The sequence below is a fragment of the Pinus tabuliformis genome, chromosome 1_1 (genome assembly GCF_031772625.1).
Source record: "Pinus tabuliformis cultivar Carrire ecotype Pingquan chromosome 1_1, CPIR1, whole genome shotgun sequence".
Taxonomy (NCBI): Eukaryota; Viridiplantae; Streptophyta; class Pinopsida; order Pinales; family Pinaceae; genus Pinus; species Pinus tabuliformis.
In genome coordinates this window covers 690315556-690387644 of record NC_142297.1, presented here as the reverse complement: position 1 = coordinate 690387644, position 72089 = coordinate 690315556, and the positions used below count along the sequence as shown (strand labels likewise).

Below are 72089 nucleotides of genomic sequence, written 5' to 3'. Positions count from 1 at the left end.
TAATTACCTCATACACTGCTCACTAACCTCTGAAATAATTGCGCAATCCTGAAGGACATAATTCCTTCTGCATGGATGAGTTTCCTATATAGGAAAATTCCTCCAACTGATAGTACATTGTCCCTTCCTCTGATCTCAACTGGGTCTCTGACTGAACTGACATGCATGAGTTATTTATGAGATAATATTCAGTTATCTGAAGTACACTAGTTACATGCATGCATGCATTAACTATCTGAACTCACAGTCAGTTCCACAAACTGTTGGAACTAATCTAACTGGACTTGACTCAGTTAAATGAGATAACTAATTACAACTCAAAGTATAACTCATCCTGATTTCCTTAATTAAGGGATAACTTCCTCAATCAAAGGGATAATTGTTGCATGTCTTCACATAGACTTCATGTTTGATTTTCTCCAACTAATTAACTCATGATGAATTAATTAGTTATTTTACAAACAGCTGCTAAGATCAAATTTGAATTTTAATTCTCAGTTTTAGTTTAGGGACTAACTAAAATTGGAATGTATCCCTAAATGTTATTTTTAGCATTTCTATTTTTTGTTATTTCCAACAGAGTTGGAGTATATCCTGAAATGCTATTTATAACAATGTTATTTTTATCATTTCTATTTTTAGCATTTCTTATTTCCATTTCAACGCTCCCTCTCAACAAGAAAGTCATTCAACTCGAACCCGATCCTGAACCTTTGGAATGTTCTGCATGCAACACTTCTCTCAAGTGTTGGTGCTCCAGCAACTCTAGGAACACAAAAAATATCCAACTTGAATCAGAATGATGCTTCTGTCATCAAAGTCTATGACTTTATTGCCTCTGTCAACTGAAACGCTGCACCTCTGTGCTCTTCAGTATCTGACTACTCTAGCCTTTGTCACTTTGATCTCTGACTCCATCAATCACACTGATTCCTCCTGCTGCATCCGTGATGTTGCTGGTCCTATCTCCCAGCACTGCATCCGTACCTCCTCTCATCATGTTGCATCGTGTCGCCCACTGCTGCACTGCAACTCAATTATTGAGAAGTAAGTAATTGATCTCCCAACTGACCTCCCTGTTGGGCTAGAAACATCCTCTAATGTTGAAGCTTCCTCTGTCGCTCCATTCGCATCTGTCTCTACCCACTTTGCCAGTCTTGCTACTCCTCATCGGGGCTCCCGTAGCAAGGTCTAATCAAAGAGGCTGGGTACCTCAAGGATCCTGCCCCTATTTCAGCCTTCTTAGGATTGTCACTCCACATCGCCCCACCTCCTACCTGGAGGTATGGATGCATGTGATCCCTCTGCCCACTTAGCTCGAAATTTCCCCCTACTGGAGGTCTCTGCATGAGTGGATGCTCCACTCGGTCTCATCTCAGCTTCTCTAGTTGTGGCTATTCCACAACCTCCTGAAGCTGCTTCACCAATTGTGGCTCCTCCATAATTTTTTGAGACTTCTTCTGGTACTGCATGTTGAGAGGTAATGTACTCTCCCTCTCAACCACCAAGTCTCCAACAGTTGCCTTGCTCCTCAAGGTTTTGCATGCATCTTGAACCTCAAGAGCATACAGGTTCTTAACTCGTGAACCGATCTGCTTCACCTGTCTTGTGGTGATGTGTCCAAGGAAAACCTTTCCCTTACTGAAGACTACATCATAGCCTTTGTCTTCCAGCATTGCGATCGATACCAAGCTCTTCTTCAGTCCTGGAACATACTTCATATCTGTCAAGGTAATGTGAACTCCATGCTCCCTCTGAAAAGAAATTGTGCCCACACCTGAAACACTATACTTTTCATCATTACCCATTGAGTATCTTGAGGTCTTTCTCCTCCAAGGTACTGAATAGACTCTTATCGTTGATCATGTGGAATGAGGCTCCACTGTCAAGAAACCAACCACAACCCATCATCAATAAAACCATGAATGTGATGAGGGTAAAATCCAATTCGAACTGAGAAGCCAATGCCTCACCTGCAAATCCTTCCTTGGATCCCTTCTTGGATTTCTTCAATGGACAATTAGTTGAATAATGGCCCACCTCATGACAATTAAAGCATCGCACTTTAGATTTGTCAATCTTCTTCCCACCATGAGAAGAAATTGATTTGGGATGAGAATCCTTATCCTTCCCTTTCTTTGCCTTACTCACTAAGGCACACTTTTCTTCATCCTCCTTGGATGAAGAACCATCTCTGGTGCTTCTCCTGATCTCCTCCTGCATCAGATTCAACCACAGTAGATCAAAATCTGGTAGTTTCTCTCTTCCATTTACTGAGTCTTGGTAGCTATGCCAGCCCTTAGGAAGACCGAGGAGAGAAAGACTCACCATGTCATCATCGGCTGTCGTGATTCCTACACTTCCAAGCTCATCCTTGCAGGTGGTGAGCTTGTTCAAAGATGTAGAGATCATGTTGCCCTTTTCACACTTGATTTTCTGAAGCTTGTCTTTCAACGCTAGCTTCCTCTGATCGTTTTTGTTCTGATATAGATGCTTCAATGTTTTCCACATTGAAAACGGTGTCTCCTTCCCATAGAGACTCAAGACAATGTGGTCTCGAACTCCCTGCAGAAGAATCCTCCTCACTCTAGCCACACATTTCTTCCATTCCGCCAATTCTTGGGCATTAGCAGTTGTTGGCTTGGGGACTTCTTGATCAATGAAATCCTTCGAACCATTGTCCTCTAATACCACTTCCATGTGATCCTTCCAAGCTATATAATTCGAGCTGTCATCCAGGGCAAACTTGAGTCTCAAACCGTAGAATGCATGTTTGGTAAATTTAGTGTGTCCTAAATTGCTACATTAATTATCAATCCAGGAGTTGTAAACTGATGAAGTGTGGCGCACTATATGTGCAAGAGAGCCTCTTTCTTATATTTTTGTCGTTTTTCAATTTTTATTTTGTTTTGGGGGTTTTATGTGAATGGAAATCCTATTCTTGAGTCTTTAGAAGGCAAGCATGGATATGGATTTTAGGCAATTATGTCCTCTATAATGGTTTCCAGCACTTAACACTTCAGAAGATCTTAGAATATACTAGTGATGACAGTAATACTTGAACAAGAATGAAAAATGTGCTGCTATTTAAAACAAGTAAATAATGAACTACAGATCATGAAACTATTATCTCTGCTGATGTCTTAAATACAGAAAAATGATTTAAGCTAATGCACTCAAAGAAATCAAAAATTGCAAAGAAAGTAAAACTAAAATCAAATTACATCATTCATAATCTGATTTCTCGCCAGTTAGTCTAGCTATGGCTTTCGAAGATAATCATCAATGACATGAGCAATCTGATATCTAATTGCAGAAAAGTAAAACTAAAATCAAATCACAACATTCATAATCTGATTCCTCGCCAATTAGTCTAGCTATGGCTTCCGGAGATAATCGTCAATGACATGAGCAATCTGATGTCTAATTGCAGAAAAGTAAAACTAAAATCAAATCGCAACATTCATAATTCGATTCCTCGCCAGTTAGTCTAGCTATGGCTTTCAGAGATAATCGTCAATGACATGAGCAATCTAACGTCTAATTGCAGAAAAGTAAAACTAAAATCAAATCACAACATTCATAATCTGATTCCTCGCCAGTTAGTCTAGCTATGGCTTTCAGAGGTAATCATCAATGATATGAGTAAGTTGATTTCTAAACTAACTAACAAAGCAAATGAACAAGAATGAAATCAACAAAACAAAACTGGAATTAGAAAAAAAACTAAGAAAAGCAAAGTCAGCAGAGAATTAATCCCATGTCATTAGTCATTGTGAAAATTATATGCAGATGCCCGGGCTACCTACTCTATCCTGAAACATACATACACTGATCAGCGTCATACAAAGCTTGTAAAATCATGAACAGAAGTGAAATGTTAATACCATAACAATTGAAATATACACAGGTGGATAACTATGGAATATATGCAATGGAAATAAGGAAATAATGCATAAAACTTTACAGCAACAGGGAAAATGAAACCTCAGCGTACAGGGGCCCTCTGCACAGCCTCATTCAACAGGCTATCAATCCAAAATTATGTTCACGCAATCATGTAGAAACAGATTCTTCTCATATATTTCAAAACACAGTTACAGCAATAAGACTAGTGTCACGACACAGTGAACTTTGAACAGCAAAATTACATTCAAAAAGACTAACTCTATGCGTTATAGAAACGCGTTATTTATAACAAAGGTTACATAACTGTTTTCCTGTGAAACTACGTCAACAGGAGACACGTAAAAGACAGCGTCCATGGATTTAACATAATGGTTTTCGAGACTATTAAATCTATCAACTGTGGTTGTTGGATTCGCATCGTGGGGCAGTCTATAGGTGGCAACATGACCCCAGAGATTTAGGAACGGCCACGCATCCTTCAGAATCCTTCACGTGTTTGAAAACAGAGTCTGGCTACCGTAGGACTCTTACGTTGGACCACCATTGACCACAGCTTCCCTTGATGAATCCGGCTAAACCAATAGGACCTAATCCATGTCTAGGTCATTTCTAACTTTCCCATGTGGCTTGTTTTGACTGATGTTAGGGTCCCACCCTAACCCCCTTATTTATGTCTTGGGATCACGTCATAGTCAAGAGTCAATAAAGCCCATATTAATATTTGTAAGTGGTTAACCCGCAATTAATGACGGGACCACAGTTAGTTGCAAATGGGCGGAAGTATTAGATAGATGGTAAATGGGCGGTAGTATTAGATAGATGGTATTAATAAAACCCACGATATTGGCCCGTGGTATTGCATGTATGAGTCATATATAAAGGATAGAGACTCCCTGCGAGGAGCATCGTGCCTTGTTTTGCAATCGAGCTCTGCTCTATTGTAGGTTGCCCCCTCGAAGAGGCCTGTGAACATTTCTCTCTGAATAATAAAACCATTGCTATTCTGTGCTCTGGGTATATTTTCTTCGCATATTTGGTGTTCTCGGTATCTTTTCTTCGCAAATTCTATGTTTGGGTATTACTTTGCAGATTAAGAGCATAACAAGTGGTATCAGAGCACTTTCCAGGGCTCGGTGGGATCTCCAAATTTTAGCAAATTTTTTTTTGGCTAGAGACGTGTTCCGGCGTCTTTAAACCACGGGATCTGTCGTTAAGCGCATAAACCTGCGGATTTGGGGAGGCATGCACGCAGGAAATACAAGAGGTGGTCACGTCTGTTGGACTCCCTTGTAACCCCTGTGGGTACCCCTTCGAGTAGTAGCGCATTAGACAGAACCGCACACGGACTGTCTTCCACGTACCCTCTGGGTATATAGGAAGCCCTCTAGCTCCCTTGAAACCTCGCCATAGATAAACCTTCGGCCGTCTTTTGGCTACAGTACACTGAGAACAACACTTAGAGAGATTACTCGCCCGTACGATAGGGTAGTCGGGTTGTACGGATAAGGGTACGGTCGATCCTCCTTAGTTAGAGCCCTGAAACATTGGGCCGAGTACTACTATCAGACCCTTATGTGTATTGCGATCTGTAGCACCTGACACTCCTCAGGACCATAGTTCCCTTTCTATCGGGGGATCACACATCACCTATTCCAGATCAGCAAGGGCAGCAGCAGCAGACATCAGTCCATCAGAATCTGAAAGCCCGGGGTGCTTATTGGTGACCTAGCCCATCAGAATTAGGACGACGAGCTGAGCAAGGTGGTACCATTCACTTTCTTAGTAAAAAAAATTTCGGGAGTCCCAATTTTTGTCCTCAGGTTGGTGTATGGTAGAAACTCGCGCCCAAGCGATGGCCAATGAAATGATCGACAAAATTGAAGAGCATATGCACTCCCTCCAATCGGCGGTGAAGCTTATCGAACTTGAGCTTAAAGGAATAAGTAATCAGATAGCTGATGCACTCCCAAAGGGCAAGGAGCCAGCCCACGAGGAGGCGTATAATGGCCACGAATACCATGAGGGTGAGTCTAGCCACTCTCATCACGTCTAGCACACCCATCCACCACCTAGCCAGTGACCTCCCAAGTTGGATATGCATAAATTTGACTGTTCTCACACGTCCGCATGGCTAGCACAAATGGAGCAGTATTTCCAATTGAATCATATCATAGATGAGGGGACTAAGCTTATGGTGGGCACCATGTACTTGGACAATGAACGATGGCAATGGAAGGAATGACATCACCGTTGCAATGGACAGTTTCGGGATTGGGCCCAATTTGCCAAAACTCTTCGCAGTCGCTTTGAACAGGAAGACTCTTTCTTGGGGCGTCTCACTAAGCTCCGACAGATGGGTACAGTGGAGGAATATATTACTGCTTTTGAAGCCTTAGCCTTCCGCACTAAGGGTTTCATAGATGAGTTCTACATGGAATGCTTTATCAGCGGTCTTAAAGAAGCCATCAAAGCTCAGGTTCTACTCCACCACCCTCCCACATGGACAGAGGCTTGCCAAGTAGCCCGTAAGGTGGAACGTGCATTAACAGCCCAATCCAGCTGCCCCAACTTCCCCGCTAAAGGTCGTCCCTCACAGGCTCCCAATACGACTCAGACACTTAAGATTCAAAAGGTGTCACCTGCGGAAATGGCCGAAAGAAGGAAGCAAGGACTATGTTACTACTGTGATGAAAAATATTCCCCGGGTCATAAATGCAAAGAGCACAAGTTTTTTCAAATAGATGCCACTGACTACAGCTCCACCGAGGAAGATCCACCACTTGAGGAACCGGAGGAGATCGAAGAAGATAACCAAAAGGAAATTGTATCTGATGAACTAATTATTTCGCTAAATGCATTGGCAGGAATTTCTTCCCCTCAAACTCTCAAAATCAGGGGTTTTCTTAAACATCGCCCAGTAGTAGTCTTGATTGATAGTGGAAGTACCCATAATTTCATCCATCAAAAGATTGTTGAAGCAGCACATTGTTTCATCCGGGCAGTTTCTAACTTCCAAGTCCAGATTGCAGATGGGGGCACAATGAAATGTGAAGGTCGTTGTGAAAATGTCAAAATTCAAATGGGGGATTATCAATTGAAAACCCACATGTTTGCAATACACATGGGGGGTTGCGACATTGTCCTAGGCGCGGAATGGCTCCGCACTCTTGGGCCAATCACAATGGATTTCCAGGAGTTATATATGAGTTTTAAGCAAAACAACTCCACACATACCCTCCGTGGACTACAGGCGGGAGCCCCCTCTATCATCAGCTTGCATAGAATGAAAAATTTGTTAAAAAAGGGCCATCATGGAGTTGTAGCTCAATTTAATACCATCCAGGTAGTAGACACCATGTCTCCGCCAATTCATCCTGAGATGCAACAGATTTTAAACAAACATCGGATGATCTTTGACAAGCCTCATGAGCTTCCACCCTAGCGAGGGGAACATGATCATAGCATCACATTGGTTCCAGGGGCCCAACCCCCAAATGTGCGGCCATACAGATATCCGTTCACCCAAAAGAATGAAATAGAAAAAATCATCAAGGAATTGTTGGAAGCAGGTGTCATTCATCCCAGCATTAGTCCTTATTCATCCCCAGTGGTCATGGTCCTCAAGAAATATGGTGAGTGGCGGATGTGTCCCGACTTCAGGGCCCTCAATAAGTTAACAGTCAAAGATAAATTTCCCATCCCAGTGGTTGGCGATTTGCTGGACGAACTCAATGGGGCTCAATTCTTCACTAAGTTGGATCTTCGCTCAGGCTATCACCAAATTCGCATGACGGAAGTCGACATTCCCAAGACAGCTTTCAGAACTCATGAAGGCCATTATGAGTTCCTCGTCATGCCATTTGGTCTCTGTAATGCCCGCTCTACTTTTCAGAGCCTTATGAATCACCTCCTCAAACCATATCTCAGAAAATTTGTCCTTGTCTTCTTCGATGACATCCTCATCTATAGTGGCACTTGGGCGGCACATCTTCAGCATGTAGATCTACTCTTGCAACTGCTCCGAACGCATAAATTATTTGTCAAGATGTCTAAGTGTTTGTTTGGCATGGACGAAGTTGAGTATTTGGGCCACATTGTGGGGCGTGAAGGTGTCAAGGTGGACCCCAAAAAGATCCAGGCAATGCAAGAATGGCCTCAACCTAAGACCATGAAAAGCTTGAGAGGATTTTTGGGTCTCACAGGCTATTATCGTAAATTTGTCCGCAACTATGGCCGCATAGCGAAGCCCCTAACACAACTCCTAAAGAAAAATTCCTTCTTCTGGAATGAGGAAGCACAACAGGCATTTACCGCTTTCAAAACCGCCATGTGTTCCACTCCTGTCTTAGCACTACCGGACTTCACCAAATCATTTGTCATTGAATGTGATGCTTCGGGAACAGGTATTAGAGCAGTCTTAATGCAGGAAGGGCGACCATTGGCCTTCACCAACCAACAACTAAGTGGGAAGAATCTGGGCCAATCTACCTACGAGAAGGAAATGATGGACATCTTACATGCAGTCGAGACCTGGCGACCTTACTTGTTGGGGTGACGTTTCCAAATCCGCACAGATCATCATAGTCTTAAATATTTTTTGGAGCAACGCCTATCTTCCCCACAACAAAATAAATGGTTAGCCAAAATGCTAGGATATGATTATGAGATCATTTACAAGAAAGGGAAAGACAACAGGGTAGCAGATGCATTGTCGCGCCAATTTGAGGAGGAAAGTACTCTGCTAGCAATTTCCCTCCCCATTCCCGACTAGATTGAAGAGGCTCGCAAGGAATGGTTTTCACATCCCGGGCTCTCCCAACTCATTTCTCAATTACAGGTAGATCCTAATTCCATCAAGGGCTACTCGTGGCAGAATGATATTCTTCGCTACAAGGACAGAGTCGTAATATCGCCAACATCCACCCTCAAAAGTCGCATTTTGGCAGAATTGCACTCATCTCCCATTGCAGGACATTCGGGCTTTCAGAAGACGTATGCTCGCACCAGAAGATCATTTTTTTGGGCCGGCATGAAACAGGACATCCTTACTTTCGTAGCAGAATGTGACGTCTGTCAACGCCACAAAGGTGAAACCGTCAACACACCAGGTACATTACAACCATTGCCCATTCTGGCGTCAATTTGGACAGAGGTCTCCATGGATTTCATTACAGGTCTTCCAAAGTCTGGGAACAAGTCAGTCATCATGGTGGTAGTGGACCGACTGTCGAAATATGCTCATTTTTGCACCCTAACCCACCCATTTACACCAACCTTGGTTGCTCAAACCTTCATGGATCAGATCTTCAAATTGCATGGCATGCCCACTTCTATTGTGTCCGACCGTGACCCAATCTTCACCAGTAATTTTTGGCAGGAGCTCTTCAGAATAAAAGGCACTCAACTCAAACTCAATACTTCATATCATCCGCAAACAGATGGTCAAACCGAAGCCGTCAACAAATGTCTAGAAACCTACCTTAGGTGTTTCACTTCAGAAAAGCAACACCTTTGGGTACAGTGGTTACCTCTGGCAGAGTGGTGGTATAACACCAAATATCATGCCACCACCAAAATGACTCCCTATGAAGCAGTCTATGGACAACTTCCGCCTTCCCCTACTTCTTATCTCACAGGGTGCTCCAAAGTACAAGCCGTGGATCAACTCCTACAACACCGCGCAACCATGCTTGCCCATCTGCGCGAGAATCTTCATCAAGCTCAGAACCGTATGAAGCAACAAGCTTACCAACATCGCTCAGAGCGCCAATTTCAAGAAGGGGATCAGGTCTTTTTGAGGCTGCAACCATATAAGAAAACATCACTCAAAGACAAGGGTTGTCAAAAGCTCTCCCCAAAATTCTACGGACCATACCAAGTACTTCAGCGCATTGGAGAAGTGGCTTACAAGTTGGCTTTGCCACCTACAGCAAAAATCCACCCAGTTTTCCATGTATCGTGCCTCAAGAAAGTGATTGGGAACAATTGCCGAGTTCAAACCAGTCTACCTGAATTGGACGAAGAAGGGTCAATCTGGCTTCAACCTGAACAAGTTCTAAACACACGAGACAAGCACCTGCGCGGCCGCATGATTAAGGAGGTCCTCGTCAAATGGAAAGACACCTCTCCGGAAGATGCAACTTGGGAACCAGCCACTATTCTTCAGCAGTTTCCGCAGCTTCAGCCTTGAGGACAAGGCTAGTCTTAAGGGGGAGGGCATGTTAGGGTCCCACCCTAACCCCCTTATTTATGTCTTGGGATCACGTCATAGTCAAGAGTCAATAAAGCCCATATTAATATTTGTAAGTGGTTAACCCGCAATTAATGACGGGACCACAGTTAGTTGCAAATGGGCGGAAGTATTAGATAGATGGTAAATGGGCGGTAGTATTAGATAGATGGTATTAATAAAACCCACGATATTGGCCTGTGGTATTGCATGTATGAGTCATATATAAAGGATAGAGACTCCCTGCGAGGAGCATCGTGTCTTGTTTTGTAATCGAGCTCCGCTCTATTGGAGGTTGCCCCCTAGAAGAGGCCTGTGAACATTTCTCTCTGAATAATAAAACCATTGCTATTCTGTGCTCTGGGTATATTTCCTTCGAATATTTTGTGTTCTCGGTATCTTTTCTTCGCAAATTCTATGTTTGGGTATTACTTTGCAGGTTAAGAGCATAAAAACTGATGACACCTGCAACCTAGAGTTTAACAAAAACAGCGGCGGAAAGTTGAATCAGCTGCGGAAAGTGATTGCATTCCGCATCTAATGAGCAAAATCTATTTCAAATAGAAAACACAAAAACATAGTCAGAAAACCACTTAAATGCTCTTTTAGAATCAATATGCAATGATCTCTGATAGCTTATGGAGTGCTGGTGAGGGGAAAAAGTATGGGAAAATGTATAGGAGAGGTGTAATTTCAAAGCTCTACAACGCCATTGGTGAAATTTGAGATGTGATAAGAATTCGATTTCTATAATCAAGAACTTAAAACTTCAAACTTCTCCCTTCTTTGTATAGTATTCTCCACTTTGATCACCTTTGCTCTGATACCATGTAGAAATTCCCACTGTAAATTAAATTGATTATGCAATGTACTAAAGCAAAATACTTAATCTACTTCTACACTCAAACTTGCGGAAGCTTCATCGATTTTGAGCAAGATCAACCAGAACACATATAATAGAGAAGTAGAATCAATCACACATGAAACACAAAAGAATACTCTGGGGGAAGCCTCAGCTAAAAACCCCGCTATTTGTATTATCATACAAGTGGAAATATCTCAGGATTACACAAAGCTTTAGCTCTCAAGCTATCCAGCTTTCAGTACAATCCTTCACTGCTGCTCATAGACAGAATAGACAGCACATATGCCTTCCTTCAGTCCTCCAAGCCTCCTATTTCCTTGCGCAGTTTCTCCTGGGTCCACAAGCTGCCACCTGTGTGTAATTACCTCACGCACTTCTCACTAACCTCTGAAATAATTGTGCAATCCTGAAGGAGATAATTCCTTCTGCATGAATGAGTTTCCTATATAGGAAAATTCCTCCATATGATAGTACACTATCCCTTCCTCTGATCTCAACTGGGTCTCTCATTGAACTGACATGCATGAGTTATTTATGAGAGAATATTTAGTTATCTGAAGTACACTAGTTACATGCATGCATGCATTAACTAACTGAACTCACAATCAGTGCCACAAACTGTTAGAACTAATCTAACTGGACTTAACTCAGTTAAATGAGCTAACTAATTACAACTCAAACCACAACTCATCCTGATCTCCTTAATTAAGGGATAACTTCCTCAATCAAAGGGATAATTGTTGCATGTCTTCACATAGACTTCATGTTTGATTTTCTCCAACTAATTAACTCAAGATGAATTAATTAATTATTTTACAAACAACTGCTAAGATCAAATTCAAATTTTAATTCTCAATTTTTAGTTCAGGAACTAACTAAAATTGGAATGTATCCCGAAATGCTATTTAGAGCAATGCTATTTTTAACATTTCTATTTTTTGTTATTTCCAACAGAGTTGGAGTATACCCTGAAATACTATTTATAGCAATGCTATTTTTAGCATTTCTTGTTGCCATTTCAACATTGAGAAGAGAGAATAGGTATTATTTTGCAGGTTGAGCTTGGAGTTGGAGTTAGCAATTGTAATAGTTTCTTTATTCAACTTATTAATTCAAAGAGGCTTGAGGGGTTTTTCCTGGTTGGGTTTGCCCTAGAAATCACTGGGTATTAGTGGTTTTACTTATTGCATGTCTATGCATGTTGTTCTAAATTGTGAATTTCATTCGGCAAATCAATATAGTAGAATTGTGTCTCTTATTTTTTAGTTTGAAATCTTAAACACTTGCAATTTCTATCAAATTGTTACTCAATTTTTTACATTAAAAAAAATACATTTTACAAAATTCAATCTCTCAACATTTAATAAATTACAATAATATATAACATATACATTTTTATATTTATCTTTGAAATAATAATTAAAAAAAATACACATTTTTATATTCACTTAGAAAATAAAAAAAATATATCAAATTAATATTTTAAAAATAAAAAACACTCTTTTCAAATCTTAAATAGCATAACAATACAATCTTCATCTCGTGTTTATTTTTTCTTTTACCATAAAATAACATCTATTATTATCAGCTTATGTACCATGCACATTCAATAACGAGGTTTGAATTGTATCAACAACTAATAATGAAGATCCAAATTGAATTTCTTAGTATGGTATGATTGTGTACTTGGAGGCAGGGGTTAAATTTGACGGGTGACCCGACCCGTCAAGGAATTTTTTTATGACGTTTTTATTTTTAAACTGCCCATCATATGACTTTTAAAATTTATTTGTACAAGTTTCATCTGTGCTTTGTAAACTGGTTTGTTAAGAATAAAATCAAGAATAACATATTTTTTTAATAGATTATTTATTTATTTTTAAACCGCTTCAAAGAACCTTTCACAATTAATTTATAAATTGAACCAGGCTAAAGTTGACTGGGCTGCCCCGTGGAATAGTAAAGAGCTTGAACTATGTAAATGTTCAAAAAGTAGATACAATATCACCATGTACAAAAATTAAATTTTGGACAGTTTCACCAAAAGAGGTAATTGTCAAAACACCACTATTACAAACATAAAAATAAAAGTAAAAACTTTAAATATTTAAGGTTCTCCTTTCTTTAGCATCTTTCCAGATGTCAAATACCCTATCCCATGCCATCATCGATGAATCAAGCCCTGTTAGAGACACCCGCATCAAGGCATCCAATGCAACTAATGATAGCTTTGTTCTTCGGACATCCTTTATTATGTTTTGTCTTGAGAATCCTCTCTCACAAGCAATTGTACTTGCAGGAATAGTAAGTATCGCCTGCCATAATTTTGACATGTGAGGAAAATTTTCATGCAACCCTGTAACATAAAAAATCCTCCATGCATCTTTCATGGATGATCCCTCGCAATTAACACGAAGAGTGTCAACAAATGGATGCAACTCTTTCAAACAAGCATCAAAATCAAATGTAGTTTTGTTTTCTTCACTTTGATAATAAGGATGTTGCAAGTGTTGAAAAATCTTTTCGAGCCAACGCTTTGAATTTCGTTCTCCGCCATGAACATCCTCTAAATAATGGCAAGGGCTAAACAATCTTGCTGAGTTGAAAAATGCAAGATCAGGGAATCTTGCGTTCAAATTCTCTACGAGAGCTTGAACATAATCTTTTGCAAGTTGTTTGCAACTTTCTATTGAACCTTCAATACACGGTTTCCATGATTGTTTTTGTATATCAACACAATCAACATATGCATGTGGAATTGCTACAAATCGTAATTCATGCTTGTGAACAAGCCCTTCCTTATCACAAATTTCTAGAAAGCCAAATTTAGAAGCATCTATAAATTTAGATAAATAACATGTGCCATCTGCAAATGTGTCGCTTCTTAAAAACCACCTTTTCAAAGTGTTTACCGTGACATCTATGGCTGCCCCTAAAGAGCTGACATCAATGTACTCTTCTTGGAATTGCTTGTTCAACTTGTTTAATTCACACATTATATATGCAAGCCTATGTAAACAAAATTGTACTGAAAAGATTCTTGCCTTATCATACCATGAATCTTTTCTTTCATTTTTCCACAATGTTAATATGGGAGGCATAAGTGCAACAAGTCTTTCAATGACCTGTCCCCTTGAAAGCCATCTAACTCCATGGATTTGAAGAGCTTGAAGAGTTTCGAGTTGCATAAGTTCCTGTAGAGCAATAAGTTGACTATTTCTTTTCGTAGAATTTTGCAGCCAAGAATATACCTTATTTGCTAATTTCTCAACAAATAATAATTCAGGTATTTTTTTTGAAGCATCTGATGCAGCTAAGGCTTCACGATGAGCAATGCAATGAACACCTACAAGATTAGGTACATCTTTCTTCAAGAAAGTGATAAAACCATTTTCATTACCAACCATTGAAGAAGCGCCATCTGTGGAAACTCCTATCAATCTTTCTGTTGAAAGGACCCTTGATGCCATTAAATGTTTGATTGCATCATAAGTTGTTTTCCCTCTTCCATCGCAAACATTGATGAGCTTTAAAAACTGTGAAATTGGAGGACCCAATCCTTTTGAGTTTAAAAACGTGGCATAAACCACAAGATGTTTTTCTAAACTACGGTCTGTACTTTCATCTAACATCAATGAAAAAAAAGGGCTATCTAGCATTTTGGAAGTTTGTAGCTCTTCAAGGTACTGAGATATAGCAAAAAGGAATTCTTTTGCAGCCATGTGATTTGTATATGACGTGTACTCTTTGTTCTTTGGCATATTTGGCATGTGTAAAGACATTGTAAGCAAACAAAGAGATTCATATTTTGAAAGTGGTAGATCCTCTTGAACCATCCAATATACTAATTTCCTAGTAGTGATGACTCTTTCTTTGTTCATATCATCAATGCATGCAATGTGTTCTGTAATAGACTTCCCCTTCTTCTCATTTCCACATATCCACTTTGCCTGTGAGAGTTTATGAATGCTTGAATTAGCATGAACAATTATAGAATCATGCTGCAATGTAGAGAAACCAATCCCAATTCCCCATGGCCCCATTGCCTTATGCATTTCACAATATATGCATTTCATAACTGTTTTTCCTTCATGCTTTGCCTCTCTCAACCACTTATACTTAGATTTCCACTGATCACGAACTCTCTTTTTACTTTTATTTTTCTTTTCTTTTGGGTGTTAGGTTCTCCGTGGTGAAATTCTTCATCACTTTTTTCATTATGCTCCAAGATATCATATTCTTCATTATGCCCCAAGACATCTAAATCTTCATTTAGATCAAAATCATGATCTTTTTAATCACACAATGAAGCTTGAGATGTATTAGACCATCCAAAAAAAAAATTGATAGAAAGTTGATTCCCTTTTTTTGAAGACATTTTTGATATATAATACCTATATAATAAAAATAAAGTATTTAGTATATATGAATTTCATTTCATCAACTAAAACCATATTAAAAAAATAATCTTGCACTGGTATGCTGCTAAAAATCCAAAATGCTAAAAATAAATCTAAATAAATCATTTAATAAAATTATAAAAATACATCTTTAACAAATTCAATTAACTAATCCAACAAATGAAATTTTACAACAAAAATCCAAAACTAAACAATATAACAGAGCTGTTATCAAAAATGATATAACAAACTTTTACATGAAAATATTCATCTTAGTTGTTTCTTCCTATCCATCTCTCCTCTATCCCAGTTTTTATATGTAAATATTCATCGTGAGAAGACATGCATACCCCACAATTTCTCAATTTATTTCCATTTTGAGACGAAAATATTGCTAACCCACAATTCACACCCATATAACATCACTGTACAAACTAAGAATATATTTATAATAATATTACAATTAAAAATTGATTTATAAATCATAAAACTGCATCAACGAAATTATACTTATAAACTTTAATTTTACATTTTTAATAATTAATTATTTTTTTATACCGAGAGGTTTTTATTTTTTAAATTTAAATCTACATATGAAAACGAACGATTAAATGATTTAATTTAACTTTATTTGTGTACCTATATTTACAAACGAAATGAAAACTAATGATTAAATAATTTTATTTTATTTTATTTGTGTACCTAAATTTACATACGAAGTGAAAACTACTGAACTTCCATATCCCTGCAACAAAACATATCAGGATTTGTCTGAGTTCAGGTAAATAGAAACGGTATTTTGCATTTGGCAGGCACATTCATGAAGGCTCTTCAAATCCATGGGAATACCCGCCACTTGACCCCAAATCTGTAAATACTGCATTCAAAATCTACTGGATACCATTATTCAATATTCTTGTAGGCCCAAAACGAACAAAATCATAGGAAACTGGGCAAATTGCTGGAATAAGTAACTGTAAAATCCCATAGGCATACCCCCATTTCATTTTCAAATGAAGATATCCATATTCGAAAGGATATACATAGCAGAACCACATATCCATCAATTAAGATAGTTTTTGAATCTAACTATTTTCATTTCACGCAAGACCGTGTAATGTTACTAAGTAGTCAACCAAAATCAACCATTCTTATAGGTTTTTTTGTGTCTTCCGAAAGTAGCTCCAAAGCTATTTCAGGAAACATACCTCTACAAATTAACTCAAAACCCAAACGCTTTTCGCAAACATATTTTTGGCAACTTTCATTAAATAGTTTTGTTCCTATGGCGTTGCGATTTGATTCACGTTTACCAGAAATTCAAATGCTCGGAGATATTTCGTTAATAGATAATTGAGAACTGAAATTACTGCTAGTATAAATAATGAAGGAGAGAAGAAAACCTTGAAATTCTGTAAAAGTCTGAGTCTCGTGGAACAGTTCAATCATGTTCTCCTATTCCACGACCGAGCCCAAGTACTCAGCGCGGTGGCATCCCTTAGGGTGGTTCTAAGGGCGAGAGTGATCTCTCTGTAGAGCCTCTGCTTGTTCAGCCATTTTACCAAACCTACAGGCTACGACCGCATTGGGGATTTGGTGGTAAATTGATAGATTATTTCCCTCGGACAGTCGGACAGGGACTCATTAATGGAATCTGAAACGTATTAAAGTTTACAGGTGGTAGCCCAATGCGAATTGAAAGTAAAATCTGCAGCGCAGATCCGATCCTGTCACAGGTACACTATATTAAAAATGCCAACCATCCGATCATGTCACAGGTACACCATATTAAAAATGTGATAGGTTATAAACTTTTATATATATATAATATATAAAAAAAAAAATTAAACTTTTAATTTTTAAACATGCTCGTCAATATGACGGTTTTGAAAATGAATGACAAGTTGCGTATGACATGGAGGTTTTAAATTAAAACGTATTTTACGGGGAAAAAGGCTAAATACGGGCATACGGGCGTCAAATTTAACCCCTGCTTGGAGGACGCAACTTTCCCCAACTAAGTTCAGAAACATTTCTGCAACTATACACGTGCAATGTTTTTCTGTGCATTTATTATATAATATAAGAAAATGTCTCATATGTAAATAGGTGGTGGATATTCAAGATTTAAATTTGGAGAAATATTTTACAATAATTCAAAATAATTGTTTGTTGATTTCTATCTCAAATTAATATAACACTTAAATCATATATAACATTAAAAGTATAAATACAATTTCGGTAATGGTATACTACCTTTCATTAATTAAAGTAGGAATTATGATTTATACTCGGTGCTCTATTCATTGGCTCAAGGATGATTGTATATTTAATACTATTATTAACTTTGATACCATGATTGGCCATCTCTACAATTTCATTCCTATGGAATGATTATGTTGTTGCATATCAACAAACATAGATTAAGAAGAAGGTTAGTGCCCTTGGCAAAGAATGCCTTTGATCACACGACTTGGTATCAAAATTCTTATATGTTCATAATTGCCAATAACAAGAAACTTCAATGTTTGACTCTCTCTTTCTCTTTAATTGCCTTATGAGTTATCCCATGACATTTCCATCTTCATATTTATCTTTTGGTTGTAAGCTAATGCTCTCTTCAATGTCTCTAATTTTTTATCTATGATCCAATTCTTCCATCCTTGTCCTTAAGTCCCATGATTCTCCATCTTTTTTTGTGATCCAATTATTCCATCCTTGTCCTTAAATCTCGTGATTCTTCATTTATTGTTGTTCTTCATGTCTCTTCGTCATTTCTTCACATAAGACCTCTTGTCACCATCTCTCATCTATGTCAAATAGTCAAGTTCAAATTCAAGTTCAACAATGATTAAGTTTGGTTCGAGTTCAAATTTCTTGATAAGGTCAGTTGAGGATCACAATTAAATACATACATATAAACCATATAACCTTAAAAAATAATTCAATATAATTGGGCATGGAGCCAGAAATTATTCCCCATATATAAAATTTTAAATTAAATAATTGGATGATACCACATTAGAAAATATTGGGTGCTTAAAATCGATACCACATTAGAAAGTATTCAGTGATTAAAATTGAAACGACCATATATAAATGGGAAGTGTAGCACCCGAGACTACATGTTGCAACTTGTGCACTCGAGCCTTATATTGAGATGAGATCCATAAGATTGGTTCATCCATTATGCAATGTCTAGAAGGAAAAATTGTTGAAGTAGCTCAACCATGAAGAAGAATAAAGGGCTAACTAGATTCAAGTTGAAGAATGAGTTAGTTGTTGGTTATGTGGCAGAATGAACTTGATTTAGCAGTGTTTATTTTTGTTTGCAACCAAGTATACTTCAAGTAAATTGAATAATGGGTTAACTATTGACGTTGCAATGTTTTTATTTTTTATTTTGTAAACTAAAACACATTGTATTATCAAAATATCTCAAAGATACATAGTTGTTATAACCAATCAACTAAGGATATCTTTGTTAACTCCTCGGGATACAAGAGGATTCACGATCCATACTTATTTAGTAATCCCAAAGTAAAAAAATCCAACCAACTAATCACAAATTACAAAAATTCGTAATCTCACTTTATCATATTCTTATACATCCAAATATTTTAGAATCTTATTGAATACTATATATGCTATTGGGAAAAATAAATAATTGCAATATGAAAACTTGATAGCTAAATTTTATTGCACAAATGTGCACCTTCATTCTGTTAGAGGGTAGGTAGAATTTGGGTAAGGGTGTGCATTTGTGTATTGGGGTTGGGGGGCGAAGGTGTGTAACTATTTAACAAATGCACATCTTCACTTCTCGACAAATGTGTGGTGAGGATGACGAGAGTGTGGAGGCATGTGTTTCTTTCACACCTTCAACCCTAAGAGGGTGGATGGTGAGGGGCACCTTCACCTCCCTAGGGATGAAGATGTGCAGTGAAATACACACTAGTAAGTGGTGAATGTGGTGTTGGGAGGATTAAAGTGCATAATTAATGCACACGTATATACTCTTATGAGGATTAAGGTGTGCAATAAATACACCCCTACACACTCTCAACACCGACTTCGTTGCACATCCTTAACACATATCCCCCAACAAATTTGTGGTGACTATGGTGAGAGTGTGTAAGTGTGTGTTTGTTTCACACCTTCACTATCAAAAATGTGGGTGGTGGGGGAGTTGAAGGTGTGCATTTTTTACCCCCACCATCTACCCTTCCTCCTTGTGGGTGAAAGTGTGCAACTAACACACAGTTGCAAGTATTCATCTCCCACATTTGTTAACAAGTGCACACCTTTAATTCCCTCACCTAGTCACCCACCCTCCTAGGAGGGCACATGAATGTACACACCCTCACCTCATCACCACCCAACCTAACAAGGGTGATGTGAGTGTAACAAATGCATACCTTCAACTCCACCACCCACCCTTTAAGGGTGTGACACATAAATGCACACTCTCTCCTCACCAATCCTTTTGAGGGCTGACACACAAATGCAAATCCTCATACCCACTACCCACCCTCTAAGTGTTGATGCAAAAATTTAGACTCTCTCACCACCCAACCTCTTTTAGGGTGACAGACAAATGCATACCCTCATTCCCACCATCCATCTTTGTATAAGGTTAACGTGTGTATTTAGGTGCATCAAGAGTGAGAGAATCATAATATAACAAATGTTCATAACACTAACACAACACATATCAATCAATTACAAAATAGATATTAATAAAATTAAAATTAAATTATTTGTATAAAAAAATCATTATATATACATCTTAACCCAAAATCTAAGACCATTAAAAATGTAGCAAGAAAGGCTCAATTTGACTTTAGCCTTAGTCAAATTGAGTAAAATTGAATTTCCACATCAGCAGGACAACTTGGAGGCAGTTAACTATTGTGACATGGCTCTTGTCACTCAGTTAGCTCAATAAATTCAAGTTAGAGAGCTTGGAGTTCAATTAAGCATGTGTGGTTACTAAATTTTATTAATCCAGTTCAACAGTTTTCAGTTGTATTCAGCTAACTGATCTCTAACTATTGATAGAGTCAGTTTAAGGTCAGTTGTGCAGTGGGACAACAGTCTAACTCAAAGATATGTTAGTTAATTGATTAATCAACCCAAAATAGCTAGTGCATGCCAGGAATTCGAGTTCCCTAGCTAAAGTGGAGATCACAAGGTTGTAGAATTTCCCATTGTAGATCACCTGATAATGAAATATACTAAAGCAAAATACTTGATCTACTTCTACAAACAAACTTGTGGAAGATTAATTGATTTTGAGCAAGATCAAATAGAACACATATAACAGAGAATGAGAAAGCAATCACACATGAACACAAAAGAATACTCTGGGGAAAGCCTCAACTAAAAACCCCGATCTCTGTATTATCATACAAGTGGAAATATGTCTGGATTACACAAAGCTTTATCTCACAAGCTATCCATCTCTCAGTACAATCCCTCAATACAGCTCACAGGCTAAATAGACACAACATATGCCTTCCTCCAATCCTCCAAGCCTCCTATTTCCTCGTGCAATTTTTCCTGGGGTCCAATGCTGCCACCTGTGTGAATTGGCCTCATCACACACTCATCAAACTCAGAAGTAACTGTTCAATCTCCAAGGAATGAATTCCTTTTGCATGCAAGAGATATCCTCAATGGAATATTCCTGAAACTGATAGTACATTGTCCCATCATCCGATCTCAACTGGGTCCCTGACTAAGCTAACATGCATGAGTTATTTATGAGAGAATATTCAGTTATCTGAAGTGCAGTAGTTACCTGCATGCATGCATTAACTAACCAAACTCACAATCAGTTCAACAAACTATTTGAACTAATCTAACTGGACTTAACTCAGTTAACTGAGCTAACTAATTACAACCCAAAGTACAACTCATCTTGATCTCCTTTAATCAAGGGATAACTTCCTCAATCAAAGGGGAAATTGTTGTATGTCTTCACATAGACTTCATGTTTGATTTTCTACAACTAATTAACTCAAGGTGAATTAATTAATTATTTTACAAACAATTGCTAAGATCAAATTCGAATTTTAATTCTCAATTTTAGTTTAGGGACTAACTAAAATTGGAATGTATCCTGAAATGCTATTTTTAGCACTTCTATTTCTAGCATTTCTTGTTTCTATTTTCAACAAAGGCAGTGTAACATCAGTCGTAGACTAGTTTTGAGTGTACACGTGTTGCATGTAATCAATGATCAATCCTTGGGAATTGCGCAATCAATTTAGAGGAAATTCCTAAATAATAGAGGTTAATTTCCTCAAAATTTGTGCAAGGAAATAGGAGGCTTGGTGACCAAATAATTGGCTAAGTGTTGGCTAGAATTTGTTATTGAGAAGAGAGAACGGATATTCTTTTGCAGATTGAGATCAAAGCTGGAGCTAACAATTATAATATTTTCTCTATTCACCTGATTAATGCAAAGAGGCTTGAGGAGTTCTTTTCCAGTTGGGGTCCCCTAGAAATCACTGTGTATTTGTGGTTTTGCTTATTACACGTTTATGCATGCTCTAAATTGTAAATTTTATTTTGTAAATAAGTAGAGTAAAATTGTGTTTCTTATTTTTCAGTTTGAAATCTTGAGCAATTACAATTTCTATCAAATTCTACATGGTATCAAAGCCCTAAAATCACATTAGAACCAATATTTTGAACTTGTCTCAAAGGAATTTTTAATTTGCAGTAGTTTTTCTTCAGGATTGGGAGAATATTTATCAATGGATTGAGATTGGAGTATGCCTTGGAGGGTAGCTCAAATTTCATAGCCTAGAACAATCAAGTGGAAGTGGTGCTTGATGATAATGGTGTGTTAGAATATGTCAAAACTGATATTACAAAAACCCAACAGTCGGATGCACAAAAATTAGCCCAATGGAAGAAAGATGTTGCAAAGGCTAGGAGAATTCTTCTAGAAGGTGTCAGATACCATGTGGTCTCAAATATCCATGGAAATGAGACACCATTTTCAATGTGGAAGACACTGACTGAGTTGTTCGAAAATAACAAAGACCATAGAAAAGTGGCCCTTAAATACAAACTTCGAAGCATTAGAATGCAGAAGAATGATACTATTACGTCGTATCTCTCCATATTTACACAAGTTTATGATAATCTTGGAGGGGTTGGGGTGAATGTTGCAGAATATGACCTGGTGAGCCTAACTCTTTTAGGCCTTCCAAATCATGGAATAGCTACCAAGACTCTGTGAATGGAAGGGGAAAATTACCGAATTGGGAAAGGTTGTGGTCTGATTTGGTTCAAGAATATTTCAGGAGAAATAACAGCGATGGAACATCATCCAAATATGAATATGAAGAGAATTTTTCCTTGGTTGGAAAGGGGAAGAAGGATAAAGGAAAAAAGACCCAGAGAAAACCTGAATCCAGCTAAAATAATGGAAAGAAGAAAGACTTGAGCAATATAAAATGCTTCCACTACCATGAATTTGGGAACTATGCAATAAAATGTCCACACAATAAGTCTACCAAGAAGCCTTCAAGAGGAGCAAGTGGTGAAGCGTTGACTTCACAATTTGAATTAGACTTCACCCTAATAGCATGCATGACCAACACTATTATGGGGAGTGTGTGGTACCTTGATTTTGGTGCCTCGTTCCATATGATAGGGTGCAAGGAGTTTTTCAGTAGCCTGGAGGAGAAGGATCTTCATATGCATATCGAAATGGGGGATGATGGGAGGTACAGTGCTACATGAATTGGTATTGTCACCTTTGAGAGGGAGAAATACACTCCTCTTCTCCTCAAAGATGTTATATTTGTAACTAGGCTGAAGAAGAACTTGCTCTTTGTATCATTATTGGAGTATCATGGTTATGATGTTATTTTTAGTAAAGGGAAAGCCTTTCTGAGACACACAACTACCGGGAAAGTGAGGTAGATCGTGGTTTAAGTGAAGAACCTATACAAACTTGAGGTGGGTGATTGCACTGCATTGAGCAGTAAGGCAGAGAAAGTGTAGAGTCGAGATGTTGGAGAATTATGGCACAGGAGATTGGGTCATCTACACCATGGTTCCTTAAAGATCATGCGACAAATTACTACCAGTCTCCCTAAAGGATCCCTTGACTAGCAGGATGTCTACAAGGGTTTCACATTGGTGAAATATGTCAAATCCAATTTCCATGACTGAGAGAGCAGAGCATATGCAATCTTAGAGTGATTTCACTCTAATATTTGCAAACCCTTTTCTATAGCCTCTATAGGAAAAAATACGTACTATGTTATTTTTATTAATGATTTCTGAAGAAAATGTTGGATCTTCTTCATGTGGAAGAAGGATGAATTTTTCTCAAAATTTGTTGAATTCAAGGCATTAGTTGAGAAGGAGACTGGGAAGAAGGTGAAGGTTGTCAAGAGCAACAATGGAGGTGAATTTGTTTCACATGCTTTCAAGGATTTCTATGCCAAAGAAGGTATTTAAAGAGAACTAATAACACCCCATAACCCACGACATAATGGGATAGCTGAGAGGAAGAATAGGAGCATAGTGGGATAAGCAAGGGCCATGTTGCATTATCAGGGGTTTCCTTTACATCTATGGGTGAAAGCATACAACACCGCAGTCTACTTGCAGAACCAGATTCCTCATAGAATACTAGGTATGATCACACTAAAGGAAGCTTTCTCTGGGATAAATTCTGATGTGTCTCGTTTCAGAATTTTTGAAGCTTCAATTTATTGTCATGTCTCCAAGGATTCGAGGAAGAAACTTGAGCCTACAACAGAGTTAGGAGTTTTTGTAGGACACACCGAAACTCCACTCAATTATCGGGTATATCTTCCTTCACTGAGGAAGACAGTTGTGAGGAGAGATGTGAAGTTCGATGTGGAGAAGGCTATGAGATGATTTGGAACGAGAGATGAGTATCCAACCAGAGAAAGAGCTTCTATATCCAAAGGAGGATCCTCAAGATGATATTCAGGAGGTTATGTATCAGCCACATGCATAGGAGAAGACAGGTTGCAGAGTGGAGGCAACCACTCAACTATAATCTTCTAGAGAGGGGAGAAAGAGAATTAGAGAAGCTGATTGATTGTTGCAGGATGCAAGGAAGAATGTGGGAGCCCCCACATCACAACCAGGTAGAGGAGGTCACCTAATAGGTACACTGGTTACATGGCTCTGATAGCAGACCTCATTGAGACAAAGCCTTCTTCATTTGAGGAAGCACTTTCTGAACCTATTTGGGTTGATGCCATAGTGGAAGAATACAAAACCATCATGAAGAACAGTGTGTGGGAGGTGGTATTGAGGCCAGAAGGGAAATCAGTATGTTGGACACCTAATCCTAAGTGGGTTAGTGTGGAAGTCGAATGGACAAAGAAGTCCAAGAGACCTTGGGATCTGAAACCCAAGAGTCACATAATGTACTATAAATGTAAATCTCTTGTTAATAAAAAAATGTACTGCATGATTTATCTTTCATATCTCTTGTGCTATCCATGTGTGTTTAACATGGTATCAAAGCAGGCGAATTCTGACCCTGCTCATATTTGAGCCACTTGTTTTGTGGTCTCTATGTATATGTCATTTGTGTAGACCTTCCAGTTCTGCCCATTACCTATAAAGCTCCATTAATTCATTGTTTGCCAGAAATCTGCTGACTCTGGCTATTTTAAGCCAATCTGTCTGACCCTTGAAATCATACCTGTGCTCTCTCTCTTCTGCGTTACTTGCGCCCTCTGTCCTTTGAATTATGCATGCGCTCTTTACTGTTTATAAACGTTCTGTAAAAAAAGTGTTGTCCTGACAATTTAAATTTCTGTTATGCTGTCATCCTGACATTGAAACGCCTGAGCGCTGTCATAACCTGAGCGCTGCTTCCCCTCTGTCCATAATTAACGCCTCTGTCCAGAGCGCTACTCTGCCTCTGCCTCTGTCGCTCTCTGAGCAGTCAGACCATGCCATAATTTCTTCCTCGCCCTCTCTGGTTAAGGTGGCACTACCTAACGCTGAGGTCGTTATACCTGTGTGTTGATTTCTTTGCCCACATGAACGGATTCTTGTAGCTCGCCTGCAATACTGAATGTGCTTGAATAAGCCATTAAACTTGACTCCCTCTGTCCTGAGCGCCTCTGTCCTGAGACTGCGCACTGCCTGTTTTGAACGCCTGCGCTATTTGATATTTTTCTTGAATCCCATCTCTTTCAAAAGGTGGCGTTCTGTTCGGTTCAAGTCCATCTTCATCTCTGCATATTTTTTGGAATGAGGTTCTAAAGGTTCAAGAGGCAAATTCTTTCGCCTGCATTCCATTCGATGAAACACATTCAAAACCTGCGGAATCCTCTGAGGGCTTTCTTCAAGCTTCGCCGCAAGCCAAACACAACTTGCCGCAACACGCTTGACGTTAAAACGTGCAAATGATTTTTTGAAATAGAATCGATGAAAAAGAACCTGGCCTGTTGCCATAACTGCTTGTGGCGATCTAAGCAGAATTCCGCTTTCTTGAATCAATTCGCAACCGAATAAACGAAGAGTCATCTCCGTCTGTTCGTCGATTCCATCTTTCCGCGAGGGGGAATTGGCAATCTGCTCGTCCGTCACATAGAACATGTCGATTGCTGTGTAAATCATGGTGACTATGTGTATAGGCCCTTTCTGTTGCAGCAAGATGTTCCTGAGGCTCGTGAGGGTTGTTTACTGAGGAGGTCGGGCTAAACTCATCAAAGTGGAGGCAGTGGACCATCTCTGAGGCCTTAACTGAGGCAACAGTCTATCTCTAAGACATTAAACTACCTCGGAGGAATTAACAATGGCAGTAGCCAATATTTAAGCCAGTTCGTTCTAAAGCCTTCTCTGAGCCAGTGAATTGACCTTAGCACATTAATTGTGGCAGTGAGTCCATTCTGAGGCGTTATTTGAGGGTTTGGACGATATTGCTTTGCTTATCCGAGGTGAATATTCTACTGAGCACTTGTTCGGATTTGAACTCGGATTGTTACCTGGATTGTTTGCCTTGAAGGGGTTTTAGGAATCGCCCTCTGGAGTAGTGGAAGGTTACAGAGCTGAAAGACGAACTAAAGAGGCGAAGCATAACATCTAACGGCATCTCCAACTTCATATCCTTATGCAGTGGGGTATTTTCTGAAGCAGCATTATGTTCAAATGCTCCATAATTGGACGCTGATGTATCAATAACCATGTCTCCAGGATGAATAGTTCGATTCTGACCAAAGTGCTTTTCCATTGCATAAAATATTTCCTTTGTGAAATTTGTTGGTAATTTCTTATCTATGCGCATTGTGTTCAGATTTGCTGGTACTTTCCAAACTAATCAAATTTGCGCCCCTGAAAGAGCAAGGCATTGAAGTGTTTGTAAGGGTGACAAATGAGTTACTGAATATCTCATGTGGAAAATGTCCATGCTAAGAACGCTTTTCTAGCTACAGGAGGAACATGACCAGAGATATGTGCTCCACAATCTGAGTGTTTCCCTTGAGGGGTTGGTTTCGCTTCAAGTAAAAGAGAATTGAACTTACCAGCATTTCATTCGAATGAAGGCACTAGATATCGAATTTGAACTGTTTTGAAGTGATATATATACGGTGATATATATTGGTAGCATGATATATATTGAATGCGTTGTTTTAATTTTGAATGTGCTTTTTATATATGTAAAGTCGTTGGCTGGGCTATCGATTTGATGTAACAAGAGTGCTATCTGAAATATGTCCATCAAAACGTTTTGGTTTTGAGCTTGAACCTGTTCTTTTTATATATGTAAAGTCGTTGGTTCAGGACTTGCCTCTCGGGACGACTTGCCTCTGCGTTAAACATTTTTGCTGACAGTATGATGCCTCTGTGTTAAATATTTTTTGAAGACTCTGTTTATAATTGTGGTAGCGTTTTACAATAGGAGCAGAGGTATATTATTTGACATCAGATCTTAATAGGGCGAGAACCATTCATTCTTGATAGGGAAAGAGCCATTCATTCTTGCAGGCCGAAAGCATTTCCTTATTTGAATCCAAGGGCATATATTATGTAGGAGTTCTGGATGCCTGGAAGACCGAATTCTTCATCATTTTAGGAGGCTGAGATTCATTGGGGATCATTTGTACCACTGCTAAAAGATCAAGGGCACATTGAGTAAGGACAAGTCCAAGCCTTTCATTGATTAAAATAATGGGCACATTGTTTCATTGAATTTTGGTCATATATGAATGATGTTTATTGGGTTGATGAGCATTTGAATGATTTGAGTCAGTGGGTTTGAGAAGTTATGAATTTGTCTGCTGATGAGTAGATATTGGAATTGAGATAATTCCATATATGATGACTTTTAATGAAAGTATGAAATCAATGGTGAATGATTTTGAACCACATGAAAGATAAGCTTCCGCATGCAAATGGTACACTTGTGAAATTTCCAGCTCTTGAGGTTTTTGATTTGGGTAAAAAAAAAAAGTTGAGATGCATATTACGAGTCCGTTTTAAAGAACCTGGATTCTGGGAACTTTTTGCTGATGCTGATTTGAAAGTGAAGGAGTACTTGAAGGATCCAAGCAAGTTTGCAGTTGATGCTGCCCCAATTGTGGCATTGTACTTAAAACTCACTATAGTGCATTGTTTCCTTGATTCAACTGCTTCATAAAGAGTTTGATGAGCTGATTGTAATATTTTATGTTGCACTCTGATCCTTTGCTGACATTTATAAAGGATATTGCAGTGACATTGAATTGTGAATGATTGTTGCTTCTTCACTGGTTGATAGTTGTGATATGTTTCTTTAACTTATAAGATAATGAAGAAAATGACCAGACTTGATAATGCATTAGAGTTGTTAAATACTCTGATACATTCCACTGTTGATGAGATGGTTAAGATCAAAAAAACCTCTCTATTCAATATTAAAATATGTCTACAAAATGCACAGGAGAATATTGAGTTTTTGCAGCTTGAATCACAACTGCAGCAGGAAGAATTACAGCAGTGGAGTCATCATTCTGAACTTGTTTATGTTCAAAACAATGAAACAGACTCCCATAAACAGCAAAACAATATTGCTAAAGTTCATTCAGATCCAGTGCCCAATGAAGCAGCAATTGTACATGCAGATCCAGAAATTCAGTCTGCACTTCCCAAGCCCATCATCAGACCTTGGGAACAACTTGTCCACAACAAGCACAAAACTCGTCTTGGATATGACAAGGACTTGTCCTTTCATATTCCAGACTATGCCAAACCCATTCAGTTTCGGAGTGTTGGATTCATTCATGATAGTTCACCTGCTCTTCATGACAGTTCACCTCCAGTTGTTCCAGATTCTGCCCCTCTTCCACAGCAACAACAACAACAACAAAAACAACAGATCGTGAAATGCCAACACTGTGATCGAGTTGGCCATCTGAAAGATCACTGTTTTGATCTTCATCCGTGTAAGCATTGTCATAAAACCAGACATTCTTCAAACAGATGCTTCAAAAACAAACATCCTGCAAGAACAAAGATTCATCTTGGATGGATCGCTTCTTGGCAATGGGCATCAACAGCCAAGAAGATATTCCAAACACATGTCAGAACTTGTTCCAGAGTATTGAACAGTCTTGCAGTTGAGTTTTCTCCATCTTCTCACCTTGTATCTGATAGGGGGGGAAATGATGGTCATCTACAAGCTTCAAAGTCACATCAAGCGAGCCTGAGCCACAACCTGCCACACCAGTTTCAGAGTTGTAGCCAGAGACAAAGATGCCTGAACATGCCTTCAGTTGGCAATCTGGGACACTTCCTCTAGCAGAAGACTCCAGCTTCTTGCCAGTTTTGGAAGAGTTCCAGGAATCGCAGAGTTGTTGGTCATCCTTAAACCATCACAGATTAAGAACACTTCCTCTAGCAGAAGACTCCATCTTCTTGCCAGTTTTGGAAGAGTTCCAGGAATTGCATTAAGGATTCTATAGTTGTTGGTCATCCTTAAACCATCACAGATTAAGAACACTTCCTCTAGCAGAAGACTCCAGCTTCTTGCCAGTTTTGGAAGAGTTCCAGGAATTGCATTAAGCATTCCAGAGTTGTTGGTCATCCTTAAACCATCACAGATTAAGAACACTTCCTCTAACAGAAGACTCCAGCTTCTTGCTAGTTTTGGAAGAGTTCCGGGAACTGCACTAAGCGTTCCAGTGTTGGTGGTCATCCTTAAACCACCGCCCTTTTTTACCAACATTTCATAGAGCACATTCAGCCTAGTGCTGCCATGCAATTTTTGCACATTTTGTATTACAACTCTCTTCTTGGACTCATACATAACCCTTCGGATTAAGGGGGGGAATGTTGGACACCTAATCCTAAGTGGGTTAGTGTGGAAGTCGAATGGACAAAGAAGTCCAAGAGACCTTGGGATCTGAAACCCAAGAGTCACATAATGTACTATAAATGTAAATCTCTTGTTAATAAAAAAATGTACTGCATGATTTATCTTTCATATCTCTTGTGTTGTCCATGTGTGTTTAACACAGTAGTTGGTTCAAGATGGATCAACAAAGTGAAGCATTCAGTTGATGGGAGCATCGAGAAGTACAAGGCCATATTTGTGGCCAAATGGTTCTCTCATATAGAGGGAGTTAACTATGAGGAAAATTTTGCACCATTCATAATATATTCCTCAATTAGATCCCTTCTATCATTGGTTGCACAGATGGGGTGGAAAATCCAGCACATGGATGCGAAGATTGCGTTTTTCAATGGTATCATTGAGGAAGAAATTTAGATAGAGCATCCACGAGGATTTGAGACTATGATCAAGATTCGCATGTGTGAAAACTCAAGAGAGCATTATATGGCCTCAAACAAGTGCCCTGAGCATGGTACACTCGGATTGAAAGTTACTTTAGTGGATTGGGCTTCACCAAAAATGAAGTAGATGCGAACCTCTATCATAAAGTGGTAGATGGTAAGTTATTTATTCTTGTTTTGTATGTTGATGATTTAATATTGACAAGCAATGAGCAGTTGATCCGCTCTTGCAAAAAGGATCATGCAAGGGAATTTGAGATGAATGACATGGGCCTCATGTATTAATTCCTCGAGCTGGAAGTATGGCAAGGTGATAGTGAATTGTTTGTGCCACAGGGGAAGTATGCCTCTGAAATACTTCAATATTTCACAAGGAGAATTGTAAGCCCGTGGGCACACCTCTAGCTACAAATTCGAGGAATTAGGAGAATGCCACTTCAGGTAAAGAGGTTGATGCTACCATTTACAGGCAGCTTGTGGGGTCTTTGATATACCTTGTGAACACAAGACCTGACATGTGCTATGTAGTAAACCAGCTGAGTCAAGCTATGGTGAGGCCTACCAAGTTGTATTGGAAGGCAACAAAGCATGTATTATGGTGTCTCAGAGGCACTACCGAGTATGGATTATGGTACAGGAGAATAGAGGGAGTAAAGCTTCAAGGCTTCACCAATGCAAATTGGGTAGGGAGTCCGTTAGACAAGAAAAGTATTTCAGATGCTATCTTCAGTATTAGGTCCACAGTTATTTCCTGGTACATCAGGAAGTAGAGGTTTGTGGCACTCAACTCAGCAGAGGTTGAATACATGGTTGCAAATCAAGCAGCATGTGAGGCCATATGAATGAGGGAAATACTTGTGGGACTTTTCAGTAAGGAGAAGGATACAAAAGTTATATATTGTGATAATCAGAGTTGCGTTAAGCTCTATGAGAATCTGGTATTTCATGACAAGTCCAAGCACATTGATATCTGGTATCATCATTTGCGGGACTATGTGCAGAGGAGAATTATAATGCTATAGTGCATTCCAACTAAGGATCAAGACGTTGACATCTTGACAAAGGCATTTTCAAGAGGTAAATTCAAATTCCATAAGTGCAGGATAGGGGTGGTGAAAAATCCCTTTCTTGCTAAGAGGGAGTGTTGAAAAAATGTAGCAAGAAAGGCTCAATTTGACTTTAGCCTTAGTCAAAATGAGTAAATTCAAAATTTCCACATCAATAGGACAACTTGGAGGCAGTTAACTAGTGTGACATGGATCTTGTCACTCAGTTAGCTCAGTAAGTTCGAGTTAGAGGGCTTGGAGTTTAGCTATGGATGTGTGATTGCTAAATTTTAGTAATCCAATTAAGTTATTTTCAGTTGTATTCAGTTAATTGACCTTTAAATATTGATAGAGTCAGTTGAAGTTCAATTGTGCAGTGGAATAACAGTCTAACTCAAAGATTTGTTAGTTAACTGATCAATCAACCCAAAATAGCTAATGCATGTAGGGAATTCGAGTTCCTAGACTAAAGTGGAGATGAAAAAGGTAGTGTAAAATCAGTTGTAGACCAGTTTTGAGTGTACAGGTGTTGCATGCAATCAGTGATCAATCCTTGGGAATTGTGCAATCAATTTGGAGGAAATTCCAAAATAAAAGGGGTTAATTTCCTCAGGATTTGCGCAAGGAAATAGGAGGTTTGGTGAGCAAATAATTGGCTAAGTGTGACTTGGTCATTGAGCAGAGAGAATAGTTATTCTTTTGTAGATTGAGCTCAAAGTTGGAGCTAGAAATCGTAATAGTGTCTCTATTCAACTTATTACTCCAAAGAGACTTGAGGGGTTTTTGCAAGGAAATAGGAGGCTTGGTGAGCAAATAATTGGCTAAGTGTTGGCCTGAGTTTGTCATTGAGGAGAGAGAACAGGTGTTATTTTGCAAGTTGAGCTCAGAGTTGGAGCTAGCAATTGTAATAATTTCTCTATTCAACTTATTAATGCAAAGAGGCTTGAGGGGTTTTTCCTGGTTGGGTTCCCCTAGAAATCACTGGGTATTGGTGGTTTTACTTATTGCATGTCTACGCATGTTGTTCTAAATTTGTGAATTTCATTCCGCAAATCAATAGAATAGAATTGTGTCTCTTGTTTTTTAATTTGAAATCATAAACACTACAATTTCTATCAATTTTTTACTTAATCTTTACATTTTAAAAAAAATTACATTTTACAAAATTCAATCTCTCACCATTTAATAAATTACAATAATATATAACATACACATTTTTATATTTATCTTTAAAATAATAATTTAAAAAATACATATTTTTATATTCACTTAAAAAATAAAAAAATTATCAAATTAATATTTAAAAAATAAAAAAAACACTCATTTCAAATCCTAAATAGTATAACAATCCAATCTGCATCTCGTGCTTTTTTTTTTCTTTTACCATAAAATAACCTCTATTATTATCAGCTTATATACCATGCACATTCAATAACGAGGTTTGAATTGTATCAACAACTAATAATGAAGATCCAAATTGAATTTCTTAGTATGGTATGATTGTGTACCTGGAGGATGCAAGTTTCCCCAACTAAGTTCAAAAACATTTCTGCAACTATACACGTGCAATGTTTTTCTGTGAAGCCATTATTGCTCATCATCCTAAAAAGAATACACTGGGACACACCCCCTCATGTGGCATGTGACCACACATTGTGAATCTAGCACCGTAATAGGGGAGTGTGCTAAGTCTGCATTTGTTATTTGTCGTTATTTGTTAGTGACCTTGGTGTGAAGATTGGGAAGGAGGACTTGGATTTGATTGATAAACATTAAAAGAATTTGAAATTATATTCCCAACGAAATGGGTAGAACAAACAATGGTTTAATGATGTTAGGGGGATTCTCTAGGGATAGGATTTGTTCTATCATTGGGTGCTTTATCAAAAGTAGCCAGGAGGTTGCGTAGAGATCACAAAGAATGAGTGGTATCCATTAAGATTTGCATGAATAGTATCCATTGAAGATTTGCATTTGAATTTTGATGGGTTTGACTAATTGGTATAAAGGTAAACACTGATTTCCTTTTTACTAGTGTGGAATTTCTTATAAATGAAGTTTTGAAAATGATTGTAATTATAGAAAGATGTGAAAGCATAAATTTACGAGGTTAAATAGCTCACTAGCATTGGAAATTATCTTTAGAGAGGATGGTTTAGCTATGAAGTTACCATGGTTGTTAAGTCACATTGAAGGTTGCATTTATTATATAATATAAGACCGTGTCTCATTTGTAAATAGGTGGTGGATGCTTAAGATTTAAATCTAGAGAAATATTTTACAATAATTCAAAACAAGTGTTTGTTGATTTTTATCTCAAATTAACATAACACTTAAATTATATATAACATTAAAAGCATAAATACAACTTGGATAATGGTATACTACCTTTCATTAACTAAAGTATGAATTATGATTTATACTTGGCGCTCTATATTCTTACAATTTATACTCAGTGCTATATTCATTGGCTCAAGGATGATTGTCTATGTAATACTATCATTAACATTGATACCATGATTGGCCATCTCTACGATTTCATTCCTATGGAATGATTATGTTGTTGCATATCAACAAACATAGATTAAGAAGAAGGTTAGTGCCTTTGGCAGAGAATGCCTTTGATCACGCGACTTGGTATCAAAATTCTGTTCATAATTGCCAATAACAAGAAAATTCAATGTTTGACTCTCTCTTGCTCTTCAATGGCCTTATGAGATATCCCATGACATTTTCATCTTCATATTTATCTTTTGGATGTAAGCTAATTCTCTCTTCAATGTCTCTAATTTCTTATCTGTGATCCAATTCTTCCATCCTTGTCCTCAAGTCCCATGATTCTCCATTTTTTGTTTTGTGGTCCAATTATTCCATCCTTGTCCTTAAATCCCATGATTCTCCATTTGTTGTTGTTCTTCATGTCTCTTCTCCATTTCTTCACATAAGACCTCTTGTCACCATCTCTCATCTATGTCAAATAGTCAAGTTCAAATTCAAGTTCGACAATGATTAAGTTTGATTCGAGTTCAAATTTCTTGATAAGGTCAATTGAGGATCACAATTAAATACATACATATAAACCATATAACCTTCAAAAATAATTCAATATAATTGGGCATGGAGCCAGAAATTATTCCCCATATATATAATTCTAAATTAAATAATTGGATCATACCATGTTAGAAAGTATTGGGTGCTTAAAATTGATACCACATTAGAAAGTATTGTGTGCTTAAAATTGAAACGACCATATATAAATGGGAAGTAGAGTGCCTGAGACTACATGTTGCAACTTGTGCACTCGACCCTTATATTGAGATGAGATCCATAAGATTGATTCATCCATTATGCAATGTCGAGAAGGAAAAATTGTTGAAGTAGCTCAACCATGAATTGATCCTTATCCAAGAAGAAGAATAAAGGGCTAGCTAGATTCAAGTTGAAGAATGAATTAGATGTTAGTTCTGTGACAAAATGCACTATATTGAGTAAGGTTTATTTTTGTTTGCAACCGAGTATACTTCAAGTTCATTGAATAATGGGTTAGCTATTGATGTTGCAACGATTTTTTATTTTATTTTTTTGTAAAATAAAGCACATTGTATTATCAAATTATCTCAAAGATACATAGTTGTTATAACCAATCAACTAAGGAGATGTTTGTTAACTCATGGGGATACTGGAGGATTCACCACCCATACTTCTTTATTAATCCCAAAGTAAAAAAATCCAACCAACTAATCACAAAGTACAAAAAGGCCACACATATTGGATATTCAAAATAAAGCCTAATAGAATTCCAAATATACTAGCAAACATAAACACCATTAAGATTTAAAGGAAAAGATGGGAGCAGGGTCCCTAGCACTCGATCCAGGAGGAGCGGCAGTGTTTGAATCACAATGAAGGTGCCCTTTCACATGGGTTAAGCCTTGAGTCGAGCTTGTCCATGGTGAAATATTGGTTCCTTATCATCCTCTTGATGACCTCCAAAGAAGCAAATACATTATACCTTTCCACCTATTTATCTTTTAAATCAAACCAAACAGAGTCTTCATTTGTCAGCGTGGTGAAACAAAATTGAGATATAATTTTTTCAATCCCCTAGTATGACCAGGGTCCAAAACCCAACATCATACCTCATCCACAATCTAGGAGTCAGAGTAGGACAACCTCTCCACTCTCGCTTAAGTTTCCAATTTCCTGACATTGCAGCAAGATTGAACCAAAGTGAGACCCTTTTATTTGTAGCCAAATTCACTTTGAGTTCATTAAATGGCTTAGTTGTCGACGCTGAGACAATGAACTAGACTAAACAAGGGTATTTTTATTTGTGGCCAAGTATACTTTTTTGTTGATTTCTCCGTTTTAGGCCTAGTGTTCAAGTTCGATGAACCTAAACAAACTTGATTTTTTTTAGGTTCATCGAATTTTGAACCCCAAGTTTTGAGTTCAACAAACCATGTTGCATAGTATTTCATCTTCCTTCTTACTTAGTTCTCTTTCCTAGAGATTCAAGTTTTCTTAACATGCCAAATGGAAAATTTGAGGGATGAGACATATTGGCATCATCATGCCTTCAACTACACCATCACCTCTTATTTTTTTATCATTAGAGAAATTTTTAAGGTAAAAAATGGGCCTCAAAACAAAAAAGTAAAACCAAAATCAAATTTATAGAACGAATAGGATTTAAGATGATGATGGCAACCACGAGGGATGATTCAACATTTTTTGAGTAAAAGGGTAAAAATATTAAAAAAATAGAAATAAAAAACTACTTTTTCAACTCGTATTTTCAACTTATCTCCCTACGGTTTTACTCAAATTTCGAGCAGGATAACTCTTTGGATGCATAATTTAATTCCCCATCTAAGGAATACCCATGTTTCATATTTTTGATGGACCCAACTACACGAAAAATGAAAAATACATGGAACACGTTATTGCAATCACATTTTTTCATGTATTTCTCATTTTGCATGTAGCAGGGTCCATCAAAAGTATGCAACATGGGTACTCTGTGGATGAGGAATTAAAGTTTGCATCCAACAAGTGCTCCTGCTCAAAATTTGAGTAAAATTGTAGGGATATAAGTTGAAAAAATAGTTTTTTTCTTTTTTCCCTCTAAAATTTGATGATGTAATGTAATCTTATTTTATTATTTCCACTATTATTTTATAATATTCCTTAGGAGGCCCATTTTAGACATCAAAATTTCTCTAATGCTTATAACTCTCTCCCAATTATCTTCCCTTAGTAATGACAATTCCATAGACAACTCAAAATATGCATGCCTTAACCCAACACAACATTAAGAACTCATGGTAAAACATTAGGCAACTTAGAACATAAGCAACCAATCTCAACCACGCCATAAAGAAAACAAGCAAACACACATGTGAGGGTGAAATCAAAAGGTAGTTCGTGCGCTAAGTCAATGCATGATTGGTAACTCGATGGAAAACCTAAACTATAACTTAAGCCAACCAAGCATTAGGAATTCATTATAAAACATAAAAGAAATATAAAACACATGCAAGAACTAACCCAACCATGTCCTGTAAGACATGAGGCAAACATATATTGGAATGGGAGACATCCAAAGTAAGAAGGAAATGTGAGTTTTTTTTCTTTTTTTCTTATAACAGTAATGAGTAATATTTGTATTAGAAAAAAAGGTTATGGCCAAACTAAACAACCTTGTAATACAAACTAATTAAAAATATTTCAGAGCCTAGTGTATGAAAAATAATAAAGTCCGTGTTCCAAAAAATCCTATAGTTATATACCTAACAACTAAATTGACTAGCTTTGCACGTATACTTCTTGACAAATAATCCTACTAATAAAATAACCCAACAAACTATTATAAACAAAATATCTTAGAATGTTGGTCTATATAGGGTGTCTTCTAGCAACTAGTTTTCCTTATGATTCTCATAATGCACACCCATTTTTTATTAAGTTGCATGAAGTGGACCAACTATTGCAACTTTTAGTTTCAAATTGGGATTGCATTGAACCCCTATGCATTCTTCCATTGAGCTAAATGAATTAGAAGCAAAAGGAATGTGGGATTGGAGAATCTTCAGAGGGAGATTACGGAAGCCAACAATATAAGCTATTAGAGAAGCTAGAGATCATAAATGAAGGTCCAATTCTAAATACTAACTTCTTTGTACATGTTCAATTGTCCTAAACTTATGTTTTAGGTTTTTCATTTCTACTAATTGAGTCATAATTTGAATAACATTCACGTCTTGCTCTTGAATTTTCACCAAAAAAATTCCTTCCATGTCTCTTGCTAACATTTGCATTGCAAATCCATTGGGATGTAGATTAGTTGGTGATAGGATGTGCTATTAAGGCACTCCTTGCAATGTCACTTGTTTAAACCTCGACTAGCCCATGTGTCATTTGTGGGGCCATATGGACACACTTGGAGGTTATAGTGGTAGCAGTTAAAATCAACCCCATGTCATGTTAGTATGAGCTAGACCTAGTTATCGATTCCTCCATTCTAAAAAAACATTTGCATTGCAAAGTCGATGTTACCATACATTGTCAGATTTCTACTACCATATTCTCACATTTTTTCACACTTTTGTTAAGCTCCACTAACTCACATATTATAAGCCACTTGTTCCTATATTGACCTATACTTTCTACAACTCCAAGGATACCTAGATCAAATGTGTGTTTCCCAGAGCACTAAGACTGCCAAGGAAATTTTAGGATTCTCATTTGCAATAGTCCCTAGATTGAGCTAGCTAGATCAAGTTCACAAGGACAAACCATAAAAACCAAAGACATGCGGGAGAGGAAATTTCTCTTATGACCCACTCTTCAAGTCACCAAATAAAACCACACACAAAGAGGAGTTGGGTATACATGCTATTATTAATAAGAAGCATTGAAAATTAGTAGTGTCTGGTGTGTGACATATTAATGACATTAAGTCGTCTTTCCTATAGTTTTGAGTATGTCCTAAATAAAATATGTGTTGTCTATAATACAAAGACGTGTCCGGGAAGCTTTAGAGTATAAGGCAACTATAAAAAGCTCATAAGTCCAAACCACAAAAACCAAAGATATGGTGGAGGTAATAAATTATTGTCTCAACCCACCATTCAATCCACCAAATAAAACCACGCATAAAGAGGAGTTGGATTAGCATGTTCTTATTAATAAGAATCGTTGACAACTGGCAACATCGGGGAGTGTGATATATTAATGATCACAACTCATAATACTTTTGAGCTTTTAGATAGAGGAGGAATGACATGTTGAAGAGTTTTTGTGAACCCAACTTTTGAGCTTGTTGAGCTCAATAATTGTGCATGAAATTAATTATGAGTTTAATGTTAATCAATGCCAAGGGAGAGGAGTACAATAAAGATTCACAAACATGCCCTCATTTTCCTTTATTGACCTTCATTCATGGATGCCCCCATATTTGTAAATTTTAAGCATTTATAATAAAGCAATGCATACATATACTCTCTAAAAAATAGAAAAGTAAACAATAACATTTACACCTTGTACTTAGGGATTTACAATGAGCCCTTATTCGGGAAAACCAACAAATGTTTAGAGCTACAATTTTAACTCTTATTGTAATAACTTCACCATTTATAAAACAATATATAAGATCCTCTGACATCTAAAACCCTAATCTATTAACTTGAACTATATTCATGAATTGAAATTACATTAGAATGGGTTGAATAAAGATAGACCCATAAAGAACCAAAAGCAACCCCAGAAAAAGAATTTTTCCAAAATAATTCTACCATTCTTTAGACTAGAAAAAATAACCAAAAATTTTATTAACTACATTGTTTTTTTTTTTCTCGTTAATACTATGCTATTCTATTATATACATGAACAGGAAAACAATTACAGTCATTGAGTCATACTGCCAAAGGCCACGGATGGCACTTTGGACTGGAAGTTATCAGAAAGAGCAGCCCACACAGGGGCACCACAACTGAGACAAACTGCCCACGCACGGGCACCGCAACTGAGACAAACCGCCTGCGCAGGGGCTTTAAACCACCGAAGTGCTATCAGAGCAAAAATTGACAACCCGCGCAGGGGCTCAAAAAGGAAAAAGGAGACCTTCATTAGGAACCCTCGCAGGGGCTTCAAAAACCATTCAACAAGATTTCTTTTGAACCATACATAAACAGCAAAAACATACAGTAGGCCATTGTAACAGACATAGTAAAACATGGGTGAACCTGAGCAGCGTCTGAGAGAGTGATGCTGAGCAAGAGGACGGCTAATCGTCCGGCTCCTCCTCGATAATTGGGTACCAGCCATATTCTTCAGGGAGAGGGTCCGGTTCTTTCTTGTCCCCCGTTGGAGAAGGCGCTGCCTGAGACGGAGGTGGATTGACAGCACGCTCTGGAGCAGCCTCTGGCGATCCCTCGACATCCCTTGAGCTTCCTGCCTGGTGCATCTTCTTGCTGGGGTGTTCCTCGCCCTCATCCTGCGGTTCTTCAAGGAAAAGGACCGAGACATGGGCGTTGAAGATGGCAGTGCCAAACGCAGGTAGAGGTGCCGAGTCTGGTTCTGGGCTTCTAGAGTCCAAGAATTGGCTCGCTTGGATGGGATGGGCTTCTGCAACTCGATGGCAGAGGCATCGACAGCAGCGGGATTGGGGAGTTGCATCTGAGGGGCGTGAAGACCCGCCTCGGCTAGTGCCTCGACGGCTGAGAAGGCGCTGTCGAGGCCTGACCATTTTTCCACAAATAACCGGGGGGAAGAACAGAGCAGAATAGGAGGAATTGGGGAGATTGAAGCGCCCTCCACCCGCTCTTTCAGACTTGATGCCGCAGTCAATTGACAGAGGAGTGGCGTGAGCAGTAGCTCCGCGAACCATAAACCAAGCAGATGCACACTCCCTAAACCATAAACCAGTCTCCAGTTTCTGAGCGCGAACCAACACAATGCGATCCACCCCCTCACCATTCTTAAACTCCTCAGCTTTTCCTCGAACTCTACATGCCATAACTGCGCTCTGTAATCGCACCTGAACCCCGGACAATGCATTGAATTGTCGTCCATGATCGCACCTGAACCCACGCTTATATTCCTTGGCGGCGGATCGCATTGAATGCCTGTCTCAGGCTTGAGGCCACACATGGCTTCCATGTGGCTCCTCGCCTTCAACCATGGTGTCACCCGCATCCGAGGTATTAACTACATTGTTATAAAAAGAACCTTATAATAATTGAAAAGCCGCTAATTATAATTATATGAAACACACCTTACTCAAATAAATATATATCTTAAAAAACTTCTAATACTTCTTCATCAATATTAGAAACAATACTTAAACTCCAAATACATTCTATTTCTATATTTCACTCAAAATCAAATATAATCTCAACCCACCATCTTTAATTAAAAAAAACAAAAAAAAAAAACATATCAAAATTAAACCAAAAAATAGCTCATAATTTGTTTCTTAAAACTATATATAATAGGAAAAAATTGAATATATAAAATTAACATTTCAGCATCATTATTAAAATAAACCATATAAATACCCAAAAAAAACCAATAAACATGGTATAAATTCACCATTTCTTTCCAAAATGGTCATTCTCCCGAGGTTCTATTAATTTATCCTAAAATCACAACACATTACTAAACACATTCCGCAAAATATACCTCCCCCGGTGTATACCTCTCATATTATGCTCCAAACCTATATGCCCTCATTTCCCTCTCCCTAGGATCATGATACGTTTCACCTCACCCCGCCCTTTGAAAGCATTATTGACCTACAATAAACAAAAGAATAAAGCCAAGACTCTTCTTGTATAAAGATATTGACCTACAATAAACAAAAGAATAAAGTTCAAGACTCTTGCAACATAAAGATATCATGTTGTTTTTAATGTGATTTTTTAGAAGTTTTTTCAGTATTTTTTTTGATCTAATTTCTCTAAAATCTAGCAGGAATTTATTGAAATCACAAGTTTGATAGGTAATTCCTGCACAATCGAAGCGCCATAGGGTTTTTCAGGTTGTTGTGGCAAGAATTTATTGAAATCACAAGTTTGATGGGTAATTCCTGCACAATTGAAGCACCCTAGGGTTTTTCAAGTTGCTGAATCCATATATACAGTCAAAAAACCAGTATAAATATCACAAATCAAGATTTCACCTCAAAATTTTCCACCAGATTCCGCCACCAAAAAATCCAAAAAATAACACTAAAAACAACTCCAAAAATATTATAAAGTCTTTATTAATATTTTACATTTATACAATGAATGCAAAATATATTAGGAAGGGACAACAGATATGGCGGTTTGGCACGTGCCAAACATTTACCCCGCGAGGTAATATCTCGAACTACAATTGGGTAAAGTCAGAGCTCCCACCGTAAATTTCGGCCCGTGTTTCTCGTCAATACTCGACCGAAACGGCCTTTATAAAATGTTATAACGGAATGCTTGCATGTGATGGCGAATGACTTAATGCTTGTTCCAGGTTGACATCTATTGACTGTGACGGTCAAGTTCTAAATGCACACGGCAGATATCCGCGAGGCGTTGGCGTACTGAATGAAAAAATAAATTTGGATGGTGAATTTTCTTTATTTGAATTAGGTTAAAAAAATAAAATAATTTTTGGAGTGTTTGAAATGATTTTTAAGGGTGGAAATAGATTCATATCCAAAATTATAAAATTTAATTATCTAATTTAAATTTAGAAAAAAAAATTCAAAACCTTACCAAAATTACCAAAAATTCCATAAAATTTCAAATGGTTGGTTAGTGTAGATATTAGTTTAGATTTATCTTAACTCTGGATCTCTCTTAGTTATTGATAGATAAGGTGGATGTAAATTTGTTTAAATATTAATTATAATTATAAATATAATTTTTTATTTTTATTTTATTTTATATAATTTCACTGAATCACAACATTACATCTCTACCATACTAGGTTGGAGGGTGCTTATTGATGCAATCATATTTTTTTAATTAATTGTGTCAAATATGGGAGAGTTGTTGTCATGTTCAGTTAAACATTTTGACTATAACACCAAAAAAAAATCAATCTTGTGTTGAATATTTCAATTCAACCAAATTAAACTAAAAATATAATTATAATTATAGTTAATAATTAAACCACCCTAGATCCATCTTAACTCTGAATCTACCAAACTCGAGAGGGATCAAATCTCATATGAAAATATATTTTAGAGTGAAAAGAGATTTGATACCTCTTTACACTTAGGTAGATTGAAAATTAAGATTGATCTAGGTTGGTTTAAAATATTTAAATTAATATTTTAAATTTAAAGTTGTTTTTAAATGCCTATGAATTTATTTTTTAAGATGTCAAAAGATTGTTATTCCCTTTTTAAGTAGGAGAAATTGAAATTAAGTTAGTGGGACTTCCACTATACTCCTTAAGCTTAGACATTCAATTGAGTCAGTAGCACTGGCACTATACTCCTAAGCTTAATGAAAATAGAATTTCGAACCTAGGTTGGCCCCTATATTGGTTGGCAAACGTATTTCGATGCGGGGCGACCCTTATATTGGTTGGAAAATGCTTTTCGATGCGGGAGGACCCTTATATTGGTTGGAAAAAGCCATCTGATGTTGGACTTCCACTGCTCCGCTTAGCCCAATGGGCTAGGACCTAAAAAAATAGATTAACAAAAAATCTTATAAACATTTAGCAAGAGTGATTATTCCAGGTGGGACTTTAAAAAAAATAGATTAACAAAAAATCTTATAAACATTTAGCAAGAGTGATTATTCCAAGTGGTATAATTTTCTTTAAATATTACTAAGAAAACTATAATAAAGAAAATATATTACTATATGTAGATAAAGATTATTATTATATATTTTTCTTAGTAAAGAAAATATATTGCTACATGCAGATAAATATTGTTATTATATATTTTTTCTTAGTAAAGAAAATATATTACTACATGTCGATAAAAAATGTTATTATATATTTGCAACATTAAAAGATAAGTAATCTTGTTTGTCTTTATATAACATTACATATGGTGAAATCCCTCACTGGGAGCGCGATGGCTCTGACGTGGCCGCATGACAGGTGGAGGCGAGTGCACTGTAGCCCAAGTAAAGGTTTAGGGTAAAATTTATTTACTGCAGCTAACCACAGCCCCTGAAGCTCACAGCTTACCTCCATCCCAACAAACTTCGCCATCTGACCCCTGCTTCGCGGTCAACTGTCGCTCCGCGGTCTCGGCGGCGATTCTCGGCATCAACATGGACTCAATGGATTTCGAGGAAGTTGATTATTCACAGGACCCGTATTATGGGCAATCCATCTTCTGTAGCCCTAACCCTAACCCATCGATCTCTGTTCCGTTCCATCCATCAGTTTTGGAAAACCCTATCTCAACTTTGGTTGTCTCTCTACTTGGCCATACTTCATCCACCTTACAGTTCGGCACGCTCTCTATCGATTCCCCGAGCCTTGATTGCCCTCCGCTCTCACCCGGGACCCTAAATTTACTCTATGTAGTCTCACCTCCATCGCCATCATTCGCTCCGTCCCCCTCGAGCTATCATCCACCCGCAACCGATCCAGATACCCGTATCCATTCATCCCCTAGCTCCCTACCCTTTGGAAGTTTTAAAACCCCTGTTATTAGGGTAAAAGCTGCGACTCAGCAGAGACATGAAGGATTACAATAAGACCTACCTATATGCAGTCAAAGAACAGAACCCTGGCTCAAACTCTAGTATATTTGGATATGCGGGAGGGCTTCGAGGAGAAAATCACACTAAAATGGAGGTAATTCACTAGAATCCAGATCCTAGATTATGAAGGGGTTCCTTTTCGTTGTTGGCAATGCCACAAGGTAGGGCATATCTATAAGGAATTCCCATTACTAATGAAATCAATTGAACCTCAAAGCTCTCCACCTATACAAAAGGGCAAAGCAGCAATCAACAAGGTCAGCACTCTGGTATCGGCACACAGAGCACAATATCGAGGCGAATCTTCCACTGCAGCGGACGAGCACCGCAGATCGCCATCACCTCCATTGACCCGTCCCAGAGCCGCTGCTACAGAGACCACAAGAAAAGCGGGTACATCTCTCTATTCTTCTCCTATCCCTAATGTTACTTCTATTGCACTTGCTTGTTGTTCATCTTTAGATTCAGCATCTGCATTATACATGTCACCCTCCATCCCCTGCACTATCTCCCCTCCCCCTCCCTGCATATCTACCACCTCCCCAACCTTACCATCCCCTCACCTCTCTCCCATAGCATCCGTCATGGAACAACCTATCATGCCCCATACCTATAACCTCCAATACCGAATCATCCATGAAACCCTCATCTCCTCCGGACTAGGTCTCACTCACCTAGTATCGGTTATTCAATTGACCAGAGGTCGTAAATCCTATCTTTCCAAATCCATTCAGAAGGTCGGGGCTGAAGTTGTCTCGGGTAAACAATCCACTCTTGAAGGGGTTCTTAGAGCTATGAATACCCCTGGGAGGGTTCCACCATGAAATACCTCTCATTCAACTGCAGAGGCATGGCTAGTGCCTCCAAAAAACTAGCCCTGCGTAGGTTATTTGTTACTGAGCCTATGGATATTATCATGCTGCAAGAAACCCTGGGGAATGCTGAAACCATGAACAGAACCCTAGCTTCTTTAAAACCTGGGTGGAAATTCCTCTCTCTTGATGCTGCGAGAAGATCTGGGGGACTAGCCATTGGTTTCGACCCTCGATCCATTAATGTATCTACATCTTGGGGCGGATTAGGATTCATTGGATTGGATTTTTTCTCTTCTGACCTGGGTATGAACATTAGAGTCATCAATGTGTATGGACCATGTCATCGGTTAGATGAATTCTGACAACGATTCCTTAATTTTGGTATTACAACAGTTGATCAGCTGATTATTGGGGGTGACCTAAATTTCTCTTTAGGGTTTGGGGAAACATGGGGATCCCAAGCACAAGTAGACCCCCTGTCTGATTTCTTCAAGGACAATCTGGACCTTCACAACCTCGCCAATGTCCCAATGAACAAGCCCTTGCCTACATGGCGTAACCGAAGAGTTGGGGATGCAACTCTGGCTAGGAGGCTTGATCGCTTCCTGATTAAAGTACCTCTACTTCAGAAGCTCAATAGATACAAATAATGGGTTGGAATTGGGGGTATATCAGACCACTCCCCCATCTATTTTGAGATCCTTGGACCTGAAGACAAACCAAGAACCCCATTCAAATTCAACCATGTATGGCACAAAGATCCAGAATACATCAAATTGGTCTCGGATTATTGGTTATCCCATCCTATATCAAGACGCAGATCATCGGCTGAAGGTTTTTGCCATAACCTGTCTCAGCTTAAACATTTATCCTTCTCCTGGGCAAAGGAGAAAAAATTGAAAGATGATCAAAATCTATTAGCTATTGAATCTGAATTGAATGGGCTCATGGATGATAGCAACAAGGGATTTGCATCTGCAAGTGATAAATCACACCTGATTGAGCTCAAAAATTAGAAAGACAAGATACTGAAGGAAAGAGAAGAAACATGGATACTTAAGAGTAGGGCTATCTGGCTACAAGCAGGAGATGATAATACTAAGTTATTTCATAATTATGCAAAAGGAAGGAAGATAGCTAATACTATATGGAAAATGCCTCATCTTGATGGCAGTATGGTTGATACTTTCAAAAAGCTATCTATTTTAGGCACCTCACATTTCCGGAACTTATATAAAGCTCCACAAGAGGTCAATCTAGCTGAGATCATACAAGTGGCAGGTTATTTTCAAAGATTTGTAGGGGAGGAGGTAGCACTAGAACTCAACTCTCCTGTAAAGCCAGCTGAACTTGAGGGGACTCTAAAGTGGTTCAAGAAAGACAAGAGTTTGGGACAAAATGGGTGGACTATTGAATTTTATCTAGCTTTCTACGATATTATGGGACATGATCTACTACAAGTTGTGGAAGAGTGCAGGAATACAGGAAAATTGTACAATGCCATAAACTCCACTTTCATAGCCCTCATCCCCAAATCGGATTCCCCATCATCCTTCAATGACTTCCGACCCATCTCCCTTTGTAACTGCCTCTATAAAACCATATCCAAGATCATAGCAAATCGAATGAGACCCATTCTCTTTCATCATATCTTACCTGAACAATTTGCCTTTCTGGAAGACCGTTAGATCCATGAAGCCATAGGCACTGCACAAGAAGCCATTCACTCTATTAGATCCAGAAAGCTAAAGGGCATCATTCTTAAAATCGATCTCGCAAAAGCCTTTGATCGGGTCAGCTGGCTTTATATTAAAATGATGCTCATACATCTGGGTTTCCCGCATCTTTTCACTACCTGGATAATGTCCTGCATCACCACTCCATCTTTCAACATCCTTATAAATGGTTCTGCCTCTCTTTTCTTCCATGCTGAAAGGGGACTCAAACAAGGATTTCCACTCTCCCCTCTCCTTTTCTCGATTATCATGGAAGGTCTCAGTCGGTTAATTGAACATGAGAAGAGAAATGGCAAACTCTTTGGATTGAAAATAAATGATCAATGTTATCTCACACATCTCCTCTTTGTGGATGATATTCTGATATTTCTAGAGAATCATTCGAGAATCGATCGCCTTTGATAAGATTATTTCCATCTTCTCTAGGGTTATTGGTATGCAGGCAAATCATGCGAAATCTACCATTACCTTGGCCCATACATCCACTCAAGAATCCAGATTTTCTCATCAGCACTTCCCTTACTGTACCCGTCCACTTGATCAGGGTTTCAAATATTTAGGATTCTGGATCAAGCTCCTGAGCCAAAGGATAGCAGATTGGATATGGTTGGTTATCAAATTAGAGAAAAGGCTAACAAATTGGTGCCACTGATTCTTATCTAGACCTGGAAGACTTGTGCTTATAAAATCTGTCCTGGAAGCTACCCCTGTATTCTGGATGGCATTAGCATAGATCCCCAGAAGCACAATGGCTCGTCTACAACAGATATGCAACATATATCTGTGGAATGGCTGTCAAGACAAGAGAATTTTCGCATGGGTAAGTTGGAACAAGATTACATTGCCCAAGAAATGGGGAGGGTTGGGTCTCAAATATTTAACCCTTTTTACACAAGCCTTGGCTACAAAAATGGGTTGGACCCTCCTCGTCAAATAGAATCTATGGACATCTGTTTCTTATCATAAATACCTTTGGCCACATCAAATAATGGATTGGATAAGGATGCCACAGTGGACAAGGAAAGGCATTTCTTCGGTTTGGAAAGCATTGCTCCACTCTCTTCCTCTCATTCGCAATCATCTGGCATGGAGAATATATGACGGTGAAAAAGAGCGCATTGGTCTGGACCCTTGGACGGGGGGAGATGGTAGATTTCAACTTCCTAGAGAGCTCATTCTACACTTAAATCAGAGAGACATCTATGTGATTTCTCAAATAGCAGATCAGGAAAATTCTACTATATTTGCACTAGTTTGGAAATCAGTAACACAACTCAACATTCCTCCTCAATGGCATCATGCTTGGAACAATTACGCTACTGCATTAACAGAGTCTCATATCTGAATTAAGGAGGGGCCGGATGAACTCAGGTGGTGCAAGGCAGAAAGAGGATTTTACTCCCCAAAGGATGGATACCTGAGTCTGATACAAAACAAAAAACCAAAGCACATACATAGTTGGTGGTAGACCATTTGGAAACTGAAATGCCCTCCCCGAACCAGACTATTCTTCTAGTGCATTCTCAACAACAAAGTGCCTACAGGGGATTACCTTACCCACAGATCCATACATGGACCACAGTGGTGCACGTTGTGTAAACAAGACTCCGAAATGACTGAGCACTTATTCCAAATGCGACACAACAAAAAATCTTTGGAATGTTGTAGTTGCTGAAATACGTTTTGCTGGCAGATGGGAAGGGAGCAACATCATATCAACATGGAAAGATTGGAACAGCTCGCACTCCAGAACAAACCTACCCTGCCTACCCTTGATTTTCTCCTAGGCCATTTGGTTGGCTCGAAACAAAATGGTCTTTGAGGATTGTGCTATCAGGTGGCAGAGCATTACAGCAAAGATTGTTTCCAATTACCTCGAACTTCTAGAATATACAGCACCTCGATCACGCAGACCTCTTGCTCCCAATCTGATTGACCATTCTATCCCATGGGCTTTCTTCGATGGGGCAGCCCAGCTACATGGGTGCGAGGGTGGTTTCCTTCTATACCTCTCGGATCATCATTATTTCAAAGTCAAGCTAGGTCTGGGTGAAGGAATGAATAACTTTGCAGAGTTGATTACCCTTCGACATCTATTACATTTTGCACTCAGCCATGATTGCAGAGACTTGCAGATATTTGGAGATTCAAAAACTATAATAAATTGGTTCAACAATATCACAAGATGCCTTGCATACACACTTATAAACATTCTGGATGAAGTGCATATTTTCAAATCTCAATTTAGCTCCATTATTTGTCATCATATTTATAGGGAACATAATGACAACGCTAACGACCTTTCCAAGGAGGCCACACTACTTCCCAGAGGAGAGTGGATAATTCATGAGCAAAGGGGTACTACATAGTACCAATATTACCACAGACCATACATAGATCAAAATTATCATCGGGTTGATGGAACCTAAATTTTTTTATGCTTCTTCGGTTATATATATGATGATGTAAATATCATAGTTTTTATTTTATGCAAACACCCTGCAAGGTGTATATATCATTGAACATAGTTTATGAACATATTTATGTAGACATAGTCGGGATCACCCTGCGTGGTGAATTTTCATTTGCTTTCAGCCATTCACAAGAATGGGTTTTGATGGTATATGCTGACAAAGACAAATGATGCATATGCTGGTAAAGCATATACTATATGTAATTTTTCAACATTAATGAAAGGTTACGATTTTTCGTTGGGAAAAAAAACATTGCATGTGCATTTTATGTAAGAAGCGATAGGATGCATGCTCTTTTCTTAAGAAGGGATTTCGTACTAGTGTATGAAATGATAAAAATAAAAAATCCAAGTTATTTTCTTGGAAGCAAATATAGATTAAAGAGGGTAATTTGTGAAATAATTTCCAGGGTGGTGAAAAATAAAAGAGAAAATTTAATTAGATTATTTTTCTTGGAAAGTAGGATTTCCTTTTGAAACATTCAGTTTTAATAACTACCTTATGTGTTTATAAGACATAATTATTTGTTGAAGAAAAGATAAGTAACTATGACCTTTTGGTTAATTAGAATAAATAAATCTTTTGGTGTTCTTGAAAAGAACACAATGGTTTTGTGCTTAGTCATGGCATAATATTTCCATAGCGTTGGAAAAGATTAGCTATTTAATAAATCCATGGAAAATAGTCCCATGGATTCTCATGCGTAAGAGAGTTCTTTGGAAAAAGAATACTTAGTTATGACAAAAAATAATAACCTATGCATAGATTAGATGCAAGAGATAATATAAGTCATAGGAATCTTCTTTGGAAAGAATATGTTTTTCTTATGGGTGAAAGATAAGTCAATGGTGTTAATTTCTTTGCAAGAGTTTGCAAAAGTTACATGTTTTAGTGGGTAAATATTACTTAGTTACATGCACAAAGAAAAAGCTAAAAGGCTAGCTCTCTTTGAATAAGTTTTTATCTAATTACATGCACGAAAAACAAAGATAAGTTGCTAGTATCCTTTAAATGAAATGAATGGTTACAATGTTTTCCTTTGGATATGAAAGTTTTTATCTAATTACATGCACGAAAAGCAAAGATATGTTGCTAGTATCCTTTATGAAATGAATGGTTACAATGGTTTCCTTTGGATATGAACGTGTGATAATGCGAGAATGATCATAGTAATGTGGTAATTATTTGGACATGCTTGATAATTATGTGTTTATACATGCACAATGTTGTTAGAAGATAATATGCACAATGTTGTTAGAAGAAGCATATTGTGATATTCTATTTACATCTAATGTATTCACATGAATATATGTTAAAAGATCGTTTTTAAAGACTAATTGCTGGTTGGCTAATACTCTATATAATCATGTTACCAAACAAAAATTATGTTTAACATTGTGGCAGATAAGAACTAATGATCCATGTGTTGATGAGTACAAGTTGTAGGATGGTCCACAGATGGAAGAATCATGCCACAAAGATATAGAAAGGTGATTTGTGGGTAAATGGTTTTATGACAATTGTAATAGCTTTTAGCTGCGTACGTGGTATTTTAATTATATTTCATTGTAATATTTTATAACAATGGATAATGGATGGACTCCCTTATAAGTCATTGAGTGAGGGGTGAACACCCTCACGAATGTTTAGTAATAAATTAAATGTACGGTTTTTACCGTACAGGGTTTCCAAGGTATATCAGTGTTCAATGATAGGTATATCGGTGTTCAATGATGTGATTGCTTATTCATTGCATAATGTGATGTTAATAATGTCAAGTATGTGATTAATTAATGTGGTTAAAGGAATTATGAAATGGATGCAGGGTTACATCATACAGTTTAATATACTACAAGAGTGGTTGCTAATGGTAATAAAACTTACTATTCCTCTACTAAAGTTATTTTTTGTACTCATGAACATTTATTTAATGGTTAATGTGAAATATGGAATAGTGAATTGAATAATTATCTGTAGGTAATTTGTGTAAAAAATTATAACTCCCTCCATTTTCATGTGAGGTTATTGGGATATATTACACTTAATGTCAAAAATACTTTAACAACACACCCAATTACCCTCTATAAAAGCCCATAAACTTAAATGAAAAATAATTATTTAAAAAATAATAAATTAATAAATTTAATTATATTGAATTAATTTTATTTAAATTTATAAATAATTTTTTCCAAATTTATAATTTTACTTAATTACAAAATCATATTTTAAAATCAACAGATTATTAAAAAAGGGGAAAGATAAAGTAGAGCTGAAAATCATTTGACTTCAAACAAAAATTGAATTCCTTGAGTTTGTCCTATTATTAATTCATTTAATTAAAAAATATAGACAATAAATATAAAATTACATATATATAATTAATTTTGAGGCAATTTGTAATTCATTACAATATATATATATATATATATATATATAATTTTGAGGCTTTTATTATTAGAATTAATTTGTAATTCATTTTATCTTTAATTTTTTTAATTAATTAATTTATTAATTCATTTCATTTAAAAATAAAATGAATCAATTAATAAATTAATATAGATTATTTTTTGGGTGCAACTTGATTAATTGATCAAATGATTTTTTAGACTATAATTTAACAATACAATTTCAAGCAAAATTGTGATTTCTTGTTATTTAAAATGCACTTTTAAATGCATAACTGGATTCAACACATTAAAGATACAATGAAATATTAGAACTTTGTAAATTAAACAATAAACAATTTAAACTTATAAATTGTTTTTAAAATTACTAGATTTTGAGCAAATTAACTAACAATAAATACTCGAAAAAAAAAAAAAAAAAATCATCATTTCATCTATTAATTACACTACATTTTTTCCAAATTTTAATTATATAAATTACCTTGAAATAAATCAAATCCCTAAAAAAATTAAAAATACAATTATACCAAATTTAAAATAAATTATATTAATTGCCTATACTCAAATCACCTAATATCCTGTCATATTTTATAAATGATTAAAATCGTAATTCTATTAATTACCCAAGTTCAAATTCCCTGCATTCCCTCTCATATTATAATAGCATAATTCTATTAATTACTCAACACTCAAATCCGTTAGATATCCCCTCAAATTTTATGGATGGAAAATTATTAAAATTACATTTTTCTTTATTTAAATTTTATTTTTAAAATTTTGAATAAATTTAATTTTTTTATTTAATTTAAAATGAAATTTATAATCATTAAAATTAAAATTTCAAACCAAATCGCTAATTGAATTATGGAAAAAACCCACCAGAACACGGAGTGGTTTAAGTACTATTTATTCAACGGCTAAATCAACCTTCAACTATCTTTTTGAACCAATACACATAAATTTAGTTCTGGAAATAATTCTTAATTTTTTTTAAATGGGAGGGGCTAGTTTCCAAAGAAGCGATATAGGGTCCTCTTTTTTATACATTATACATATCAGACTAGCTGACATCCATCACATCTGAGCTGTCACATTCGGAATACATTCGCAATAGAACAATAAAGGCTGCAGCACAGCGACATCATGAGGGATCGAACGCGAGCGGGGTGCGAAACAACCGACTGCCCTGACCACTGTACCATGCACTTGCGTACTAACTTTATCTTAAAAAAACCATTTGATTTTGCTAAGAGGCAAATCAAACAGTACACATATACAACAACCGTTCAACTCAAACCAGATAACATAAGAAATATGGCTCGCCCTATACTTGGTGTTAGGTAGAATTCTGTGGACAAGTGACCTCATGTTTCATAAACCCACCAAATGTTGATGCCCTCACCGTCCCAATAAAGAAACTTATTTTGACGCATAGTGTGCACACTGTCGATACTATTCCAACGGTAGAATCAAGACAAGCCTAGAAAGGAGCAATTGCAGATAAGAGTATCCGCAGAATCAGAAATAATTGGCGATTAGCTGACGGAATTTGACAGTTGAGCAGTGTCCACGTTGTACACGCTGGATATTTAAGCACACCCTTTTTCTGTCAGTTGAACCTCAAAGTTCCTTTTTTGAATGGTTTTTGTTTTATTTAGGGGTGCGTATTTGTCTTGTGTGGAAAAAGAGGGGTGGCTTATGGTAGTCCAGATCAGCAGTCAGGACGTGGCAGCTAAGCTCTCAGTACTGAGAATCCCCTTTGGCAACATACTTGCACCCAATCAGACTCAACATTCAGCATAGGGCACCCCTAATATATTTATTTCAATTCATTATATCAATAACTGCGGTCGGTCTCACTCACGTCGTTGACCACAGTTAACAAGAAATGTTCTTCCGTCTCTTAAGCCATGACTCACTTCTTCTTCTATTATTAAATTTTGCCGTAGTTTAACTAGCTTGCAAATTTGTTCTGACAATCATGGATTCATGGAAATTCTGATAAATAAAATCTGGTATAGATTTTTGTAAATTTAGATTGTAGTGGTCAAATTTCAAAATTTTGGGTATCCCAAAGGTTTTTGATGGTGTTGAATCTATTTTTACTATCAAAAATATGATTCAAACACTGCTACTTCAAGAATTTTTCAAATTTTTTTGACCGGATTCCAACCACTTTTCACTATCCAAACAATTCTTCAATTCTTCAACTTCAGTAAACAACACCTTAAATTTCAGGTATGAGCACTCAGCAATCATTGATAATGATATGCTGATGAGTGTGAGCAACCATTCATATTCAAATTGATATAATCATGTGTTGTGATAAAGAAATCAGGGGAGTGAGCATATACAATTTCATTGTTGGGAATGTGTTAACTTCAGTGACACAATCTCATGTTTTGTGATAGGGAAATGAGGGGAGAGAGCATATAGAGTTTGAACACAATCTCATGTTTTGTGATAGGGAAATGAGGGGAGAGAGCATCTAGAGTTTGAGGGTAGGGAATGTGTTAAACTCAGTGGCACATTCACAACCATCAACCATTTTCTACATTGCATTGCATGGAGGACATGGAGGACATTATTATCTGAAACATAAGTTCAAGTTCAAACAACCTGTGCTGTGTTTTGGGTACTTTGGGGATGAATATGTTGTTGTTGCTACCACCCAGATGAGCATGGATGATATTTTTTCATTATTTTTTTATTTTGTTGGGCTTTTGACAGATTAAGGGCTTTGTGGGTCTCATTGTGTCTTACTCTAGTTGGTTTTGAAAAATATTACCTGAGGGTTAGAAGGGTTGGTTATCGTTGTAGATGATTGGCTGGTTGAAGTCTTGGATAGATTGATACATAGAGATGGGTTGTTCAACTTTAAGGTTGGATAAGGAGGAGGAGGTGATGCTTTGCAAGGAGAGGAAGAGTGTGCTCTTGCCGCAGTGCATGTTTGCTACATTCGTTCTCTCTGAAACACTGGTTTTGCCCTCAGAGTGTTTCACCCTCAGAAATTTTGTTGGATGCACGAGGTGGACAATGTACATGATCATTCAAGCTTTGCTGGAATCAAAGGTATTCTAGAGTGGAAGCTTTTGTAAGAAGAGAAATTATGTTCTTGTATTTAGGGATTAATCACATTGAAGTTTTTATAGTGGAAGTTCATGGCTCAAAATGTTAACCATAAAAACCTCAATGTGAGTAATCCAAAAATGCAAGGACAAAATCAAAGATATTTTTCTCATTTTTCTCTAGAATCTCTTTGATGTTCATATTGTACATTATAATTCTCTGATATTAGATGAAAGTACTAAACGCAGTTCCTGAGATGAGCTTGTAAAGTGAATGTCATGTCAATAGGAAAAATATATTATTATTAAAAATATATATTTCAAAAATTTTAATATTATTTTATTTTAAAATATATTTTAATAAAAATAATTTTAATCAATTCATTAAAAATATTTAAGTGAAATAATTATGATTTTTCAATTCAAGTTTCTTTAATTTATGTTTTGTAAAACAAAATTCTTTAAGTGAAAATATTAATTAAAAAAAATAATTATTTAAGCCTTTGCCATGCTCTGTCTCTTCATTTGGCCCTGATGATGAACCACACTTGTTGGTTTGAAACGCGTCGGCCAAAAAATTCTCTTATGTGATTTCTACCGAAAGACTTTTCTTAAATATATTTATATTTCATATAAGTATATATGTTTTGGTTCATAATAAGTATAGTATATATTTATTATGACCTCAACATATTATATATGGGAATTGGAGTGGGGTAGAAAACATTTTTCCCAACCACCAAAATTGCATTGCACTGACAAGTATGCTAATATCTAGTATAATATGTTAATTATATTATGTTAATATCTAATATAATTTGTAAATTATAATATAATTCTATTATAATTGTTTTCGTTATGTTAAAGAAAAAATCATTATAACATCTGGATTTTTTTTTCAAAGTAGATTTCACTCTTTCTCCTTAATTCAAGGGATAGATACATAGTACAACATATTTTAGGATAGTTCACATACATACATGGACAACCATATATACATAGTCATGTCAATGAGACTTGATCCTGTGTGGGGATGTTATCATTAAACGCTCCCAACCACCTAGAGATACACTCAATTGACTCATAATAGCATCTAAGTTAATCAATATTAAATATATATGGTTAAAATATTCAAATAATATTATCATCTAAGTTAATTAATATTAAGTATATTAAATGTATATAAAGTTGTCCACCTACACTCAAAGAGATGTTCATCATGATGTTTCCTTATTAGCAAGATACACAACTAGTTGAAATCCTCCCTTTGGATAAAATATCTTTCAACGCATTTAACTCAATTTAATTATATATGTGTATATATACTATGGAAAATCTCATAAATGGTCAAGTGGAGTGATGATAATTTTCTATCAAAGTTTGAATTCTCCATAAGAAGTAATTAAGTATACCTAGGTGTTATTCACTCTAGAGGACAAGTTGAACAGTTGAACATTTATACTCTTGGGAACTAGCCCGACAAACCTCCAATTATCAGCTTGAGGCATATGCCTTCCTTCAAGGATTGACTCAAGCCTCTACCCTTAATACATAAAAGTTGATAATTATTGGTGATCCAAGAATAGTTTTTCATCATTTTCTTTTAGCAACTCTTTTGTTGAATTGCAAGCTTAGGAATAATTTCAAAAGGGTATTCCATTTCTCCAAATCGGTGTCAATGTAATTAGTTTTCCATGTACTTTGACACAATAATCAGGCAACAAACCAATTGGCCAATCAAGACACAATGTTAGATCCTATAACCATAAGTATTAATGGGGTGAGGAACCATTGCAAATTATAAGTTTTCCATCCTCTTACCATGAGCAAAAGGCCACAGAGGAATCTGCCATGTTTGCAGTTGCATCCACTTGGGGCTCTTTCAAGGATGTTATGAAGGAATAATATTACCTTGTTGGCAGCTATGATGACTAGTACATGAGATGGACCACACTTCGACATGAGAGGGACCAAACAATGTCAAACTTCACAAATATATTCCATATCTTGCACATCAAGTTGGGTATTGAAGATTCTGAGTGACATTTATTATTCAAATACCATGGTGGTTTTCAAAAATACATATACACAAAAATTGAGTTTTTGGACACCTCTTCATTGGGTGAGGCATGTACCAATATACTGTCAAAATAAAGCATAGATTTATACAAAAGAAGAAAGAGTTTGGATCTGCAAATTCCTCACAAGAGAAGCAGGGCAAAGGCAGCCCCAAACCACAAAATAAAGGACAGAGCCAAGATGGACCACCCAAGGACAACCCTTGTAAGCTGCGAAAAAGAAGGGTAATGGGGAGACGAAGAAAGTCATAGGAAAGTGGTGTGAATTCCATAAGAGCTCTTGGCATAACACCGATGAATGTCACTCAAAGCAGTTGTTGGTGACCAAACTGAAAGCCTCATAGTCAAATGTAGGTTCTGATTCTAAATCAGATATAAACAAGGGGAACGGATCAATGATGTAGAACCCAGTGCCACTATTGCTACCACCAAGGTCTAGCCAAGTAAGCTTGAAGAACCGAAGGAAGGTGATCATCATTTTCTAGGTATGCTTCTCTCCCTTCTTTTCAATCATAGAAATAAAGTGTTAAAGAATCTCAATTGATCTCTTACTTTGTTAAGGTCTGATAGACCATATTGGTCTTAGTGGATGTTACTCATCATCATCATCGTGTGTGTGTGTGTGTGTTTGGAAAACACCTTCTAGTGCAGGACTGGCCCCTATATTAGTTGGCAAGCACTTTCTAGTGTTGGACTTCCATCGTTTGGTTTAGCCTAATAAATCGAGATGTAAAAAAGTTAGATAAATATAAAATTATTCATTTTAAAATAAATTTCAAAAAATAAAAATGAATTTATGTAAAGTTTAAGTTACATAATACATAAATACTTAATAAATATGAATTATGTTTTATGCCTTAAATTAAAAATAATTATTTGAAAAGCAATAAGTTAATAAATCCATAAAATTATTTTTATTGGAGTAAAATTTTATTTGAATTTATTAAAATATTGTTCAAAATTTACAATTATTCTACTTGATTAATGGATTTGTTTTATTATGGATCAAAATCATATTTTAAAATGACTAAATTATGAGAACATAAATTCTTAATAAATATAGAATTATTCATTTTAAAATATATGTCAAAAAATAAAAAATAATTTAGGTAAAGTTTAAGTTGCATAATAATAAATATGAATTATTTCTGAATTCAGAGCTTTGTGATTTATAATGATTAAAGAGGATTTTTTTGGATTGATCCTATAATATTTTTGGGGTCAATGTTTTGAACTTACCATTGTGTTGACCTCAAAAAAATTTGGAGTTGTCTTTAGTGCGACTTTTTGGACTTTCGTTGTCAAAATTCGGTGGAAATTTTTGAGGTGAAATCTTGATTTGTGTTATTTAAACTGGTTTTTTTATTGTATATATGGATTCAGCACATTGAAAAGCCCCTAGGGCACTTGGATTGTGCAGAGATTATCCATCAAGCTTGTGATTTCAATAAATTCTTGCCGGATTTTAGAGAAATAAGACTAGAAAAACTTCCAAAAAGTCTCACTAAAAACAACTCGAAAAATCTTATGTAATCAATCTGGAAAAATCATTTATAATAAATATGAATTATATTTTATGATTTAAATGAAAAATAATAAGGTAATAAATCCATAAAATAAATTTCATTAGGGTAAAAATTTATTTGAATTTATAAAAAAAATGATCAAAATTACAATTATTCTACTTGATTAAGGGATATTTTTTTATTAGGGATCAAAATCCTATTTTAAAATACTAAATTGTTTTAAAAATAAAGCGAAAACTCACTTAACTTACAAAAAAAAAATGAATTCTTTGATTTGAGTTTGTCTTTATGAACTATATTGTGTTCAACTTGTGGGTGAGATAATAAGTAAATATGCCATGGGATAAGCCTTTTGCGATGGGTTCATATTCGACCCATAGATAACATCACCTTGAGTGATTAACCAAACAAATTAATTTATTAAGTTTGCAATATAATTCATTAATGATATAACCCATGTGAGATTTGATCCTTAATATATTTCATATGTGGAGTAAGAGATAATATATGTTCTAAGTGTGCATGGTGGTTAATAAAGGAATTCTTTTTTTATTTTTGGGTTGTTATGCTTGTTACAAGTTGTATCAAAGCTACGTTTCAACATTGTGGCTAATTGGGCAACTAAGAGTAACCAATATGTTAATCTACATAGAGTGGGAGACAATATGTGAAGAGGAACAGGATCGTCGACAAGACCATAAGCACTATTAGGTCCTTATAATACTAGTGATTCCCCCATTACTATTATCATTGTAGCCCTTATTGTTATTGTTGTGCGCTATTGTCCCCATATTGTTATTATTGTGCCCCATAGAAGCCCACTATTGTTATTGTTGTGCCCTTATATTATTATTGTTAGGTCGATTTGATTATATTGTGACCCCTTAGACTCCTATATATAGAAAGGAGGTTTTCTCATTTGTATCATCCAAGAATTGTTCATTTGTGTAATGTAAAGGAGGTTTCCCCCTTGAAGATGCTAAATTCTAAGGCGTTTATCTTTCTTTTCTATTTTTTTGTGAGCTAGTTTGATAACATTTGGTATCAGAGCTTTGAATTCTAGGGTTTCGCTGCTCCAAACAGGTCATCGTGGAATTTTCGCTATAACTTTTTTCTACAACGTTTCAGAAGCTGGAAAAAATACCCATTTGAGCTGAAATCGTTCTGAACCTCGGGTCCGAATTTCAGATTTTTTTTCGTTATATTTTTGGAGATATGATCTGAGGAAATTAGGGTTGTTGTAGACTCCCAAATTACATTCCAAACAGGTGACCTTGGGAAAATCGTCATATTTGTCTCTCTGAGCATCACATTGAAATTTTGTAAGAAGTTACAGAAAGAGGAGAGACTTTAGTTTTCTGTGTATCTTTTTTAGATCCGAAGGTCGAAACAATGACACGTGGCACGTCATACAAGTTAGCTCTACTGAACAATTATATAATCAGGTCATCGTGGGAGATTGGGCATAACTCTTTCTTGGAGAATCTAATTTTGATCAGGCTGGTGGCATTAGAAAGACGACTTAGAGGGATACCATGGAAAGAAATTCCAGACCTTGGAGATCTGTAATTATAGAGATACAACAGATTCAATATCGATCTTCTACAAAAAAAAAACAAAACAAAAAAAACAAAAAACAAAACAAAAACAAAAAAGGTGTGTAGTCTTTTTAAAATTTTGCATAAGTTTGGGTTGAAAAATTAGGTTGAAGTTCAAAGGGCATAGTGAAGCATAATTATCATTAATTGATGCCCCGAACAAAGAAAATAGAAACACCTAGTAAGAAACCTAAAAAATCTAGCATGACTCATGAAGAAGAGGAAGAAATGCAACATGATATATCAAAATTACAAGACCAAGTGCAAAAAATTTCACTCTCACAAAAGGTAACCAAAGCTAAGATGAATGGCATGGAAGCTAATATGAATGGCATGCAAGTTAAGATGGATGGCGTGGAAGCTAAGATGGACGGAATGGAAGCTAAGATGAATGGCATGGATGCTAAGATGGAAGATTTGAAGACAGATTTGAATAAGTTACTACAAGAAATGCTTGCTAATGGTGAAAGGGTAGTAAGGAAAACTCGTGATGAGAACAAAAGAAATGTTAATTATGATTTCATAGACTCTAATGTTGTATTGAAGACCCACCATGTTCCAAAAATCGATACGAGGAACTTTGATGGCAAGGATTTCGTAACATGGATACTATAGATGGAGCAATTTTAGCAAAACACACAAAAGGTATGCATTGAAACTTTATATTTGGAACCAAATCAGCTTGTATGTATCGATGGATTTTCTCTCGTAAACAAATTGTCACTTGGGAAATTTTTACGGAAGAAATGATAGAACATTATGAGGATACAAAAAGCAACACTTTTTTTAGCCAATTGATAAACCTCAAACAAAAGGGTTCAATGATGGAGCACATTGAGGACTTCCAAAAATTTAATATAAGGTTAAAAGATATTCCAAAGGAGAATAGGATTGATTTGTTCATAGGGAATTTAAAGGATAACATCCAACATGAGATTTGCCTTTGGGAACCTGACTCATTGGAGAAGGCATTCGAGCTGGCAAGAAAAATGGAAAGCAAAATTATGGCAACAAGGAAGCCTACCAGTCACAACTATAAGGATGGAAGTGTTGTTTTCCCTAGACTTACACAACCTACAAGGTTGACACCCCAACAATTGGAAGAAAAATAACAAAAGGGCTTTGTTACAGTTGTGATAGTAAATACACTAAAGGTCATAACTGTGCTGAGAAGAAATTATTTTACATAGATTGTGAAGAGGAGGAAGAAAAGGAATAAGAAACATGAAAAGAAGAGGATATACACCAGGAACAAAACCTAGAGAAAGAAGAAATGAATCCAACCATATTTTGTAATGCATTGGTCAGAATTACCACTCCTCAAACTATCAAGATAGAAGGACTTATCAAGAAGAAAAAAGTAATAGTGTCGATTGATTCAGGCAGTACCCATAATTTTATTCTTTGTAAGATAGCCAAGGAATTGAATTGCTTCCTATATCCAGCACCAGAGTTTCAAGTTATGGTTGCAAGTGGAGGAACCATAAATTGCTCTAGAAAGTGCCATAATATCAAGCTATCCATGGTAGAATATGCATTGAATAGACCAATGCTTTCCATTCTAATGGGTGGTGTTGATGTTGTACTAGGATTCCAATGGCTACAATCCTTGGGTACAAGAGCTTTTAATTTTCAAAAACTTTTCATGAAATTTTCTTCGAAAGGAAAGGAAGTTGAATCAAAACGTATTGCAAGGAAACCAAGAAATATAATCAGCTCTAATGGAATGACAAAGCTTCTAAAGAAAGAACAACGAGGCGTAATTGCACAATTATGTTCGGTAGAGGTTCCCACATCAAAATCATCTATTTATCCAAATCTCCAAAAAGCTTTGGACAATCATTCCAAGGTATTTGAGACTCCCAAAGGTCTCCCACCTATTCATGATCATGATCATGCTATTCATTTGATTCCAGGAAGTGTTCCTCCAAACATCAGGCCTTACAGATATCCCTATGCCAAAAAGACTGAAATTGAACATATGGTTGCAGAAATGTTAGAGGCTGGTAAAATTTAACCTAGTCAAAGTTCTTTCTCTGCTCAAGTAGTATTGGTGCACAAGAAGGATGTATCATGGAGCATGTGTCTGGATTATAGGGAGCTCAATGAGCTCACTATAAAAGATAAATTTCTTATCATTGATGAACTATTGGATGAATAGCATGGATCAATTTACTTCACCAAGTTGGATCTTCGTTCAGGATATCATCAAATAAGAATGAAGAATGAAGACATTTCGAAAACTATATTTAGAAATCACGAGGATCATTATGAATTTTTGGTCTTGCATTTTGGCCTTACCAATGCACCTTCTACATTTCAAGGTTTGATGAATTCCATTTTCAAACCCTTCCTTAGAAAATTTGTATTAGAATTTTTTGATGATATACTAATCTATAGCAAGTCTTGGAAGGATCATGTTCAACATGTTGACAAGGTGCTCAAACTATTGAAGGAGAAACAATTATATGTACAAAGCTCCAAATGTTTCTTTGGAGTACAAGAAGTGGAATATCTGGGTCATATTGTATCTCATGAAGGTGTTAAGGTAGACCCTAGAAAAATTAAAGCTGTTAAGGAATGGAAAATCCACACATCCATAAAGCATCTGTGAATAGCAAGTTTGTTAATAATTATGGGAGAATAGCAACACCTCTAATAACATTATTGAGGAAAGATACATTTTTATGGACTCCAGAAGCAACAAAGACCTTTGATCATATTAAAGAGGCAATGTGCCAAGCACTAGTCTTAGCTACGCTGAACTTTACAAAAACCTTTATTGTGAAATGTGATGCCTCACAAAATGGAATTGGTGATGTTTTAATGCAAGAAGAAAGACCCATTGTTTTTGAAAGTCGTCCAATCAAAGGAAAGAATCTACACAAAGCTATTTATGAGAAGGAAATGTTGGCAATACTACATGCACTTAAAAAATGGAGACCCTACCTAATGGGAAGACAATTCAAGGTAAAAACAGATCATGATAGTCTTAAATAATTTTTATAACAAAGATTATCTTCAAAAGAGTAGCATAAATGGGTCACAAAGATGTTGGGTCGTGACTTTGAAATCATATACAAAAAGGGAAGAAAAATGTTGTGGCAGATGCACCCTCAAGAAAGGATGAGGATGTGGAAGCATTGCTTTGTGCCATTTCTATTATCCAACCAGGTTGGATAAATGAAGCAAGGGATGAATGGAAGAATGATGAAGAAGTGTGGATACTCATTCAAAAGTTACAACGAGATCCCAGTACATCTGATACATTTAGCTGGAAAAATGATTTTTTATGGTACAAAGATCGCTTATACCTATGTCAGAATTCCCAACTCAAACAAAATATTCTTATGGAGTTGCACACCTCTCCCTTAAGAGGGCAGTGGGGATTTTTAAAAACTTACCACGGGGTTAAGAAGGAGTTTTTTTGGGAGGGCCTTAAATATGATATTCAAAATTTTGTGGTGGAATGTTTGGTTTGCTGACAAAATAAAGTTGAAACAATTAAGACCTCGGGTGTATTACAACCTTTATCCATTCCAAGTCAACGTTGGGAGGAGGTTTCAATGTATTTCATCATAGGTTCACCCAAGTCCGAAGGAAAGAGTGTCATCATGGTGGTAATTGACAGACTTACCAAGTATGCACACTTTTGTGCGTTATCTCATCCATTTAAAGCCAGTACAGTTTCTACTGCATTTATGGAAACAATTCAAAAGCTACATGGAAACCCAAAGATTATTGTAAGCAACAGAGATCTCATTTTCACGGGAAATTTTTGGACAGAATTATTTTCTTGTCTTGGTACTCAGTTAACTCATAGCTCATCTTATCATCCTCAATCTGATCGAAAAACTGAGATAGGAAACAAATGTTTGGCAGGATATCTTCGTTGCTTTGTATTTGATAAACAGACACAATGGGTCCAATGGTTTCCTTTGGCTGAATGGTGGTAGAACACTTCCTTCCATACTGCAGCAAAAATGACCCCATTTATGGCACTTTATGGATATCACTCACCGTCCATCACATCATATTTAAGAGAAAATTCTAAGGTTGAAGTAGTGGAAGATCACATCGAGAATCAACAACAAGTTCTCCAACTCTTAAAGGATAACCTAACTTTGGCACAAAATAGAATGAAACAACAAGCAGATCAACATCGTAGCGAAAGAAGTTTCGATATAGGTGATTGGGTATTTCTATGGATACAACCATATAAGCAAATGTCCATCAAGCAAGCTAAGAGGGATAATAAATTATCACCAAAGTATTATGGTCCGTACAAGGTGTTGCGAAAGATTGGTACTATGGCATACAAATTGGAGCTTCCTGCAGCATCCCAAGTGCACCTAGTTTTCAATGTTTCATGCTTAAAGAAGGTTATTGGTGACAAGCTCCCAGTTCAAACAACATTTCCAGAACTTGACAAGGAAGGAAAAATCATATTGGAACCTGTAGCAGTCATAAAAACAAGAACTCGATAGCTGCAAAATCGATCAATTTCAGAGTATTTTGTCAAGTGGGAGAACTTACCCGCCAAAGATTCCACATGGGAGGATGAGAATTTTATACAGAAGCATCCAAAACTACTCAAACGTTGAGGACAAAACTTTTTTGAAGGAGAGGGGCATGTTAGGTCCCTATAATACTAGTGATTCCCCCATTACTATTGCCATTGTAGCCCTTAATGTTATTGTTGTGTCGCTATTGTCCCCATATTGTTATTATTGTGCTCCATAGAAGCCCACTATTGTTATTGTTGTGCCCCTATTGTCCCCATATTGTTATTATTATGCCCCATAGAAGCCCACTATTGTTATTTTTGTGCCCTTATATTATTATTGTTAGGTCAGCTTTGATTATATTGTGACCCCTTAGACTCCTATATATAGAAAGGAGGTTTTGTCATTTGTATTGATGAGCCCCAAAAATGAGTAATTTTATGGGCTCATTTAGCCTCCTAATTCGACTTAATCCACCATTCCCATTAGTTTATTGCATGTTTTTTATTATATTTATGCTAATAGAGTGAATTGGGTTAGTCATTATGCCAACAAGTCTAATGTGTGCTTTATGCAGAGTTTTGGTCAATTTTGAGACAAAATCATAGGTTTAAATGAGCACTTGGCAGCCAAATTCGTGGAAGAACAAGGGAGACGGTTTGTAGGAAGGTGTCCCCTTCATTTATGAGGCCTTACCTCAAATTCTCCACCAGCAGCTCAGAGTTCAAGGGCCACCACATCGATTATCACAAGGGCAGCCGAGCAAGGGCTAGTAAAGTTGTTGTTAATTGCAAGTTTGGGCAACCGAGTTCCTCAAGTTTAGGAGGACTGTTTGGGTCCTCAATTTGTATAAATAAGAAGGCTTAGGGCCTCATTTCAGCTATCCAATTCGTAGTTCGATTTTAGGAGGAGTTAGTCAGATGTTAGTTAGACTTTAGTCAGTAGGTTAGCTCTGCATTTCAGCACATTTTCAAGCTTTTTCTTGTGGACAGTTTTTGGGATGTAACTATTCTTTCGATCAATAAAGATGAATCCAGCTTTGCACCAGCTCTAATCTTCCTTAGGAGGCTGTAGCTCTTGGGGTTGGGTCCAACCCAAGTGCCCAGTACCTCCTTTGTGTACTTTTACGTGTCTTTGCTGCATTCTTAGAATAAAATCTGTCATTTAGGTTAAAATCTTGCTTTGTTACTTAGGTTTCTTTTGATGATTAAAATAGATTTCCATATTTAAAGTGATTTAACAGGTTGGTAACAGAAAATATCTTCGAAAAAGGCCATCAAGCAACCCTTGATCTCACCTCTCCCTCCTTGGGACCATGAGCTGAGACCAAGGTGTCCTTGCTGCCATAAAAACATTGTTCTTGCTTCTTCATGCAATTTCTAGTGTTAGATTCTTAGTTGCAAAAGTTAGTACCAGTTGTGATTACATGCTTAGATCCATTCTTGCTTGGTTTCCATGGTTGTTTTACATGATTTGCTGCCAATAAACTTATGTTCATCATGCTTATTATTTCTAGGTCAAATTAGGTTAAAGTAGCTAGATCTTTGGTTTTCCTAGTCTTCATTTGATCAGTTTGGAAAATAACGTGCAGAGCACCTGAGATACCTCCTCCCCTACCCTTACTCCATCAATACAACCTGCTTCGTCCTCTAACTCAGATTCTTGCCTTTCATTTGCCACATTTTCCCACTTTGCCCTAATTTCTACATTCTTGTGCATCCTTGCTCCCTCCATCCTTGAACCAAATCCGATCGCCTTAACCACTCCTCATCCTCATTCACCAAGTCCTAGACCTCCTCACACCCTTATCTCACCTCCATACCCACTTCTTCACCTTTTTTCCACCATCAACCCTTCAAAATTCCCTTTCGGAACATCCTGTAGAAGCTACAGTACATCTTGTAGAACCCCTGCAGACTTCCTGTAGAAGCTCACGAAAGCGGTTTCTTGAGATCCGAACACTGTGAAACTCTCTGGAAGGGTGCTAGGGACCCCTTAGGCCCTCTTCTCACCTTCCCAACCTCCTGCAAGCGCCCTCGCCATTTCCTTTCATCAACAACCTCTACACAGTAAAAAACAGTTAAAGCACATGCATAATAATTTTGCCAAATTACTCAAAAATACAAAAAGATGTTTTTTCCATATTTTCCTTAAGAAGTAGCTTAGTCACATGCATTTTACCTTTCCAAGAGTCAATGGCATCCATTTCAGCAGCTTTCATCTCTTTTCTTGCACCAGTAGGGTTAATGGGTAAAACTAGGGTTTGCTAGGGTTTGCGTTTCCTTTCAGTTTTCATCTTCTTTCTACAAGTAGACTAGCTTATTTTGAGTTAGCTTTCGTCCATCAAAGTTAAAAGATTCTTCTAAGAGCTCATAGAAGTTGGCTTAAGCTCCTAGAGGACTTGTGCCAGCTGATCAAGTGACAGCCGCAGCAAAAGCTAGTACTTGTGCATACAGCACCGTCACTTCCAAGTTTGTTACGAACTACCGGGTTGATAAAAGTAAAGAAGAGAGCCCCAGGAGTTGCAACATTATTGTTGCAATACTGGAGCCCACCGTTATTTTTGGCGTCGTTGCCGAGGAAGTGCAAAGTATTGGTGATTGTTGCTTTTCTTCTATTTTCTACTACAACCTTCTGCTAAGTAGTTTATTTCAGCAAGCGTAGAGTAGATTGTTTCATTTCCATTTTGCAATTTCATTTCCGCAAAAGTAGATTAGACATTTCCTGCTTTCATAGATTAGCATTTCAATTCCGCAATTTCATTTCTGCAAGCGTAGATTAGCATTTCAATTCCGCAATTTCAATTCTGCAAGCGTAGCTTAGCATTTCATTCCTGCAATTTCATTTCAGCAAAATAGATTAGTCCTTTCCTGCTTTCATTTCAATTCCACATTTTCATTTCAGCAAGATAGATTTTAGTTAGTTACAGTTCAATCTATTTCAGTTTTGCAGGTACAAGCAAAAAAAAAAAAAAAATCAACGAAAAATATTTCCTTTCATGCCTTATAGGAGTAGAGATAATTCAGAAAAATGTTTGCACAACACCCCCCAGAAATGTTGGCTACAAGAAGAAATGTTGGGAGCAGTACCTTATCCAAAAACGAATTTGCAAATCAGATGGAAGATTTCAAGTGCGAGGTGAGGCAGTTTCTTGCCATGCAAATGGATACCTTGCGGATCCAAAGGAAGCAAGAGGAAGTCGAGAGGGCTTTGGCCATCTTTTGTCCTAGGTGCACTAGAAAGCATCCTAGGAACGAATGTCCATTGCACTCCATAGAAGTGTATTTTTTCTGTGAAAGAGACCATCTTACGAATTAGTGCCCCTCCTTACTCAGACTTAAAGCTACATATCAGAGGGCCAAAGGAGCCACTGAACCACTCTATTATATGAACCAAAGGAGGCCACATGGACCCATACCTTACCAGCAGGGAATGCAAGAGACATCGCAGACCTATTACAACCCCTATCAAGCCATTTCCATGCCTTCTTGGGGTCCCCCTGCTCATTCTTCTTGGTTCACACCTCCTCCCTGGTCGTTCACATCTCCATATTATGCCCAACCAGCTACTCATCCATTTCACCCCTATGCTCAGCCACAGCCTCAGTGGAATGCACCTCATCAGGGGTGGAGGCCCCAGTACAACTCTCATCCCGCTCCTTTGCCTCCACCACCTGCTCAACCGCAACCATCACCTCCTGATCCACCAAAGCAGCCCCAAATGCCTGCTCCACCAAATCCGAACCCAAATAACGAGCAGGCTCAGCAAGTATATAGTGGGAAACCACCTGCCCAACCACAACCCCATCCACATCCATCTCAAATATACACCCCCACTCAACTACTCGTACCACCATTTCAAAACCCACACATTGGAGTAACTCAACCCAATTACAATGTTGAGGCACAACATGTCCAAACAACTCCTCTTGAGCTCAATGATATTCACCATAGCTCAGGAGGAGTATTGCAAAAAAGAGATTATATTGAAAGCATTGAAGGACCACATCCAGCAAAAGAAGATTCAAAAGAAAATATCAAAGAACCATGGGCTGCACTTGATGAAGAGAAGACATCAAAATCAGAGACTGAGAGAGTTCCCTCATGGTTACCATCAAATCCTCCATGTATTCAAGAGAAAAATCATCAAAAAGAGGAAGATGAGAAGGTCATGGTAGAAGGTGACATGAAGAATGATCCAGATTGGCAAAAGGACCAAGGATATCAGAGCTATATTGAGATATGGTTCCAGACGGTCACTAAGTTGCAGCAGTACTCTCTTCCTCAGCATGCTTGATCCCTTCAAAGTCAAATCATTTGGTCTCTGAAATTTGGATACCTGTCAAAGCATTCATTTCAAGCCTCCACATTATTTTTTCTATCATCTCGATGTGCACATGGCTCCATTGGAAGTATTCTTATACTTGAAAATGATTTTGTTTTTCAAGTAGGGTAGGGTAAAAAAAAAAATGAAAATAAGAGAAAAATAAAAATCTAAGGTGAAAACCTCCTCGGAGGCGCCTCAGATTGGCTTATTGATTGAAAACCTCCATGAGGCGGTCAATGGGTTGGAAAGAAGAGAATGAGATCCCTGGGTGAAAACCTCCCTTGGAGGCGCCCAGGGCAAACAATTAGGGTGAAAACATCCATGAGGCGCCCTAGTTGTTTTCAAAAAAAAAGAGAAAAAGAAAGAAGAAAAGAGAAAAAGGAAAATAAACCTAATTTCCATTGAATAATTGCAGGTTGCAGCAAGGACATTGCAGGTTAGGAGGATCGCTCAAAACAAAGACAAAGGAAGTTATGTGCCTCCTACAGAAAGTTCTGTGTCTTCTACATGAAACCTACAAACAAGCCAAAATTGATCTCTGAAGAGGACCCGAAAGATGAGAATATGTCCTTGAGGCCTGCAAACATCCATGTTTCCATCCCTCACCTTTCTCCATTATTTTTTCCATCTCATTGTGCTTCGTTCCTAAAAACTGTGTGTTCTACAGGAAGTTCCCGTAGAAATTACAGGAAGCTAGAAATGGATTTTAAAAGGCAGTTTGGTGAACATGATAGCTTCCTAAAGGGTTCATAAGTCTTCCTACAATCTTCAAACCCCTCTCCCATCAATTCCAAGTCTGCATTATAGCCCAAGCTCATTTTTCTTACTGTGCAAAAAACTGCAGAATGCTTTGAAACAAAAATGCATAGTGCTGAAATTTGTTTTTTCCCTAACTTGAAAACCATGCATCCATTTACAAAACTGTTACAGGGGGAGTTGTATAGGGATGATGGAAACATGCCCGAGAAATTTCAGCCAATTCCAGTGCACGGTTTCCAAGAAATTCGCCTCCATCACCATCAACCATTTGTGCATTTTTTCCATATCCGTGCATCCATTTCAAAACCTGTTTCATGGGAAGATGCATATAGGTGATAGTAACCTACCCAAGCAGTTTCAGTCGATTCTAATGCACGGTTTCTGAGAAATTGACCTCTGTAATCTTCAACGATTTTCAGTTTTTCTCGAAATTTGTATATCCATTGACCACAATTTTTCTATGGGAGGTGCATAATGATGACAGAAGCATGATCAGAAAGTTTCAGCTCAATCCGATCTATCGTTTGGGAGCTATGAAGAAAACAAGTTGTTGTCTTGCAAAAATTCAGCATCAACAGCATGAGGGTGAAAATCTGAACGTTGAAGTGGGCTCCTACAGCGTAGATCCAGCCAGAGGGTACCTACACCAGAAAATAAGCCATGTATCAGCAAACAGACCAGCATGCATCCACACAATATGAGCATGCAAAAGCAAAAAGGACCAAGCAGCACGTTGACTTACAGGTAAGTGTCTAAACCAATTCCTCTATTTTCATCTGTATGATTCGAAAGTGCATAAACGAATGAAATGGTAAGATTAAGCCAGGAAGTTAGCAAGTTAACCCGACACCCTCAGCCAGTCCGATTGCACTCATCCGGAGGTCACCCAGCACATGTATAGTCATTCACGGGAAATTTAAAAAAAAATAGATGGTGGTAGATGTTGAACTCCAGCGCAACTGATGGTAAGGGATTACAGGCAGAAAACATCCAGTCCCATGATGACACTGCAGTAGGGACCAACGGTCCGAATAATGGCAACGCACATTTCTGCCACCTCATCTTCTCACACGAATCACGCTGCAGTTAAACAATGCTCGGCTGAAACTCTCACCACTCTTTGTTCACTGCGCCTTCACAACATTCACAACTGAAGCACACGTCCACCACTTCTAGATCAGCTAACCAATGGTCTTCTGCAAGATTCCTGCCTGATTTTTCGAGATTTCTGTCGTTTTTTTTTTTTTAAATCTCCCACCTATCGGGCTCTACAGGAAGCACAGTTTCGTTCTACAGGAAACGAGAGCCTTCTACAGGAAGGCTTCTACAGGAAAGGCAGAAACAGCCGTGCAGAAAGAAAACCTGGGATTTTCAGCGAATTTCAAGCTCAAAACGAGGAAGGCTAAGGAAAAACTTCTTTGTGCACGATTTGTTTGTGCAAGGTGGTGAATAAAACATGGCATCAAATTGGAAAATCAGTGAAAAATTTGCCTGTGTATTGGAAGTAAAATGTTTGCCTGTGTATTGCACTGAGTGTCCCAGTTTTTCTGCATCAAAATTCTCCTCCACATTTCCTTTTTAAAAAATTCTCCATAGGGAAGATATATGCAACTGTGGAGGCCAGCCTGTGTGTGAATTTTTTTTTTGAATTTGCATATCTGTCTGTGTGCTGAGAAGAAAACTTGATCTCTGTGCTCTACCTGTAAAAACAAAATTCTTCCTTTCATAAGCAAACAGTCGAGTTCTGGGTGACAATGGTCTTAAAACAAGGGAATTGTTGCTAGTTGATATTGGACACATGAAAAATTCCTTCTTGGGTTCAGAAAAAAACCAAATTCAGTCATCCTTTGCTTCAGTGATTGACTGTGTTTTTTTCCCACTTGAGCATTTTCTTTTTTGGTTACAACACAAACTCAACACCATGCCAATTGAATAAAGTAAGAAAACCAATGGTGAAGGAACACAGGATATTCAAGCACAACAAGGACAGAAAGAAAAAGGGGGAGAGGACCAGATTGCTGAGCCTAACACAGAGCAAGAAACAAGATGCAGAGGAGAGCAGAGAAGGCAGAAAACCCCAAGTGAAGGTTGTCACAGCCAAAGCAGTCACACCAAAACAAAAGGGAAAGACAAATCCTGAAATGTCCGCAATACAAACAGAAACAGTTGACAAGGGACTTCTATAAGAAGCATGGAAAAAGAACATCAAAGGGGGAAATCACCTGAAATATTGGAAAGAGAGGCAGCAGCTATGCTTGCCGCCTTAAAAACACCTCCAAGACAAAAAGGGAAGCAAAATAGGCAAACCTCCATGTACTTTAAAGCAAGAAGGAGCACACGGATCAAAGTAGGCAGACCCCAGCCGCAGTCAAAGGGGCCAATTATCATTGAGGACACAACACCTAAACCAAAAGAGGGGTCTCCTTCAAAGATATCCGTCACCTATGAACGAGGAAGCCCAAAAACTTCCACCTGGAGAGAGAGACTGAAGACAATGGACTCAAAGACAGCTCTACAGGAAGCTAAGAAATCTCTACAGAAAACTCGGGCTAAGCTAAAAGAGACCAAGAAATTGGAGGAAAAGGCGGCCAAACAATCACAGGAAGAAGAAAGGACAGAGGAAATATTGGAACCAAGCCCTTAGCCTAGCTTGGGCTCATACTACAACCTGTTAGAAGCTGGGAAGATAATTCCTCAGAAATTTGCGGTACCACTCTTCTTTGCACTAGAACAAGAAAGGGTGAGGACTCACACTTGGATGAGGATTGCCAAGTCCAAGGGTGTGGCAGACATAGGTCACCTAGAAGAACAACTCAAGGAATCAAGAAAGGAATT

The 72089-nt window shown here is 37.3% G+C and overlaps 1 pseudogene; it reads right to left on the bottom strand.

Annotated features, from left to right (window-relative positions):
• Nucleotides 1–25585: 25585 nt before the first annotated feature.
• LOC149215292 (cyclin-L1-1 pseudogene) lies at nt 25586–26044 on the bottom strand (annotated as a pseudogene).
• Nucleotides 26045–72089: the final 46045 nt, after the last annotated feature.